This window comes from Monodelphis domestica, chromosome 5 (genome assembly GCF_027887165.1).
Source record: "Monodelphis domestica isolate mMonDom1 chromosome 5, mMonDom1.pri, whole genome shotgun sequence".
In the NCBI taxonomy this organism is placed as follows: domain Eukaryota; kingdom Metazoa; phylum Chordata; class Mammalia; order Didelphimorphia; family Didelphidae; genus Monodelphis; species Monodelphis domestica.
The window spans coordinates 169633675-169705763 of NC_077231.1; the positions used below are offsets into that span (position 1 = coordinate 169633675).

The 72089-nt window shown below is 37.8% G+C and overlaps 1 protein-coding gene and 1 long non-coding RNA gene across 3 annotated transcripts in view; one reads left to right on the forward strand and one right to left on the reverse strand.

The window, feature by feature from the left end:
* Positions 1–400: 400 nt before the first annotated feature.
* SYPL1 (synaptophysin like 1) lies at positions 401–36916 on the reverse strand. Of its 2 annotated transcripts, none has more exons than XM_056799517.1 (6): positions 36793–36916; positions 36202–36273; positions 10701–10816; positions 9573–9777; positions 3220–3405; positions 401–1842 (listed from the first exon to the last, which is right to left on the reverse strand). In XM_056799517.1, the coding sequence occupies exons 2-6, from the start codon at positions 36268–36270 to the stop codon at positions 1711–1713; spliced, it is 708 nt and encodes a 235-aa protein (XP_056655495.1). In that variant the 5' UTR covers positions 36271–36273; positions 36793–36916; the 3' UTR covers positions 401–1710. The 2 variants fall into 2 exon arrangements, with proteins under 2 accessions (XP_056655495.1, XP_056655494.1); XM_056799516.1 differs by lacking the exon at positions 36793–36916 and adding an exon at positions 36543–36707.
* A 24483-nt stretch (positions 36917–61399) lies between these two features.
* Positions 61400–72089, forward strand: part of LOC103106346 (uncharacterized) — a 31831-nt gene continuing 21141 nt past the window's right edge. The window contains exons 1-2 of the long non-coding RNA XR_472923.3: positions 61400–61929; positions 71037–71093. This is a non-coding gene — a long non-coding RNA (uncharacterized LOC103106346). The remainder of the gene's footprint in view (positions 61930–71036; positions 71094–72089) is intronic.

Here is a 72089-nt window from a genome sequence, read left to right on the forward strand (position 1 = left end):
AAAGCTTGTAAATAAATGTCTAATTTATATTCAAACCAAGGCTTTCCTTACTAATCCAATATTCTTTTTGCTACATATCATGTAGTAATTATCCCATCATACACCTTTATGTAGATCAAGTTCCTACATGTCCTTTTATTTTATCTGGAAAAATCATCCACAAAGCAGAAATGAATCTTTAAAAAGATACTGGGAAAGAAAAGGTAGAATCTTCACATATAATCTAATTCTACCATCTTTAACCTGATTTATTTTATGCCAAAATACTCGATCAGTTTCAAGTTAGTCCCTATTTTTAGAGGGTATACTTTTATGCCTATGAAGAAACAATTTAACATCTTAAAATATATTTTTTCTCTGTGTATGTATATGCTAAGGGACTTCATGTAAATCAATGGACTCATCTTTCAACTTTTTTTTATTAAGTAGGTTGCATAAAAGACATTTCTCACATGGACAATTCTTGTCAAGAATAAAGGCAACAAAAATGTGGCACCAGTGAGTTGTGCTTCACAAAGTAACAATTATTTTGGAAGAAAAAATAGCCGGAATTTCTGTACAATGCAACTATGAAGATTAGCAAACAAATGTGAATGACCTGTGCATACTCAAAATACAACTAAATATGTGTACAAAGAAACATGCATTCATTATGTCACCAGCTCACTTGTGTTCCTTTGTTTACTACACATACATAATTTTTAAATCATCCATTTATGTAGTAAGAATGATAACATTAAGAAACATGAAATTTGGATCTCATTTCTTATTTTCATAATATCAGTGCTGAGCTTATAATAGTAACTTCATTGACTAAGCATCTAAATGCATTTCAAAAGTAAAAAAAAAAACAAACTTAATTTCTTTTCTTTCTTCTGAATGGGTTTAAAAAAAAGGAAAACTTACATTTCTTCTATACTTGCAGGATTACCTCATCCTGCAACAAAGTAGCATGAGTAACAGGACAAATAATAAGAATATGGCTGCAGTTTTCAAAGTATCTAGTTGAACCAAATTTAGAGTATATTAAAGTCTATGAAACCAACAAGCATAATGTAAACACCATAAATTGCAAAATTCTTGAACTGTATATCAAAGAACATTTATACACACTTGAAATTTCTAACCCCCATGCTCAAAACAATTTTTGTACAACTATTAAGTATTGTAGGTTATTTAAAAACCCATCTTTGCATTTCAGGAATTTTTGTTTAACATGAATAGTATTTAGATTTAAGTTCTGAAGCTAAACACTTTTTTTTGCTATGCTATATTTATACTGCAATAAGCCTTTCTTAAACAAAGACAGGTCTCAAGGCATATGAACTGTACAAACTTACAGTAGTGTGTAATTCAAATGCAGTTTCTTCCTTTTTAAAATAGATAATACATTCCCTTCCTGAATAACGATGTATGTGTTAAGGCCTAAAGGGCTATGCAAAAAATTTGGTGAAGAAACTGCATTTATTTTTATGTATACAATTCTCATAATAAATCCCCATATCTCTTGAGTCTACAAATGGAAACATTTACATCCAGAATTTGTATCTAAGGCACATATTTCATGTAAAAACTAGCAGAATTTTTAATCCACCAATTTATTGCAAACACCATTACTTTTATTAGAAACAAATTGTATTGCCTCTCAAGATGCTGGCAATATGTTGTAGAATAGATTTATATTTCACACAGTGTAGTTCTCTCCTTTAATTACATTCCTGTAGGAGATGCAACTGTTCCTGCGCCATGGGTAGAAACATTTGACTGCCCGTGCAAGCTGGTCTCCTTATATACAAACCAAGCATTTCCTCCCCAAAGTATCATGTTCAGAAAACCAAAGATCTATGGGAGAAAAAACAACAACAAAACTTGAAAATCTTTCCCACACCTCAAAATCCAAGTTGGTTTTCCATGGCTTATTCAGGGGAACATATGTATTACCTCACTAAATTCAAAAGTACCAGAATTTAATGTATACTTCTCTTTCCCAGTAAAGTAAAATTAGACCCCTGAATTCTCAATGAAGATTTCTAAAAACCATTAAAAATGCACATGTCCCAAACTATACTGAACCTATTTAAGGCAAAAAAGTATCTATTTTACATGGAAGGGTGTGTCTCTTATGTTTCTGGTTAGAAAAGGGAAATTGTGCTCCAATTCTTCTTTTCATAGTTTTCATTTCACTCTTTAATTTCCAAGTGAGTGTTGTTCTAAACCTCTTCCCCTCTCCTCCCTTTCATTCTGCCCGTCTTTCTTTTCCCAATCATCCCCAAGGTCCAAAGTTACATGGAGGAATGTGGACTGGAATCTTCAAATCTTGCTCTACCCCCCAACTTTAAAGAGAAGTGAAATTTACCAAGAAATGTGTCAGATCCAAATTAATCTGGTATTATACCACAAGGGCCCTTCAATAAGAAAAAGACACCCAATTCCAGAAGAGCTGTTTGAAAAATATCAGGATAACAGTAACTTGTTACTTTTACTATTGTCTTCTATCTCAAATTAGTTAATGTATACATGGAAAATTTCTATCTAAATGAGTGAAAACTCCCTTCCCTGGTCAAATTATAGTTTTTATCACACTCCTTATAATTCCAAGTATACCACTGAACTAAATTGGGACAGAATATTTAAAGGTAAGGTCTTTGAAGTACCTTCCAGATTTATTCTCTGTTGTAAATATCAAACTTTTTCATAATAATCTTTTTTTTTTTAAACCCTTACCTTCCATCTTGGAATCGATACTGTGTATTGGCTCCAAGGCAGAAGAGTGGTAAAGGCTAGGCAATGGGGGTCAAGTGACTTGCCCAGGGTCACACAGCTGGGAAGTGTCTGAGGCCAGATTTGAATCTAGGACCTCCCATCTCTAGGCTTGGCTCTCAATCCACTGAGCCACCCAGCTGCCTCCTGACATCATAGTAATCTTTTTAAAGGTTTGTTCATTTTAAGGAGAGCAAGTATTTTACTCCAACATTAACAATATATTTAAGATAATCTTTGTTTCATGGTTTATCATAAGTTAATTAAAATCTGAATTTAAGATTTTAATAACATGTTCAGTTTCAAAAGGAAATAAACTATTTAAGCTAAAATATCTTATTTCACACTGCCCAAATGACATATTAATAGCCATAGTTAACTATCACTCAAATATTAAGATAACAGGTAAGACATTTCAAAAAAAGCAAAACAAAAACTCTGGAAAAACTGCATACATACCACAGATACATTCAGAGATCCCATACTGGTCACAGAACCAAAGAAGCACTTTGCCAAAGTCTTGCAAGGGTCAAGCTGACTAATAAGATTTTCACCTGTGGTCACCTTAATGTCTGTTAGAGCTTTAGCCCAAGCTGAGGTGCTCACCAACCATAAGAAAGTAGCAATAAGAGTAATAAGGAAGTCCTAAAAGAAAAGTAATTACTTACTTTAGTTCTATACTTAATATCAAATAACTCAATTACAGATAGTTTATTTTTAAGATCTCACTGAGCTAAAAAGATGCTTAGTCTTGTCTAAATATGAGAGATCTCAGCAGATCAACCCTTTTACCCTTTTGAAAATTTGCGTAGTTTCTTATACTCTTTGCAACATCTTATTAATCAGAATTTGCATGAACTATTTCATTAGATCCCACCATTCTCTCAAACTTTTTCATCTTAAAGCTCCTGAAAAAAGTTTCATCACTCCACTGAAAACAGCTTTTCCCCAAATGACCTTTTAATACCCAAATCTGATCATCCTTCTTCTAAACCTAATACATCTGACACTGTTAACCACCCTTGCCTCTTGGATACTTTCTCCTGGTTCATTGATCACTTCTCAATTTCTTTTATTGGTTCATAATCTAAATCCTAGAGTAATAATCCGGCCTGTGCTTTAGGAAAATTACTTAAACAGTTTGTAGGTTGAACTGGAATGGTAAGAGATTTAAGGCAGGAAGATCACAATAGCATTGGGATGCAAGAGAGGCTATAAAGGTAGAACTAATGACAAAATTTAGTTGGCTTTTTGTAGGGTGAGGGAAAGTAATCAGTTCAATATAAGGCCAAGGTTACAAACTTGGGAGACTGATAGGATGGAGACATCTTCTGTAGCATTAGGGAAGTTTGGAAGAGTGGAAAGTTTAGGGGCATAGATAAGAGTTCAGTTTTAGACCATATGTCTAAAATTTGAGGTATTTGAGACATTCTGGTTGAAAAGTCCAATAGGCATTTGGTAATGCATAACTGAAATTTAGCAGAAAGACTGAGGTTGGATAAATAAATGTGGAAAGTCATCTGCATAAAGAGAATAGTATCTACTGAAATTACCAAAAGAGATTATATAAGAAGAGCAGGTCTGACCAAATGATTCTCATTTGACCAACTCCAGTGGCTTCCTATTGCTTCTTGGACAAAACATATACTTCTGTTTAGCTTTTAAAACTCCACTGAACCTAGCTGTATTCTATCTTTTCAGCACCCATGGATGTCCCTTTGCCTTCCATATTCTGTCATCTGATCAAACTGGCCCTTTTCTCTACTTCTCACAGGACACTCCTTATATCACCAAAATTCAGTGTCAGTACTGGACCTATGACATGCTTGCAATGAATTTCCTTCCTTACCTCTACTTCCAAGTCTTTCTTTCTCTAAGATACAACTTAAGCACAAGCATTTGCTAGGCCTCTCCTTGCTATAAATATCTTTATTTGTACTTGTAGTCTACCACTGTGAGTAGTTATTATTTCATTTTTCTGTATTTCTATCCCCTGGTCCTAGTACACAGTGCCTGGCATATAGTAGGAGCTTAATGACCAATGACCCTAAGGCACTGTAGGATTTTAAAATGTCTCTCTATAATCAGATTAATTTGTTTTTTCTAACTGAAGAAAATGAGAGAAATATTAGTTTATAATAAGAAATTTTACTGAAATAAAGTATGAATAGGATGGCCACAACAATTATAAATCAAGCTTAGAAAGCCCCAGAAACTACAAAGACTATTCAGAGAAGTCTAGTGTAAAATCCCTACCACATAAATACTTAAGAAATTTCCCTTTATGCCCTACTTAAGATATGAAGAATTAAAAAAATAATAAACTAATGGAAATTTGCAAAGATTTTAAGGAAATAAGCAAATCTAGAAGCCAAAAATATTTCACACTTACCCATATGCTTTCTTGTTATCCATGCAGCAAAAATAAAAACAAAAAATTTTACTGCTTATTTAATCAACTGCTTCTGTCTCAGCAATTTCATCACTCCTCCCCCTTTTTTAAAATATCTATTTTAAAGAAGGCAGTGTTGGAAATACCTTCTTTAAGTTATCAGAGGTGGAAGGGGCCTCAGAGGACAGTTAGTCCATTCATATATAATACTTGGCCTCTAAGGTTCTTTTCTAGCTCTGGATCTATAACAAAATGAAACATCTTTGCTTTAAGACCTCTACTGAGAGGCAGCCAACCCACTACTTCCTTAGATAGTCCATAACACTTCTGAATAGTATTCCAATAATTATATCAAACCTAAATTTATCTCTCTACCTAAATTCTGTGAATTGGGTTTACTCTACTTTTCCCTCTGTTCCCTTTGTGGCATCCTTTCAAAATACTTGAATGTAGTTTTAATTTATCATCTTCATTTTCTCCAAACTAAACATCCTTAGTTCCTTAAAGTAAAACTAATATAGCATGAACTTGAGATTCTTCGTTTTCCTGGTTGCCATCCTCTGGACATTTTCTAGCTCATCATTATCTTTCTTAAAATGTGATGCTTGGAATATAATATTCCATATTTGGTCTAAATAAGTACCGATTCCCTTTTGAAACAATTTTTTACTCTGTATTTTCTTGTGTACATGTTGTATTCCCTTAGTAGGAGAATATAAATTCCTTGAAGCTAGTATGGCTTGGTTTTTTTTTGTATCCTCTGACCTGGGAATAGTGCTTTGAATATAGCAATCACATAATAAATGTTGGTTGAATTAAACTATGAAGCTGATTTCCTTGAATCAAAGTAGAAGACTTGCATTCATCTCTATGAAATTTCAATTTGAGTTGGCCCAATGTTCTAGAAAATCAAGATTTTTTAAAAAAAAATTCCTGTCAATGTGATTGCTATCTCTTCTAGTTTCATATAATCTATGATAAGTATCTCATTTATGACTTTATCCAAGTTCTAAATAAAAAGGTTAAAATAGCACAGATGTCTAGGGCTCTAATCATCCAACCAGTTGCAAATCTGTCCAAATGCTTCTTTGTAAAATACCACTAGAAAAGACTTAAAAGATTTAGTCAGGTTTTTTGCTAAAATTGAAGTAAACTATATTTACAGTATACTACCCCCCATTTACCAATCTAATAATGCTATTAAAAAATAAAATGAAGTTTCTCATGAACTTGCTCTTGATGAACTATACTGACTTTGTAATCACCGATTCTGTTGACATTCATTAATCATCTTTATGATAATGTGGCTTAGAATACTTATCAGTAATGAAGTTAAGCTCACTATTTTATTGTTTATAGGCCTCATTCTCTTCCCTTTTTTAAAAAATAAGAGTATTTGTCTTTAAATCTTATTTTCTTTTTTCATCTTCTACAACCTTTCAAAGATAAGAGAACAGCTTAGCAATCAAATCTGCTCATTCTTTTAGTGCCAAGAGATATAATATAAACAGTGCTTGGAGATTCAAAACCATTCATAGAGAGGTATTCTATATTAGCTTTCTACTTATCTTGGGTATGAATTCCCTAAAAGTAATTTTTTATTCTGACTGGTTCAGTCTGAGAATCATTCTTAAGCAAAATGTTGATTAATTCTGTATTCTCTCTTATCCATTATCATAATCCTATACAAAATGAGTAATTTCTTTTGAGACTTTTTCCTCCCCAATGTAACTTTTAAAAAACAAGTCCTTTGTCTTTAATTTTCCTTGCCAGCCTCTATTAATTCTGAGCTTTAGCATCATCAACATTTTTCTCATAGGGCTATGCCACACTTTTGTAGTGAATTTCTATTAATTCACTTTGTTTTTCACCTTCTGAATGCCAACCATCTTAGAGTTTTAAAAGACACAAACACCATCTTTTCTTCCTCATTAGAAATCTTTATTTTTCCTGAGGTGACATCTCCTGTAGAATTTTAGTCCACAGAATACTATTTATCTGCCTTCTCCAAATCTAGAGTATGTGTAAGGTTATGCCCAACATTCCTTTAATATTTGTTATTTCAGCTCTGGGGGTGATAAAAACCTTTATTTACTGAGGTTAATTATTGAGAAATATCTGCCACATAATTTATGATACAGTTAGCTCAAAGTGGTTAAAAAAAGGTTTCTGCCTAACCCAAGTCAACCGTAGTACTTCCTAAAGTGTTGGGTGGCTACAAATAACAGAAAATGTCTTTATGAAATAACCAGGCTGTGTAGTAATAAAATTCTCCTGCCTGGCACTCACCTAACCTCCACCAGCTATGATATATATATATATATATGAGAGAGATGGGATACAGGAGGAGGGAAGAGAGAGAAGGGAGGAGGGAGGGAGAGGGCACACATAACATGAGAAGGAACATGGGAAGCTGGGAAGGAGAGTTCTGGGGAACAAATTCTAATTATACAATACTCTCTCAAAATTAGTTATATGGGTGCACTCCTCCTTGCTCAAACAAGCCGTAGTGATGTATTTTGAATAGTATTTCTGATGTTAAACTGTAGAATGTAAATAATATGAACAAGAAGAGATCTTAAGGAGGTAAAATTGATATAGGATGAACTATATTTTTAAATAGAAAAATTCTGCCCTTTATCTATATTTGCCATATAGATCAACCTTAAAAGGTGGAATGATTACTTCCCCCTACAGCTTACAGCTACCATCATTTTGATTCTAGCAATCAACTATTCCTTGTTGATGAATATCAGAGCTAAAACAAAATGTCTTTATACAATTATCACTAAGGCAAGTTAGGAAATTATTTTGGTATTCTTCCTTTGGTCACAAGAATACTCTAGCATTGTAGTAGCAAACCTATGGCAAACATGCCAGAGGGGGCAATCAGAGCCCTCACTCTGGGCACATGCACTGTTGCCCCAGCACAGAAATCCACCAGAGTTTGTCACTAGAAATCTAGAGGAATGTGGGGCTGGGCTGCTCCCCTCCCTCTCGCCATATGCACCTAAGAACATTTCTCACATCACCTGCCCCTTTAAAGGTTTGCCATCACTGTTCTAGCATATGCTTGACTAATGAAGAATTCCCTATTCTCTATCAACCCTAATGCCAGGCCTATGATATATGCATTTTAGATGATACCACTTCTGCCTCTGTCCCCATTGATTTTTCCACCCAAATGTTTTCCATATATTTTCTAGGATTCCTATATTTCCTCACATAATTATCTTCTATATCAGTGATGGTTAACCTTTTAGAGATCAAGTACCCAAACTGTAATCCTCACACCACATGTGAGCCACCTGCCTTACTCCAGACAGGGGAAGGAAGAAGGGCTTCCATTGGGCTGCTGGGCAGAGAGGCAGGACATGGGAGAAATGTCCTCAGGCACAGTGGAGAGGGAAGCAGTCCCTCCTGGCATGCTCTGGCACATGTGCCACAAGTTCACCAACAAAATTCTATACAATGTTACTTGCCCCTTACTCCCACCTTTTCATCTATATTTACACTTTTGAATAAAGTATAACATCTTATCAGAGCCATATTTGAATCATGGATCTCATCTCACCAAGTCTTAGTAAAAGCTTTATATATGTCTATATAAAGTAAAATCTTTTTTTTTATCTGTGTTACTAATACTCTATAGCTAAATAAGATTCATTGGTAATCTTTTTTAGCAAATTACATGACGTTGTTACTGGTTTAGGGCTATAGGTAGAGATGAACTTGAAAGGTTATAACCCTTAGAGCCACAGAAGTATATGGTTGGCATCATGAAAGCATTATCTGTTCTCTACTTCCAGAAGCTTAGCACAAACAATGATTTAGGAAACAAGGTAGGCAGAAATGTGTTTTCTTTATCTGCTGTTTTAAGTTTGTCCTATCATATGTTCCAAATAAGTAGACTCCAGTTTACTTAGGATTTTGGTTTACTGCATTTGACCTTCTTTGCTTCTCAGGACATGCTATTCCATTCCTTGGTGAATTTTCATGAATAAGGTATAATCCCATGTTATTCATATTTCTCATCCATGATATTTGAAGGTCTTTTATCCTGGGCCATTTGCAAAATTTGCCATCAATGAAGTGTTTGTTTGTTTTTTTCCTTGTGACAATTTGTGGATTCTCTAAGTGTGTTATGTTGCACGTATTCATAAGGTCTGGCCAGTTTTCTTTTACTACTGCCTGCATTATGGCATTTGTTTAAAAAAAAAAAAAAGTCATGGTGTTCTGTGAGATACCTGATCCTTAAGCTTTCTCTGAACATCCTATTTCCAAGGTCAGTAGCTTTAGCTTTCATAAAACTCGTGTGTTAAGTAGTTACCTTTGCCTTTCTTCTACCAAATACCACTTTAATTCTATACTGAAAATTCTAAAAAATAAAATAATTAACACAAACATGAATATAACTTACGATAAAGGGAATTTTTCGACTGTCCCGATACAGGTTCATGTAACCAATGTAAAGTAGAAGTGCAGCAATGCAGTACAGGAAGACAAAGACAGCAAATGTAACATAGAATTGGGCAGAGGAGGAGAAATCCCCTACAAGAAAATAATTCTTCCAAGTTACATTACATATAGGATCCACTCCTGCATTAAATGGAACCCGATTCAACCTAAAAAAAAAAAAAAGATTTTAAGATAATTAGTTCTTCAAAGAAGAAATAAAGAGCTTAAAACACATTTTAACAAAAAGTTGTAGGACAAGAAAAATGCAGGCATACATTTATGTTAAGTGCCTTGTCTTCATATATGAAACAATATGTTTTATCAAATTTGTGAAATTTTCATGCGAGCATTTATTCCTTAGAAAACTGTATATATTACAAACCAGGATTTGTTTTGTTGATTGTTTAGACTTAACAGTGTTGTGGATCCCCCAAGAACCAACTGTTAAAACACTTACCAAAATACCTGACAAGAATCCGTACATGAAGTTTAAATGAATCTAGCTGTGTAACCCTGGACAAGTCAATTTACCCCAATTGCCTAGCCCTTACTGCCTTGGAACCAATACATAGTACTGATTATAAGACAGAAAGACTGTTAAAAAATAAAAAGTTAAATGAATCAAGTTTTGTTTGAGATATAAAGTTCTATTCCAACAACAACAACAACAACAAAAAACTATTTTACAGAAATAAATTCCTAACTTTATGTGAACTGAATTTTTATAGATCTTATTTTCTAAAGATATGCTAAAGAAAAAAGTATAGTTTACTCCATGCTAATAATAATCAATTATCTAATTTATCCTTTTGGGAAAATTGCATTTTCATATATTATTTGCTTAAAATGACACAAAATAAACAGTAACAACCTAAAACAAGGTTCTACTCAGACTACCACTTTTTATATTTTCAAAGCAATTTAACAAGTATTTATTAAGCAGCTACCGTGTATCATACATTATACATATTAACACAAAAATGAAGCAAATGAACAACTGGAAATCTTACTGTGGCCACATTAAAAAAATGCAAGTAGCAAAATATTAAAAGAAAAACAGAGAGAAGAGAGGATGGAAAAACATACTTACCTGAATGGATAGGCAAAGGCAGCTTCAATTGTGTGATTCTGATTAAGGCAGTTAACCGTGAGCACCGTTTTGCCCTTAAAACCTCCACAGGTGGCAAAAGAAAAAATGGAAGCTACCTACATAAAAATTGAAATAAGACAAAGATAAGAGTTTATTTTCTTAAACAGCCTTAAAATCTTAGCTATCAAATGTTTTAAGTAATAGACTAGAATCAAACACAATTTAGAATAATGAATTAAAAAAAACAGAATTGCTGACAATACAATTGATACATAAATATCCTATGTGGTTTACCATGGGAACTACCAGAGGGGCAGTATGGTGGACTGGGCACTAATCTTGAAGTCAGGAAAGACCAGTTGGGTATAATTAGGGTCTGGTATTTTCTAGCTGTGTGACTGTGAATAAGTCATTTACCCTTTCACCTCAGGTCCTCATAAATAAAATAGGCACAATACATTTTACCTACCTTACTGGGTAATTATAAAGACAGTTTGTAAACTATTAAATGTCACAGAAACCCTAAGAAATTATTACTATTAAAATATTGTAATGGAATTCAGTAAACAGCAATGATTGTTAAAGATTTAAATGCTGATTTTGTTACTCTTGAAAAGGGTCTTATTCAAGCTAGGCACAGAAAGATGAAACAAATACTAGGGTTGGGGAGGGAAGGCTAAGAAGTATGGAATACTTTTTAAATTTTAGAAATAAGCACATATGAATCCCCAAATTTGAAAAATATTGAAGAGAAATACTTCATCCTTGACATGTATGTTACTTTCAATCAATTACTAATAGTTATATTTTATAATATTTCCATTGGATTCTATGTGCGAAGGGGAGGCTCCTCTATAAACACTTTAAGTCATAACACAACAAAAAATAACACAAAAAGTTACATCATAGGATGGTAGAAATAGAGATGGAAGAAGAAATTGAGGGCCAAAAATACAGTGACATAAAAGGAAATGAGATCACAAAGGAAAATTCCATAGGTTAAGTTAATGGAAGTGTTATAAGTCTGAGCAACTAGTTAGATCTATAATAGCAAGGTAGAATTGGTTTGATAACAGGAAAATTATGCATATTAATTGACTATTAAAAATGAAAACAATTTAAATCAAGTGGTTATATCAACAAAAGAAGCTTCCTGGCATAAACTCAATCTAATGCCCAATTTTGGGAAATTGGAAAGTAGTCTGGCAGAAATTAGGCTTAGATCAATTTCTCATAACTGGACACATGACCTATATATAAAAGATCTTACATAAATTAGAAAACAGAAGGGATACCTTTCATAAATATGAATAAGGGGAAGAGTTCTTGATCAAAGGATAGAAAGGATCATAGCTAACAAAATTATTTGGCTTATATAAAATTACCAAGTTTTTGCACAAACAAAAGCATGTTAGAATTAGAAAAGAAACAGCTGGGGGGGAGGGCGATGTGTGGGCCTGAAGATGTCACAAATTTCTCTTATAAAAGTATCATTCTGGAAATATATAGGGAATTGATTAAAATATACAAGATCAAGTTATTCCCCAATAGATAAATGGTCAAAGGATATGAACAGAAGTTCAGTTCTCAAAGCAGAAACCCAAGGTATCAACACAGGTTATGTTTATGTAGAAATGAAAAAATGATCCAAACCATTAAAAAAGTTGTAAACTAAACTCTGAGGACTTCTGTCCTACTCATCAGGTTGGCAAAGATGATGAAAAATGAAAATGGCAACCACAGGAGGAGGTATGGAAGGGTCAGCTATATTAAAATGCACTTTTGGTGGAACTGTTAAGTGATCCAACTATTCCTGAAAATAATTTGGAACTATATACCAAAACTAAAATATTTATATATCCTTTGACTCAACAATACTAGTAAGAGATGAACTTTCATTGTAGCACTTGTAAATTAAGTGGACGTCCACATTAATGCACAATTAGTAAGACCTGTGTGAGCTAGTCCAAGCATTCTGGAAAGTAACTTGGAACTATGCCCAAAGTTATTAAAGTGTAACATAACCTCTGGCCCAGTTATATCACTAACAGAAATGTATCTCAAAGAGACAAAAGAGGAAAAGGATCTATATGAACTAAAAAAAAATTATATTTGTTATTTTTGCAGTACCCAAACCCTGGAAATTAAAAGAGATGCCCATCAATTAAGAGGAATGGCTAAACAAGTTATGATATATGAATGAAAAAAGACTACTTATGCTAAAAAATGGTTTGGGACAGTTTTTAGAGAAACCTGCCAAGACTTGAATGAATTGATGCAGAGTAAATTGAGCAGAACACTCCACCCCCAATTATAAAACTTCAATATTATAAAGGCAAGAACAAATTTTAAAGACTTAACTCTTATCAATGCAATGACCAACTATGATTTCAGAGGACTAATGACAAAACAATACTACTCAACCTCCAATCAGAGGTTATGGAATCAAGAGGGTAGCCTGATAAATACTTTTTTGGACATGGCTAATGTGGAAATTGGTTCTGCTAGATTGTGTACAGTTGTTATAGTGTTACTGTTTTTCTTTTTTTTCTCAGTGGGAGAGGTGAGGAAGAAAAATGCCATTTGAAAAAAATGATTTTTATTTTTTTATTATTTTTATTTGTAAAATAATTTACTTTTTAAAGTATATGTCTAACAATTGCGGATTGGAGAACAAATTATAGTATACAGGTGTAATATATTATTGTGTTATAAATGGAAAAAAGCAAAGGATTTCAAGAATTTGAGAGAAGATTTGTATGACCTCATGCAGTTAGTCAAAAATATTTATTTTGTGTTTTTATTAAGGAGCTATGCTAAATGTTGAGAGAAAAAGAAAAGCAAAACCACAGTTATAACTCCTTCAAGGAACTCAAAGCATGGTTAAAATAACATGTAAACAACTATGTACAAGGAAGATAATCTCAAAGGAAAGGCATTTCGGGGAGGGGTTAGAGACATGCAGTACACCAGGAAATGCCTCTAGCAGAGAGTGGGATCTGAGCCCAGTCTTGAAGAAAGGGGTGGTGGGAAAAGCATTCCATGGATGGAGAACAGCCAGTAATTGGGTGTTGCTTATTTATAAGGTCTATAGAAAGGAAGGAAGGATAAGATTATATTTGATCCTAGAGGTAAGAGAACCGATGGAGTTTACGGAATTAGGAAGACATGGTTAGATCTGCCCTTCAGGAAATTTACTGTTGGCTACAGAGAGGATGGATTAAAAGGGGAAAGAGATTTGAGACAGGGAGACCAATTTAAAAACTAATATAACTGACAGGGGTGATGAAAAAATGTGACTTTTCAGTCACAATCAATACAAAGTTGTTATACTTTTTGTGGTTGTTTTTCAGTTGTGTCCAGCTCTTTATGACCCCATTTAGAGTTTTTTGGGAAAGATAAATATTGGAGTGGTTTGTTATTTCCTTCCCCAACTTATTTTTCATAGGAAACTGAGGCAAACAGCATTAAGTGACTTACCAGGGTTCACACAGCTAGTAAACAAGATCAGATCTTAATTCAGAAAGATGAGTCTTCCTGACTTCAGACCTTAGCACCTCTTATCTACTGCTTCACCTAGCTGCCCTTGTTTTACTTACCAATATTTGTTAAAAGGGAAGGTTTTTGTTTGGAGGAATTATCAGTGAATCTTTTAAAAAACAGAAGAATTGTCAACAAAGCACTTAAAAAGCATACAAAAAGGGAACAGAAGTTTCCAAGTATATAATCCGAAAGGCAGGACAATATTGGGACTAAACATGTTAAGCTGGAGATGATCAAAGGAACAAAGTTCCAAGGAGATAGATGGAAGGGATAAAATGGACAAGTACAAGTGCTGGCACTGGTAAGGAGAAAACACACCAGTGTTCCTCTGATAGTAAAGTAAAAGAGGAAAAAATGGGAAATGAATTATAGAATTGGGGATAAGGAGTTTATCACAGATGAAGTGTGTGTGATCTGTCAATTCACAAGCATTTATTAAACACTTAAAAACACCAGGCACTATGCTGTGTGTTGAGGATACAAATAAAAGTAAGAAACTCTATCCCTGCCCTCAAGGTGCTCACACTATAATGGGATACTACAATTAAATGATATAACTGCATCAGAAAGAATGATGAATATAAAGAATTCAAAATTATGAGAAGACTTGTATGAAACAATGTAGACTGAAATAAATATCAATATTGACAACTAAAGACAAAAGTAAACAACAATTTAAACACAATAGACAACAGAACGGTACCATCTTGTTATGACTAAAGTATATAGTTCCTTTCTTTTAGGGAATGGTTTCATACACCATCAGTTGTGGTTCCCATTTTCTTTCTTTCTTTTTGTTTTTTTTTTAATTAAAACCCTTACCTTTCCTCTTGGAGTTAATACTGTGGATTGGCTCCAAGGCAGAAGAGTGGTAAGGGCTAGGCAATGGGGGTCAAGTGACTTGCCCAGGGTCACACAGCTGGTAAGTGTCTGAGGGCAGCTTTGAACCCAGGACCTCCCATCTCTAGGCCTGACTCTCAATCCACCAATCTACCCAGTTGCCCCTTGGGTTCCCATTTTCTACCAGCTACATTGCTTTTGAACTTCTCCATCAGACCTCTTCTTTGCTGACCCCCTCTTCCCGACCATTTAAGCTTCCTTGTGTGTGAGATCTTCCCCCATTATATTGTAGGGCATGGAATATCTTTGTTAGCATTTTTATCCCTAGGGTTTAGTACAGTGCCTGGCACACAGTAGCCTGTATTTTGTAGTGTTATTTTGCTTGCTTTTAAATATAATTTGTAAAATTATGTGTTAAAATTTATCAAAAGATAAACTTTTAAATGGATGGGATGGTACAGTGCTAAAAACGAATATCTTTATGAGTAGCAGAGGTAGTTGATAAACTGAGGGCAGAGTCCTTTGACTAGGCAGCAACACATATGTAGAAAGGCAAAAATAGAAGAAGGAAAACTGTGAGTCAGATATTAAAGTTGAGAAAGACAGACAAGTATGCCAGTAGTTTATAGTGAGTGAAAAGGACCTCTCCTCTCTAGAGGAGAGATTTATAAGAGGATGGTGACAAAGGAAAGGTCAGGAAAGAGCAGTTAAAGGCATAAAAGAAGCAGCTTGGATTTCCATTATCTTAAGATGGGTAATATGTTAATTAGACACACGCTATAAAAAGGATTTTGTTAACAATTAGGGAGAGGCTGTCAAGAGGACATAGAGGAAGGAGAAGGCAAAGGAGAAAGGAACTGAAGAATACTGGATTGCATTTGGATTGGCATGAAAATGCCAGGCTACAAGAAAAGGGTTTTTTACACAAGCTGATAGCCAAAATAAAGTTCTTTGTTTTCTTAGAATGAAACGACACTGTGTATAATTTTGTGTTTCTATCATACTTTAAAATTTTTCTAGTATTTATAAAGGACATTTCCTTGGAAATAACTTGTTTTTTTTTTTTAGTCAAAAGTTATTTCAAATGAACTTTGTACATTTCTAAGTTAAGTAGTAATCATAGGAAACGAAATGAATTAACATGGTTAAAAGTATATTACAAAGAGGTGTGTGTGTGTGTGGGGGGGGGGGAACATGGGTCCATACCTGTTAAACAATGCTGTGTTGGTTAGTTCTGAATTATTTTTCCTGACTTTTCATTTTTATCACCTGTGTCCATGCCTTCACACAGACCGTCCCCTCATATCTGAGGTGCACTTACTCCTCACACCTCTACTCTCAGAGAATCCTTATCTTCCTTCAAGATGAACTTGGGTGCCATCTACACAAAGTCTATCCAGGTTCCTTCCCAATTTTTAGTGCCTTCTTCCTCCTCAAATTATCTTATATTTACTTTTTACTTTTCTTCCTCCTCAAATTATCTTATATTTACTTTTTACAGACATGTTGTATTTTTTCAGTATATGCACCGTGAGGGCAGGGCCAGTTTTTTCTATCTTTGATTGTGTCTACGTTTGTTGTAGTTATCAATAGCAAATTACTACTGCTTATTTAGTAACACAGAGTAGAGAACCAGTTGGATTGCTGATAGGTAGCTAGTATCTTCTCAAATAGATTCTAAATCATATCTAATGTGATCTTTCACTGGATTAAGAATGTTATTTATAGCTTGAGCCAGTTCTGACTTCCTTTTCTCTTACCCTAAACAAAAAAGAAAGTTCACAGAATGACAAAAAAAGCTGAATTATTACTAAGCTTTTAAATTATCAAAAAGGTTAAAATATAGAACCTTAGTGAATTATGTGAGTTTTTTTTTTTAAATCAGGACTATAAATAATGAGATTCTAAGTATGGTTTTCTTGTTTGTCCTGGAAATTCTAATTCATCATCAGAAATCACATCTTAATATTCTGTATATTCCCATTCAAAGAAGCTATACATTTTTGCTTCTTTCCTCATGATGCTCTGGTAATGTCTGAGTATTTCTGTATACCTCCTTCAGAGGCTTGGAGAAGCTAATTGCCTTGCCAATGGTCACAAGGGTAGCACATGCTAAATCAGGGACCTGCCCTTCTAACTCTAAGTCTAGTTGTTTTTTTTTTAAACTACAACACAATGTAGCAAATATTGGCGATTTTAATAATTTGTGGCATTCATTTTCACTTTCTTTTCCCTGTACATTTCAGGACTTTTAATCAACCAGTAGCATCACCTGAATCATAGGCAAACAGGAACATTCCAATTAGAAATTTGAGAATGATTAAATAGTATCCCCTCTTCCAGCAACCATGTCCCCAACAGCCCACCATTTCTATTATTTTCCATTTGCTTACTTTCAATTACTAGTTAAGACACAAAAACCCTCTCCCCCAATCATTCTTTTCCTCACAAACTTTCTTTCCGTTTGGTGGGTTTTACTCCACTATCATATGCTTTTCTAGATGTCACTTCCATTACTTCTACTAGAGCACTCTACAAAGAAGGCTGTTTGTTCTTTCAGTACTCCCAATTCAAAAGAAGAAAAAGGATCAGAGTATTAGAGTTAAGATTCAAAGGAAGTTGCTTTCTTCCAAACACTTGCTACTCTTACCTCTGTGACCCTGGGGAAAGTCACATTCTCCTTGTACCTCAGCTTTCCTTTTGTGAAAAGTGATAAGGTAAAAATTATCTCTAAAGTTCCTTCCCATTATAAATCCTAGGACTAAGCCTTCAACAAAATATAACACCCATTCCTATTAAAAACACTAGGAAGTGCACAAATAAAAGGGCCTTTCCTTAAAATGATAAGTAGTATCTACCTAAAACCCTCAGCAAATATCATCTGCCATCAGAATAAGTTATGGATGAAGATCATTAAGACCATTAAGACCAAGGTGAAATTGCTAGCTTTAACAATAAAAGACAAGTAATCAATGAGGAAATTAAACTAGCACTCTTTGCAGATGATAGGATGGTATACTTAGAGAATCAACTAAAAATAAGTTGAAATAACTTCAGTAAAGTTGCAGGATGTAAAATAAATCCACATAAATCATCAGCATTTCTAAACATTACCAAAGTTCAGTAGCAAGATAGAGAAATTCTATTTGAAATAACTCTAGACAATATAAAATACCTAGGAATCTACTTACCAAGACAAACACAGGAATTATATGAACACAATTACAAAAAAAGTTTCACACAAATAAAGTCAGATATAAACAAATGGAAAAACAGTAATTGCAAATGACAATTCTAACTAAATTTATTTACATATTCAGTGCCATGCCAATCAAACGAACAAATAATTATTTCATAAGAAAGGAATTAATAAAAAAAATGTGAAGGAAGGTGGCCTAGCAGTATCAGATTTCAAAGTGTATTCTAAAACAGTAATCATCAAAAGAGTCTGGTACTGGCTAAGAAACAGAATGGTAGATCAATAGATTAGATATACAGGAATAAATGACCTTAGTGACCTAATATTTGATAAACTCAGAGATCCTAGCTTTGGGGATAAGAACTCACTATTTAACAAAAATTGCTGGGAAAAATGGAAAAACAGTATGAAAGAAATTAGGTATAGATCAATATTTCACACCCTATATCAAGATATGGTCAAAATAATTATATGATTTAGATATAAAGAGTGATATTTTAAGTAAATTAGGGGAACACAGAATAATTTACCTGGCAGACCTATGGAGAAAGAATTTATCACCAAATGGGAGAGTATTTATACCAAATTAAAAAGTTTTTGTACAAACAAAACCAATGTAAGCAAGATTAGATGGGAAATAACAAATTGGGGAAACAAATTTATGACAAATTTCTCTGATAAAGGTCTAATTTCTCAAACTTATAAAATACAGGGGAGTAGCTAGGTGGCTCAGTGGCTTAAGAGCCAGGCCCAGAGATGGGAGGTCCTGGGTTCAAATTTGACCCAATACAGTTTCTAGCTGTGTGTCCCTGGGTAAGTCACTTAACCACCATTGCCTAGCCCTTACAGCTCTTCTGCCTTGGAACCAACACACAGTATTAATTCTAAGACAGAAGGTAAGGATTTAAAAAGAAAAAAAAAAGAAAACAGTATAAGAATACAAGTCCAATTGATAAATGGTCAAAGGATATAAATAAGTAATTTCAGATGAAATCAAATCCATCAATAATCATAGGAAAAAATGTTTTAAATCACTCTTGATCAGAGAAATGAAAATTAAAACAACTTTGAGGTACCACCTTATACCTATAATATCTATAACATGACAGGAAAAAATGAGGGGATATGGCAAAATTGGGACACTATGCATTGCTGGTGGAGTTATGAACTGTTCCAACCCTTCTGGAGGGCAATTTGGAACTATTCCCAAAGGGCTATAAAACTGTGCATACCCTTAGATCCTATAATATGGTAAATGGGGATATATATCAAAGAGATTATTTAAAAAGGGATATGGACCAACTTATACAAAAATATTTATAGTAGCTCTTTTTGTGGTGGCAAAGAATTAAAAAGGGAAGGTATCTCTATCAACTGGGGAAGGGCTGAACAAACTATGGTATATGTTGGTGATGGAAATAAGAAATACTGAGCAGGATCATTTCAGGAGAAGCTGGAAAGATCTACACAAACTGATGCAAAGTGAAATAAGCAGAACCGGGAAAACAAAAGCAATACTGTTTGATGATCAACTGTGAAGGATTTGCCTATTCTCAACAATACAACGATCTGAGACAATTCCGAAGGACTTATAACAAAGAATGTTATTCACTTCCAGAGAAAGAACTGTTGGAGTCAGATGCAGATCAAAGCATACTATCTTTCACATTGGTTTATTTACAGTTCTATTTTGAGGTTTTGGTTTTATAAAGAGTATTCTCATACAACAATGACTAATATAGAAGTATGCTTTGCATGGTAACACAAGAAAAACCCAAATCAAATTGCTTACCATGTCTGAGGGAGTCAGACAATTTGGATCTAAAATATATGTTGAAAATTGTTATTACATGTAATTGGGAAAATAAAATCCTAGGATCCTATCGATGAGAGCTTAGTTTCGGGGATGGCTCATAGCCTCAGTCACTGATCTCACTACTGACTGAAATGAGTTTGGCACTTTAATCTCAGAATTTTTGCAAGAAGGCTGCTTTGTAAATAAATCCGGAAGCACCATAACTTATCATTCAACAAGCAAACTATCTCCCTTGGGGATTCACAGCATGTATGATATGCCACTGTATGCTTATTCTTGAAGTCAGCTACCCAACTTCCAGAATACTGTATTTTTCTCAATGATTTAATAACTGACTAACAGGCTGATGCTTTAAGTACTCAGAATTTCTTGACCATCTCCACTCTGCTTAAAATCCACCCTTTAAGACTATCATTTATTCTTACCATCCCTTTTATTCTTAGTTCCACCTCTAGGATCTTGATCTCTTAAAATTCCTCTTTGATCACAACCTCTTTTCCTTCTTACATAAAATACTCTCTTTATTCCTAATGAACCTTTTCTTAAGTTTTCATCACAACCTCCAATCTCTTCATTTTTCTCTGATCAGCCCTCTTCTAATTTCATTTATCTCCTCACCCAGACTTAATGGTTGGCATAATCGACAAATATTGTTGGCAGCCCATAATTCACTAGATTTTTAGCTATACCAAACTTATTAACCAAAACAGGATAACGTCACTGCATCTGCTTTCTAGGTTATAATAATAAAAATGGGCATTTTTTTATCTTTTGAAAGTTTACAAAGCACTTTTACATAATTTCATTTAATCCTTACAACCCTGAAGGGTGGGTAGTATAGGTATTCTTGTCCCCATTTAATGGACAGAAAACTGAGAGGTTATGTGACTTTCCAATTTCCAGAAAGTTAACTGAAGCTCTCAAAGGTTGAGTGACATTTAAAAGTTATCAAAGGAATCTAAAAAATCATTTTGTGACTCCAAGTCCAGTGGCCACCTCATCACACCAACCTGATGAATGGGTTATCTACAACAGGCTATACTTAGGTCCTCTGTGCAATGTTAGTTTTTACCACTTAATATTCCTGACACATTGCAATATAACACTCTGCTCCATCTCTACCTCCCTTCAAATTGTTTTATCTGGCCATAGGCTCAACTCACCATTTCCCAGCTGTCCTCAAGCTAGGCTACCTGCTCTCCAAGCTCCAACTCTGACTCAGCCTCAAGCTTCCATTCAATGTAACCTGGGCCTATGATTGATGAGCATTCACTTTATCTTTCAAATCTCAGGAAGACTGTCACTTTGCACCTCTGTGCCAGGATATACCACCCTCAAACCCTCCTTGCTGTAAGAAGAATAATTAGGCTACCGTTTCTGGAAAGGAGAATGGACTGTCTTTTTGCTTTTTTATTCCTGTTGCTTAGCATAGGACCAGGTACATACATGCTTAATAAATACTAGATTATTGACTCCAATCACCATTCTCTCTGATTTCCCATTCAAAAACACTCCCTTCTTTAGTCACTAACCCCCAATGAGAAAATAAGCTACCCAACTGTTTTCTTTGCTTCTATCAGCTTTTCAATTACTTTTTCTCATCTGTCAACAAAAATACTTTGGTCTCTGCTATATAAAGTCATGCCCTCATCCACCATTTTATAGTTATCCTTCTTTTTCACCATCAAAACTGCTACAAATAGGCTATAATCAGTTTTCATTGCCTCACCAGTTACTCTAGCAATCTGGCTTCTATCCCTGCCACCACACTGAAACTGTTCTTTTTCTCCAAATCAAGTCTAAGCTTCATCCTACTTATCTCCTAGCAGCAAAGGAACCCACCACCTACCTCTTCTTTCTTTCTCCATGTTTTATTTGACCTCTTTCCTCTTTTTTTAACATGCAATTCACTCTTTATATTTCTTATACTCCTCCCTCTCCCGGGTGATCTGGTAATCTCATTCATTCCATTAGCTTTAATCAACCCCTTCCTTCATGGATAATTGGCTCAGTTCTAACTGTTCCCTCTGAACTACAAACCTGAATTTCCAACTACCTACTATATATATATATCAAGCAAATATCCTACTGGAACCTCAAATTCAACATAATCAAAAACCCAAGATATATCTCTGACCCTAAATCATGTTCCTCCTCTTCCTGACTTCTTGAATCTGTAAATTACACCACTATTCTTTAGCGAACCTGACTCAAAAATCTCAATTATCTGATTCTTCTCCCTCCTTCACTTGACAGCTAATTATCAAATGTTTACAATTTTACTTACATACTATTTTTCGTTTTCCTTTCTTTTCACCATCCCAATCCAAAACTTCATTACTTCTTACCTATAATAATGCAATTTTCCAACTATGGGTCTGCCCAAGGAATAGAGATGTTATACAAAAAGACCCTATTGAGGATGCCTATGTACTGTGACAAGCTTTTTACTACCCATGTAGTAGCCTGTAGGTGTCTTCTCACTCGAAGTACATTGCATTTGAGGGAAGATAGTACATTAATAATAGAGAACAAAGAGGTTTACTGTATTTAACTTACTATAGATGAGCAATCAATGGATGCTGTACATGAGATTAAATGTGACCTATATGAATTATACATCAGTATTTGGTATAATTTATAAAGGCTGGAAAAAGTAACTATATAGAATGTAGCAGATTATAATCCCTCCCCCCCTTGGCAAAGTAACTGTGAAGATTAAATTTAACTCTCCCCAATTGTGAAAATGAAATTAACTCTCCTCTAATTGTGAAGATTAAATTGTAACCCCTGCCCATTTTTAAAACTAATCACCAAAAGTACAAACACACTACTTAAAAGTTGAATGGGAAGATTTGCCCATTTTTAGATTTATTCACCAAAGGTGATTCCCCCATTCACTTGAGTGGGGGAGGTCTGTGAGACCCACATGTGCAATAGTGGGCAACAAATCAGAATCAAATGACTGCACTTGGGCAGTCCTAAAGCAGGACTTCAACTGTGATTGGTAGATGTGGAAGTGGAGGAAGACACAGGAAGTGACGCAAAAGAAAGTGTCTTTAAAGGGGAGTGACAACTTCCTGAGTTCAGTTTTTAATTGGGAGTTCTTTCTTTCTTTGGAGTGAAGGCTGGTGGAGAATCTGCTGACTGGACCTGAGACATGGTGAGTGAAAGGCTGACTCCTTTCATACTGGATTTTCTGAAGAGACTAGCCTCAGGAGAGACTTCCCTGGGTCTTTGGCTTTGCCAAGGCCTAAGGACTAACTCTCCCTGCCCTGGTTGAGCCAGGGGCCCGAGAGCAAATTACTTAGTGCTTAGGTTAGATATCTTATCCTATCCTCTCTCTGATTTCCTACTTCATTCTTTCTATACTTTGTAAATAAATTTCTTTGGAATATAAATTCCTGGCAACCCTATTTGAAAAATATAATCCTTTTTAATAATTAACACCATTTGCCTTTACATAACCCAAGGTATAAACTCCTTAATTATCTGGCTCTGCAGCCCTAGAGGAAGAAACTTGGACAGGGAAACAAAAACAGTGAAAACACCTTAAAACACCTTTTGAAACTTCCAAAATACTCTGTGAAAGGTACTGACTAAATAGAAGATAATACCTCCTAAGTGCTGCAGGAAGGGGGAAAAGTGGAAAAAAAAAGAAGACGACAGCTAGGAACAGTAGAAAAAGAAGTTTCTGAGCAATTCCTCACTCTGGAGAGGCAACTCAGGGGCTCAGTGAATTGAGAGCCAGGCCTAGGGAGGAAAGTCCTGGGTTAAAATCTGGCCTCAGACACTTCCTGGCAATGTGGCCCTGGGCAGGTCATTTAATCCCCATTGCCTAACCATTACCAATCTCCTGCCTTCTGACAATAGGTATCTAAATGGATAAAAAACCCAAGGAACTTTAAAGAGACTATTTTTAAGGCATTTTTAGACTCTAATGTTTTATAAAAATCTGTATTTCATTGCATTTGCTGATTGTTTTGATTAAGATTTAACTTTGTGATTTTTAAGTTCATATATTACTGCATTCAATACTATTCTGTTACACTGAATCAGTTTAATGTACTGGGTTTTAACTACTGTTATATTCTGTTGCTTTCCCCCTATAACCATCCTGAACATTACTAAGTAGGCCCATATAAAAACAGCTTTTCTATTTTTGACTTTGTAAATTGTCACACAGAGGATAGATGGACTCCATCAGAAAATTGCTATAACAACCTTTGGAAAATTTAATGAGCTAAATATCTCAAATTGATTTTAAGGGTTCTTTAGACACAATTTTTAGAATTTTTTTCTTAACAATCTCTGGTCATTTTGCCTGCCCCTAACATGAGGTAAGGCCCATTTTAGTAGCTGAAGTGAGATAGAATTATAAACCCCGACTCCCGCATTTATAAAAACGTGAATGGAAGTTGGGAAGCTAATCCCAGGGCATTATACCCCTAGAAGCCTCACCCCCCCCCAAAAGGGGAGCATCTCTCATTTATACTCTTCAGCTCACTTTATAGAGGTTTGGGTTTTTCTTAGACTCCTCTGACACATTTTTTGTAATGATATCTAGAATTCTTGATGATGTTCAAAACCCAAAATAAGTTTCACTTTGTGTAAAAATGTGTTTATCAAGGTTGAAAGATTTGCCATGTTTGTAAAAATTGTGGCAAATATCCATCAATTCATAGGCTTTTAAAAATGCCATACAGCAACTTATGTAAAAAATGATAGTAGTTTGTTTGTTACTGTAATTAACTGGACTATTGAGAATTTGGGGGATACTGATTCCTACATAATTGTATACTGTTCTTTATATAAAAAAACCAGTTTTTTTTAAAAGAGTTTTTTAAACTTTTTAAAAAGAGTTTTAAAATTCATTTGCTTGTATTCACAATGGATCATGGCCAGATATGAAGAGGAAATGGATATAATTTTTGGTGAGAAAGCCTTGTATTCTACATTTTCTTGGCTGACACAGAGTGTCAATGATTATAAGCTATATTTTTTAATTTTAAAACTCTTATATTTTTATTGCATGTGCAAAATACTATTTGTTTATTTTTTCTCTCCTTTTTATATTTGAAGCACATGTCACCAGTATTAAGATTTTCTTTAACCTTTTGATTTTGCAGTTTAACATACATTTGCTAATTCATGCTCCAAAAGCTTGAGACTATAAAAATGATGCCACTAATCATTTAAACAAAATTATGGGACTTTGCTTAATGATTCTGTCTGATTCCAGGACAAGATACACAAAAGAGCCATTGCATAGGGTCAAAGATAAACCAATCCAGGACAGATTGATGCACTTCTAAGCCAATACAAAGGACTTGAACCTAGTGTGAAGACTCAAGGTTGCGACGCTTAACATACAGTAAGGCCTTCCTTGTATCCACACTCACTCTGAAAATACTTACAGATGAGTATCCCTAACTTGGCTCCTACCTGGCTCCTATAATCTAGTCCTTTTTCTGTCTTTCATAGTGTGGCAAACTTTCTGTAGTCCTGGCTACTGACTAGGTAAATGCATCATTGCTTAGATCATTTTAATTGGGTCTTGATTCAAGGACCTGTTATAGATTTACTTTTCCTTTACTTGGAATTTTTACACATAAGACTTCTTTGATAGTCTATATTTTCATCCAAAAATTCTTTTTTATTTGGATTTTTCTGATGTCTTTTTAATATCTCTTGCCAATTGATTCATATACCTCATAACTCAGCCATGCATCCCTAAAGGATTTTTCAATCACCCTATTCACGGGGGAATGTAAAAATATTATTTAAAATTGTAAAGTTTAAATTCCTTTTGAGAAGAATTTTAGATTAAGAAACATGATACCTCTCTGAATTCAGGAACTGAACTGTTTGGAGAAGACACCATGAAGATGCCTCCAAACCACAAGCTGCACAAGAAGATCAAGAATGAACTTTGGATGTGGTTGATTGAACATTTATTTGTATGTATACTTTCATGCCAAAGGGGACTGCCCCCTAACTGGCTTTTTGTCAATGCATCTAGCAATTATTGTTTTTGGGGTTTTTTTCCCTCTTATCCTCAAATTATTGTAATCTTTAAGTTGATTATGTTTTCATGATCCTTTTGGGGAAAATCTTTCCCAATAAGGATCAAATGGAGAAATGTGAAATTGGAGATTTGAACCCCAGACTTCAATTCCCAGAAGTCCTTGGAGTTCCCAGAATTTCCTGAAATCTCAGCAGAGGTCCTCACCTGGGCCGAGAGCAAAAGGGGCATTTAAACTGACTGTACCGCCTACACTCTCCCTGCTTCTGCTTCTATGCACACATGTCTTTCAAGATGTAGAATAAGTGAAATTGAATGGGCTTTCAGCCCTCTAGGCATGCGCTTTCTTATTTTGTATTTTCTTTATTTCTTAATCTTTAATAAACCTCATAAAAATATAATACTTTTAGCAGAGAAACTAATTTTAATTGTTACAGAGCCAAAATATAAAAGTTCAAATTCCAGCTCTCTCATTACTTTTCTGTGTGACCTTGGGCAGGTCATATAAAATTCAAGAATATAATTTCCTACTTCATAGCATTATTGTAGGGAAAATATTTTATAAATTTTAGACATGATATAAATTAGAACCCCTTATTTGAAAACTTCTGATGTCTTCCCAACTGATTTCCCTTTTATGGAATGGACCTGTGATTCCCTTGCTATATGAACTGCCAGTGAGGAAACTTCCTCTACCATTGCAAGTCACCTGCTTTGCAACTTAATCTTAAGTATTGGGAAGGTATTGAAAGATTAAGTTGACTTGATTAGCATCCCATGATGTGTACATCAGAGAAAAGACTCTAGGCCAAGTATTCCTTAAGCTATCACACCAAATCACTTCATCTTTTCCCCCCATTTGTTCCCTACTGCCTAATAGTTATAAACTCTAAATTTCTTAATCAGACATCAAAGGACTTCCAAGGTCTGGCCCCAACCAATCCTTTCCAGTTTTATCTCACCCTCCTCTCCTTCACAGGCCCAGTACTACATACAGCCACCTTGACTACTCATTGCTCCATAAACACCTAACTTTCTTGGCATAATGAGTGGTATTAATAAGTAAAGGCATGGGATCAAGAAAGTTCTCTGCACCCCCACCCCCAGTTCACTTCATATTCTGACCAGTTAGTACTAGCTCAAATACTACCTCTTCCTTTAAATCATTCCTATTATTACTTCCCCCTTCCAAAGTCAGAGGTGACACTCTAGTTTTGAACTCTGAATTTTCCTTTGAATAAACTTTCAACTTGTATAACATTATTAAATTTGTTTTATCTTCATTCCCCTCCACTCTAGATGAAGCTATTTGTCAACAATGTCCTCCCCCATCTTTATGCTTTGAATATAATAGCTATTCAATAAATATAAGCTTAATTTAATAGAATTCATTTTCCCAATACTCCATGGTGGAGTTATGATATCAAATCAGTTGTTCCCTCCAATGATGAAGTGGTACCAATCCCCACCCTTAACCCTATTGTTGTCTATGTACCTTTAAGGGAGTCTAACCAATGTGACAGGGGAGTGGTCTTCCCCATAGTCTCTTTAAGCCATGTTTATACCAGTAGATCACTTCTAAAGATCCATAAACTAGCAAAATAGAAAGAAAAAACAAAAAATAAAAAGGCTACACAATTGAAAAACAAACATTAATGAGGTAACTATATTTGCTATTCCAAATTATGTTCTGTAAAAGATTCCCTCCCCACCAAAATCCTAAGTCAAGGTCCCTGCCCTCAAGAAGCTTATGATCTACTTGAGAAGGCTAAATGTGAAAAGTTAAACAACACAATCCTATAAACAGCCCCTGTAAGATGACATATACATTACTAAATAAGCAACAATTATCAGCTTATATTTGCATAGTATTTAAAGGTTTACAAAACACTTTACCCATAACCACCCAGCAAGGTAGATAACTGAATTATATACCTATACAAAGATGAAATAGGATACAGCCCAGGTCTTAAGTAGCTTGCAATCGAACAGAGGAGGTATTTATATAAATAAATACGGTAGAAGTAGATATATACTAGAGTTAGAGATAGCAATAAATATAGTGTAGTATTACTGTACTGAGTGCTTAACTTGGAATAAGGAAGATTTAGGTCCTGGTTCTCAGGCTAGGTGACACACAGAAAGTAAACCAATAGATAAATCACTTAACTTAAAAGGGCTCAATAACTATTTACTATGTTATAGAAATAGTAAACTATGGATTAGAGGGAGGAAACCAGAAATCATTGATAAAAGAGATGAATTAGAACATTTTAAGGGAAAAGGGAGAGATGTATGCAAGATAATTCTAGGGAGCAATTTGTAACAGAAGAGATAGGGAAGAGGTAGCACTTGAGTATGGCATTGAAGGGAAAGAATTTCAACAGGTATCAGTACTGAGGAAGTACATTCCGAATATGGTGGACTCTAAAAGCATGAAGCCAGGAGAGATCAGAATGAAATCAAGGTACATCCAATAATTCAGTTTGGTTTTTGACAGTGCCTGAAGAAGAGGGGAGTACCATAGGACAGAAAAATACTATGGAAGCCTCAAATCCTGGTTCAAATGAAGCAATTTTTATTTTTTACAGGTGATATCTCTTAACTACTGAAGAATTTGAGTTAAGAGAATATAAAAGGGGACAGCTGGGTAGCTCAGTGGATTGAGAGCCAGGCCTAGAGATGGGAGGTCCTGGGTTCAAATTTAGCCTCAGACACTTCCCAGTTGTGTGACCCTGGGCAAGTCACTTAACCCCCATTGCCTAGCCCTTTCCATTTCTGCCTTGGAACCAATACATAGTATTGATTCCAAGACAGAAGGTAAGGGTTTATTATTTAAACATTTTTTAACTAAAAAAAAAAAAAGAATATACAATGAACTATTTCTGTGACTGTATGAAGATGAGAGGAAGGAAAAGACTTGACACAGGAGACAGTTATAATCATCCAGACAAGAAGCAATCAATGCCAAAACTAGGATTGTAAATGTTAAAAGACTGCTTGTAAGAGGGTCTAAAAATGAGTGATATGGTTGTGCAGAACATTATAGAAAAAAAAGATGAACGCTAATGACATTCATCAATTAAGAATTTTAAGTTGCAAAATAATTTCCAGGCTTTAAAATCTACTATCAACTTAGTGTCTCTTAGATGATATAACTACATGAAACCCACAACATTACCATTATGGCAAGATACAGATTAAACTATAAATGGGTACTATTTGACAAAATAAATAATACAGCAAAATATGGTAAATATTAATACATGGTTTTCTAAGTCAATATCTGGCCTTTATGTACAGTTTAGTAATCATGTTTCTATATGAATTTGACATATACTGAGGTGCTGAATTCAAAGCCAGAAAAATTCAAGTGCTATCCAAATCAGATTAAAATATAATTGAGAAATATTTAACAAAATAAATACAATATAGATAGATGTAAATGTGTGGTTTTCAAAGTCAAATGCGTAGCCCATAGAGATATGTTTCTATTTTGAGTCTGTCACTACTGTTGTAGAACATACAGAACTCCTTGGCCAAAAAGCCATAGATACTTTCACTAAGAAGTGAGCCAGAAGGCAATGAAGAAAAAAACATTACCAAAAATTAAATTGATTATATTCTAATAAGCAAGAAATAAATTACTTATAGAAATGAAAAAGGAATGGTATGATTTAGGCAACTCCAACTTAAAGACTTTAAGGAAGCTAAAAAATGGGAAATATTTAAAGAACCACACATCTACCATTTCCTTAAGAAATTTAATGATATTAAGAAAATAGGAAACTAAGGGATTGTTTATCATGCTATTGGAGAATCGATAAATTTCAGTGTATGAATTTAAGGTAGTATTATTGTGCCATAAGAAATGGACAATTTCAGAAAGGAAGTTAGGAAGACCATTTTAAATTAATTTACAGTGAAGGACTGGGTGAGCAATTTATAACAACATGATAAAGAAAAACTTTAGAATTCTGATTCAATATAATGATAAACAGAAGTCCAAAAGAACTGACTACAAAACAAGCCCCTCTGGACAGAAAATAACAGTGATGAGACATGCTTAGGGACAGGGCCAATATGGAAATATTTAGCTGCACTATCATATATAGGTATCAAATGTTTTTTTTTTTTAATTTACTAAATGAAATTGAGGAGGGATTGATGAGACATATTAATTTAAAGATGCTTATTACTTGAAAAATTAAAACATTTGTCCCCTTTTTTTTCCTATGTCTGCCATGATATGGGACGTGGTTAGAAGAATTTAATAAAAGCTATTTTTATCATTTATTTAATTTTCCAGGTATTTATTATGTGTATATGTATAAATTTATTTAATTAAATATACCAAGTAGTAAAGTACAACTTTTCAAGTTTCTATATTTTAGGAAAATTAATCTGGTAGCAAAAGCATAGAATGGATTGGATAAGAGGCAGCTGTGGAAGCAAGAAGATCCAAGTCAGAAACTTCAGTCATTTTACATTCAAAATGATTGAGAAGCCCTGGAAGTTAGTTTATGAGGAGTGGGAATGGATTGACCCATAAATAACATCTATTAAATACCTCTCTACTGAGTTCTGTACCAGGTGTTATAAATAAGATCAATATACAAAAATGCATTTAAAATTTGCGATCCCCATGGAATGAAATTCTCACTGCCTCCTTAATTTAATCTGTTCCATAGTTTAAAAAACTCATAATGGTATCTCAAGTGTTCTTGAAACTAACCAATATTTCCTTTGGGCAAAAGTTCTTAACCATTTTTGAGAGGGTAGGTGGGGTACCCTTACCCCTCTGGCAGTCTAGTGAAACCTATAAACCCTTTCTCATAGTGTTTTTAAGTCTTTAATGACACACATAGGATTAAAAAGGAAACTAAATATTGAAAGTTACCAAAATATTTTGAAAAATCAAGTTACCTGTTCCCAAGTTAAGAACCTCTGCTTTTAGGTGTTCTAAGACTCTCCTCCTGTATACACTCACTTTGTATACTGTTTTCTAAATTCACCCTTAAGTTGACTTATTTGACATGGTATAGCAGAAAAATTTCAGCACCCGAAAAAAGCAAACTGAATTCAAAATCCCACCTTCTACACTTTATTACTGTGACACTGAAAGTCAACCCACTCTGAGTGTGTTTCCTCAACCAAAAATGGAGATACTTGTATGACCCATGTAACAGAGTGTTGAAGATATTAAATGAACATGTATTAGAAGAGCTTTAGAAATGAAATCTTAAAGCACTATATAAATGTAAGCTATTATTATTTTACTTAGTTTTTACTGATTACCACTGTTCATTAGCAGTGCTAACCATAGCCTTTTTTAATGCAATATCCTCCAAAGTTCTAAAACAATTTAATTGTTTCTCAAAAAACCTAATATAAACTCAAAACTATAAAATGAGGGAGTTGGACTATATGATCTCTAAAGGTTTTTACAACCTCCAAATCTAGGATACTATTATCTAATTAGCAAGAAGGTTAGGAAATTACTGGTTTTGAATAACAAAAACTGAATTCACAGATTCATTTACAAAGTAAAATTGGCTAGCATTTCTGGTGCCCAAAATAAACTATAAAAATATTTCTGGTTCTTTACCTATTACCTAAGGTTCTCCCCAAAGTCTTAGTGTTGTTTTTAGCTATTAAAGCTTTATATCCCGTGTCTTTGACTTTTAAAAACAAAATTGGAAAAGCATATAATTTATTTTGTTCACTAAATAAAAGGGAATTTCCTTAATCTCAAAAGAAAATGCTAATAGGAGGTCCTGGTTTGAAACCAGGCCTCAGATATGTCCTAGCTATATGACCCTGGGCAAGTCACTTAACCCCCAACACCTAGTCCTAACTGCTCTTCTGCCTTGGAACCTATACTTAATATCAATTCTAAGACAGAAGGTAAGGGTTAAAAAAATAGAGAAGGAAATGCTAAAACCACAATCTCAACTTTTATTTCTGAGGTAGGGAAAAAAGTTCCAATATCTGCAGGTCGGCTACACTGATTTGACTTTAAACCACCTAAAGAGCAAATAGCTAATTCCTTACTTAAGATCAGTAAAGCATTAACTGCAAATTTATGGGTGTGGGGATCTAATTCCCACCTGAAACAATTCTTTTAGTTCTTCCCGCACCTGCCCATTTTTCCTCATCTAAGGCTAACAAAAACTTGCACTTAAAATACAAGAGACTTGATATTTCAATATATTTTTATATACCCAATCAAAAACTGGACCCTATTTGGGAGAAGTGTCTTTCAAAAATATACAACTATGTTTCCAAATCTATAGAAGCATATTTGGTAGTTTTACATAAAAAATGATCCTAATAAAAAAACGAGCTAATTATGCTAAGTGGCATATCTTGTTTTCAATCTGATAGTTGTGTAACATATTCAGAATTTTGGCCCCGCAAAAAAAAAAAAAATTAAAGATACTGAGCAAATCAAAATGATTTTAATGCTTTAGGACTGCCAACATTTTATGGAACATTAAGTTATAAAACATAAAAGTAGTTTATTACCCAGGTAACAAATACATTTTAGTTTTATCATAACAAAACCCCAAAATAATTAAGAAAACAAATAAGATTCTATTCATTGCATGCTAGGTTTATAGAATATCTTGTTATGAGTCCAATTAACTGGAGTTTCAGTTTCCCAATTTGAAAAATAAAGGTACTATTTATAATGCCCTCATATCCATGGATGTGTTGTGAAGCACTATTAAAACCTCAAAGCAGTACATTTCATATATGTGCACATGCACACACTTTGTATGAATTTATTCATGCTGGTTATTGTCCTAGTGAGACATACTTCACTTTTAAGTATAAATTAATTCTTGTGTAACAAAACAACTGGGGTGGGAGTGAGATTGAAATCTGTAAACTGTAGTTGTTTAAGCATAAAGTCCTAGGGGGGTAGTGATAAAGGAGACAAGAGGGCTCAAAATAAAATACTACTCAAGAATTAATCTTAACTACTCAGCATTCTTGAAGGTGCTTGTACACATGTGCAAACAGAGGCTGCTATTATCTGTATAACTGAAAGCACTCTTCTCTACCAAAGAATTTGGTTCCTTGAAGTTTCTAAAAGGAGACTGGCTAACGTCATTTATTTAACCAACTAATATTTTATCAAAAGGCATCCACTGTGTGTAACTAAACAGGAACAAAGCAAAAAACATTGAAAGAGATTGACAATTAACATGATTGTCATAGTCTTTACCTTCAAAGAGTTTAATTGAATATTAAAAGCTGTCTTCCCATAAAAATTCAACCAGTTGCAATAAAATTTGTCTGATTTTTAGCAACTTAGTAACTTGAGAAAGATTGTTTACCCTGAAATTATACAGCCATCCAAGGAATACTTGAAGAGGTAATGTATAGTGCAATGGAATAAACACTCCATTTAGAGACTCATTGAGCCTAAGTCTGAATCCTGGCTCTGCCATTTACTTCTTGTGTGACCTTGGGCAAGTCCCTCCTACTTTCAGGCACTTCTAATTCTGGTTATATGGTTTTACTGTTGGTCCTACTATTGTTGTGATTCAGTCTTTTCAGTCCTGATTCTTCACGACCCCATTGGGGGTTTTCTTGGCAAAGATACTGGAGTGATTTGCTATTTCCTTCTCCAGCTCATTTTACTGATGAGGAACCAGAGACAAACAAGGTTAAGTGACTTTGTCTAGGGTTATATCACTAGTGCCTGAGGCCAGATTTAAGCCCAGAAAGATGAATCATCCTGGTTCCAGATGTGACATACTATTCACTGTACCACCTAACTATCCTCAACAATAATAATAATATTCTGGAAGCCCAATCCTAATACAGGTGCTCTAAAATTGTTCATCTTATAAGTTATAATGCATTTGAACCTTCCAAGAACTATGATTTAAAAATACATTGCTAATAAATCTAAGAACAAATACAAACAGCTGTTTTTTATCTTAAGATCTAGAAAGCACAAATTGTAAATTTATTTATTCTCTTTAGTATACAATATAATATTTGCCTGAATTAGTTAACCAGAAAAAGGTAGTGTGCTCTAGTCAGGAAAATATCAAACTTGGGAATATGAAGCATTCTTTCACATCACTAATTAAATGTGACTTTGAGCACCAATCATTTAATTTTTCTGGGTCTGTTTGCTCATCTGTAAAAAGAAGGCATTTCAAATACTCTCTAAGGTCTTTCAGCTTTAAAAAGGTACAGTATGGTTCTTTATTTTACATTAGATAAGCCTACTTAATATGAAGTGTTTCCCTTTTATTTTTATGTGGTCAAATTCTATTATAAAAAAACAAACCAAAAAGCTCTGATCAAAATTTAAGACAAAAGCCCTCACATCATACATATTGACTGTCAGAAGGGAGATCCACCAATCACCAATGTCTCCTGTTTGAAACTTCATGATAAATTCACTTTCATTACTGTATATACAACAAAATTTTTATTTTGAAAAGGGTATGGGAAAAAGAGGAAGAAATTTGATCTCAAAACTAAATCACTTTAAAACAGCAAACAGCTGCAGGTATTTATGATTTTCCTATCTGGTTCCATAGACAAATGGGTTTTCCCAACCAGCATCATTCTGATGCTAATTTGGAAGCCCAAAGATAGCAAATCTTTCAACAACATGAACTCAAAACTAAATGTTTCTTAGCATAATTTCAGTTTTCAAAAACTTATATTAGGGGATTAGATGCTGGCAGCACTAGGAAATGCTTATCACCTTTCACCGAAACATATGGGCAAAGAGTTGTTATTTTAACGTTACCTACAGCACACTAACCCTAATTGTTACAAGAAGATGCTACCTGCAAATATAGTCTTGAAAATCATCACTTAAAGTACACATTTCAAGAATTCTTTGGTGTCCAACAAAATTTCCAAACTCTTTGGGGGCGTGTGTCTGGGCAAGCTAATTTGCAAAGCCAAACGATTCCTAGGATGTTAATGACAGGTGTTCTAAGCAGAAGCGAAAAGTCAAGTTTCATAGCATGGGCTCAGAATCACCTCGGCCCAACGAATCTATTAGCATTTTCCATTTACGGTGTCTCAAAAGTCCTAGTAAAGTCCCAAGCTGAAGCTTCATTCAGCATAAATTGCACTAAGACATACCTTTCATTCCAAAAGTTTTAATGGTCTAAAACTGCATTAAGACTTTTCGGACACCACCCCGTATGGTTCTAAAAGTTTTAATATGTAGTGCTTTATTAAATAAATACATTGTTTTACTTTCGGAAAAACCTGTTCTTTAATAATAAAGCAACTCCAGGACGACTGAAAATTAATGAACTTGACAAACTTTGCGGAAAGTTAATGGGCATATGTTCATTTTTTCACTCTCCTCAGGAAAATTTTATCTCAAACGCTAGTATGGTTTCACGCTACAGTGGTTCATCAAAAATAATTTTTTTTTCCCCTAATCCAAACCGCTACACTTTTAGGTGCTTACTAAGTTCTTATTAAGTGAAGAGGGTCTTCAGATTTCTTAAAGCATGTCTTCTCCTACCTGTTCATAATTTCAAGCATTTGGGGGACAGGGGGTACAAGAATGGATGGGAGAAGGCTGGCTTTCATTAGGACCGGGAGAAACATTCTCTTCCTCCTCCTCCAAAGAACCTCCACCCGCTCCCGGCCAGGGTTCCCAGGTGAAGCCCCAGGGCTGGCCAGGAAACAGAAGACGGGGGAGAGGCACTCCTCAGCCTCGAGCTCAGGAACCTCTAGACAGAGCCGCCGCCTCGTGATCCCCTTTGACAGCAGCCCGCCCCAATGCCGGGGGCCCTGAGGCCTTTTCTTGCCCCCCCCCCAACCCCTCCCCCGACCGCCAGCAGATCGGCTAGGCTTCAGGGGCGGGGCGCTGGCCGGGCTTTCAAGGCCGAACCCCCGGGGGCCAAGGCTTCGCCCCCCCTGCCCCCCCTCCCTTCCGCCCACTCCACGGCCGGGTCCGGCCAGCTGGCCTTCTCCGCAGAGCCCCCCCCCCCCCGCCCCTTCTCCCCTCTCTCTCCGCCCGGCGGGGCGGCTGCGACTACAGGGCCCCAGAGCTGGGCCCACTGGCCCCACTCACCCACTGCAGAATCTTGATGAAGCCGAGTGGCTCCTTAAGCGGGCTGAAGTTAATCTGGAGGCCCGACATCCTCTGAGGGAAGGAGGGAAAGAGGGTGAGAGTGAGGCGGCCGGACTGCGGGGGACGGAGCCAAACCCAGGCGGCCCAGCGGCAGAGGGAGGGAAGGAAGGAGGGTCGGGCGGACGGAGCGAGGCTCCGGAAGGCGGGGCCGGGCAGGGCGGAGCCGCCCTGAGGTGGGGCCAGGGAGGCCGTTAAGCCTAGAAGGGCCCAGCGAGGAGGAGGCGGGACGGGGGCGGAGATGAGGGAAGGGGGGGAGGAGCGGTTCCTCCCCCGCTCTGCACCTGGCCGAGCCGGCTGATCCTCTGGCGAACCCTATAACTCATATCCGAAGCCATCTTAGGCGTGCCGACCCCCCCTCCCCCTCCCCGAGCCCGCCCCCTAAAACGAGTCGCCCGGTCCGGGCTCTCGCCCCGTGCCCGCGCGCTCCGTGCTCTCCGTGCTCTCCCTTCCAGCAGCGCTGCGCAGCTCACAAAGCCCGGGTGGGGGCGGGGCCGGGTGGGGGAGGGGAAGAGGGTGGGGGAGGGGTGGCACCTGTCCTCCCCAGTCTCGAGGCCCTCGGTATAGTCGATCGTGAACAGTTGTTCGGCTTCTGAGGGTGCGAACGTGCTTCCTATGTGCAGCCCTACCCCTCCTGGGTTACACTGTACACGCAGACGCTGCCCTCCACCTCCCAAGACACACGTCCTAAACTTGTGTGCCCCTCCCCTCTGTCTTCTGGGCTCTGGTTGGGTGGATCGGTCTCCGCCAGCATTTGTGGATCATATGTTTAGATTTATGATTTTCTCATGTTAGACTTATTTTAAAAACTCAACATTATAATCATGTGTCAAGGCATGTGCTAAAGTAAACATAGAAAGCTTCCTAGTAAGTACCCAACACATATATATAACATAATGGATGGTAAACACTCATGGACCAATTGATTCAAAACCGAGTTCTTGTCCTCTACTTTGTAATTAGAGCAAAATTTCAGCACTTAATCCGGGTTTGTTGTTTGAGTGCCCTCGAGTTACCAAAGAAAAAAAATTTTTTCAAAGAAATGTAATTCAAAAATTTAGCACAGTCCCTGGCCTGTAGGAGATTAATAAATGCTTGTGGATTATTGATCAGCAAAAATGACTCTGAAGTCTGGGTTCAAGTAGACCCTCCCTGCGCCATAAAGGTAGAAGTTCTCTGAGGAAGAGGAAGATTAACTAAACTCATTCTCCCCAAGGCCTAACACAAATTCTGTATAAAATATACATTTAATAAATGTTTTGCATTGTGAGTTCTATAAATATTTTATCAAATAGTGTAAGATACCAGCATCCATTTGCTCTGACCTGTGTGCTCATTTAATACCTGCATGAAGATTTCCAGGAACTCACTACTGTAGGAGGCAAACCATTTCATTTTTATAATAGCTCTAATTGCTAAGAATGTTTTTCCTTCTTTAGAACTAACACCTGTGTCCCTTCAATTTGAATCCATTGTTCCTAAAAACAATTTAATCTTTCTCCCAAATACCAACCTTTCCCTCATCCATGCCCAGGTTACCAGAAAAGAGGCTGTGAATTCACAGGGGGGCTGCCTTCATCTTGGGGGCATTCTGACCCCCCAAAAGACCATGAGGCTTTTTCCCAATCTGTCTGGGTAGGCCTCCATCCTAAAATGGAAACTGTGGAGTAAAGCTTTAAAACAAAGCCCAAGTTATGGCTTATGTCCAGGGTCTTCCTGAAAGGGAATGATCAATTGAGTGGTTTTAGAAAAAAGCATTCAGTACAAAGTAGATACCATGTACTCTTAAACCCAGAAAACTTAAAATGCATATTAAATTCTTAAAACAACAGGCACTTAGCAGTAATTATACCTTACTGAGAAATAAGGACAATTCAGTAGAACTGTTAAATGGATATTACACCGTCACCTGGGATCTATATTATCTGAGTAATCCCAGAATCCAAGTCTTCTGGCTGGCCAATCACTCTGGGTCTCTTCAAATTCTGGATTATCAGTGGCTATTCTTACCCTAGATGTGCTTTCAGGGAAAGTATCCTGCTGGGCAGCAGACATTGACTCGGGTACCTATAAATTCAAAAATTCATAAAGCACCCATTTACTGAGCTTTGAAATGTCTCAGGATCAGAGGGAAAGAAATGAAAAACAGAAGAGGCAGCCAAGGACTAGAGGTCCCAATGAGGCCCAACTAAGTAAACATATATTCTCACTATTTTGTCCACCCAGTTGTGGTCACCATTGCTCCTAGAGAAAGAGGAGGTAGTGGGAGAGAGAGGTGGCCCACAGGACAGCTGTCCCAAGAAAGGGCAGCCTGAAAGAAGGGATGGAGCCTTTCTAGTTCTTATAGCTTCTGAGGGGACCCGTTTTCTCCCCAACAGGCTGCTGGAATAGTGCTTAGTGGTTGCCATTTATTAAGCACCTACTATGTGCCAGGGGAGGAGGGAGAAAACCAACCAGGAGTTGCTGTCTTTTCTCAGCAAGGAAAAGTGCCTGATCCTCAGCAAGATGCCAGCGTGTATTGGCCTTCTACCACAAATGCTGACCTTCCTAACTTCCTTTTAAGTCCCATCTGAAATCCTACCTTCTGCAAGAGGCCTTCCCAATCCCCTCTTAATTCCAGGGCCCACCCTCCTCTAATTATTTCCTGTTTACCCAGTATATGCCTTGCTTTGTATGGATTTGTTTTCATGTTGTCTGTCCCCTATTAGATTGTATACTCCTAGAGGCCCCGTTTTTCTGCCTCTTTTTGTATACCCAGCTCTGAGCACAATACAACAAAGTTGTGGTTTGGTGTGGATCACTCTTCATGACCCCCTTTGGGGTTTTCTTGGCAAAGATAATGGAGGGGCTTGCCATTATCTACTCCAGTTCATTTTACAGGTGAAGAAACTGAGGCCAGCAGGGTGAAGGGACTTGTCTGGGGTCACACAACTAGTAAGTGGCTGAGGCCAGATTTGAACTGAGGAAGCTGAGTCTTGCCGACTCGGGGCCCAGCTCTTACCCTACCACACCCCCTAGCAGCCCTCGCCTGCTCTGCTTCAGGCATGTTGATGCCAGCTCTCCTACACCTCCTTGGTTTTCTGTTTATACGAAGCTCCCAAGGCTCTTTGCCAAAGGTAAAACACACAAGTCCCTGGATTAGTTCCTCCACCTCATACGTCCCATTGCTTGCCGAATCCTTCCATTCTCCCTCCTCAGCCTCTCTTGCCTCCCAGCCCTTCTCTTCCCTTCAGCAGGGCCACCTGACTCGGCTCTCTTATCTCCCCCAACTCTAGTCTGTCAGCAGCATCTGTATGTAAAAAGACATACATCCTGTGGAGCTTCAGAGTCTCAGCCTATGGTATGTTCTAAAGCCCAGCATTGCCTAATCTGCCACAGGGACATGTTAGTCTCGAGGAAGAACACAGGGTGTGTCTTTGACTTTAGAATTAAATTCATCAAAAACAAAAAAGAATGTGACATTATGAGATATATATTATTATGAGACAATGAAGATACCAACCATCTATAAGTCAATCAACCCACATTTATTAAGCAAAGCTTTGGGGACACAAACCCAAAAATGAACCAGTCCTGCCCTTGAGGAGTTTACATTTTATTGGATATAGGAGCAGGTATGTAAAATGTAAACAAAACAAATGAAAGTTAAATTGGGAGAAGGAAGGGAAGGTGAAGGAACTTGAGGTAGAAGATAGCATTTCAGGTGAATTTTTAAGGAAATGAAATTGCAAGCATGGGGGACAGCCAGGGAGTGCAAAGTCACAGAGACAAAATGGGAGAAAGGAAGATCCAGAAAGCCAGTGTGGATGAACTAGAGCACAGGAAGGGAAGTCATATAGAATAAATCTGGAAGGATTGGTTGGAGCCAGACTGTGAAGAGCTTTGAAAAGCCAAATAGTTGATCCTAAAGGCAGTAGGGAGTCTTTGGAGTTTATTGAGGGCAGGAGTAGCATAGTCAGACCTACACCCTAACTCCCTTGGCACTGTATGGAGGATGTATTATTGGAGAAGGGAGAGACGGCCATTTCCTTCCTCTCACTCCCTTAACTTTCTGCAAGCTAGTTTCTGAACTGAAATTGCATTTTCAGTCAACTGATTCTCCAAAGTTGTCAATAAATTCTTAATTTGGAGATTAAATGGCCTCATCCTTCTTGATTTCTCTTACAGCCTCTGACACTGTTGAGAGAAGAGCTACTTCTGGATGCTTTCTTCTTTCTAGGTTTTTTAACTGCTTCTTTGGAGGCACTTTTCTTGGATCTTCATCCAGGTTTCCAGGTCTCTCTCTCTCTCTCTCTCTCTCTCTCTCTCTCTCTCTCTCTCTCTCTCTCTCTCTCTCTCTCTCTCTCTCACACACACACACACACACACACACACACACACACAGGGATTCCACCAGGTTCTGTCCTGGGCTCTCTTTTCTTCATATTATTTCACTGGATCTTATCAGCTCCCATGGATTCAGCTGGCATCTCTGTGCTCATTATTTTCAAATCTGCTTCTTCAGCCCTAACCTCTCCCCTTACCTACAGCCTCATTTTCCCAGCTGGCTCCTGGGCATCTTGACTAGATGTCAAATTGACATTTTACTCTAAACATATCCAAAACCAAATACACTCTCTCTCCTCCCTGATTGTCCCCTCAAGCTCACCCTTCTTCCTAATTTTCCTATTACTGTCAAAGCACCACCACTGTCCCAGTCCTTAAATGCCTGATAGACAATTGGAAGGCTGAACATATAGGTTTTAAGTGTGCATTAATAACCATAATAATGAAAACCAGTGAGTAAGAAGTTTCTCTAAGGCAGTAAATCTTTGGCACTGATGTCAACACCTTATATTTATCTACCTTACATTTTTTGTATTTATTCTATATATGCTTATTTATATATATATGTATATACATATATATATATATGTATATAGTTTCCCTTGATAGAATATAAACTGCTTAAGACTTGGGATTGTTTCATTTCTTGTACTCCTAGCCTCAGCACCTACCACAGTATCTGACACAAAGTACATGATTAATTACATGCTGACTGCTTATTGATTGACAAGACATTCAACATAGATCTCAATGCACAGTTCATACATTGAACCAAAATTTGAATGAATGTCATTGGACCAAGTGAATTAGAAATAATCGTATCAATCGTCTAAATATAGTGGTTTAAATTCAAATTCTAGGATCCCAAGCAAAAATTTGCAAGCAGGCAACTCAGTCATAATAGTCCCACAAGAGAAATTCTTAGCCTGGTAGATTACTTTTGAGATCATTTCAAAGGGAGATTTTTAAACATTTTTTTATTCTGTAACTCCTGGAGGTTCTTGGTGTGCCACCTAAAGAATCCTCTCCTTTTCTGAGTCTCCAAGCTGGGCAGGAGTATGGTTAGTAATTACATCTGCATACGAATCTGCTCAGGCTCAAGAAGTCTGCCAAACATTAGCTAATAATAACCAACATCTTTTTCTCCGCCTACTAAACAGAAGAAAGCTGTAGCTCCAGCCCTACCTTTACAGCTTTCATGTGTAAACATTAATCTCTTTCATGTACTCTCTGTTCTGACCAAGCTGGACTTCATGTTGTACCCTAACTGCATTGTCTCCTACTTGGTCACTTCCACAAGTCCGAAATGAAGTCCTTCCTCATCTCTAATTTCACCATTTTGTTATCATCCTTCAAGGTTCAACTCAAGCCCTACTTCTTACATGACACTTTATCTGACTCTAACCTGATCCCCCAGGTCCTCTTCCTCCTTAAAACATCTATTTGTCATATCCCTAAAAGAAAGTTATGGCCTTGAAGGCAGGAACAATTCCATTTCTGTTTTGCCATCTTCACTCCCCTAGAGTATCTTACCTTTGCACCTTAATGCTTAATGATACAGTATGGCGTTGGTACCCTGTGGCACTAATGCCAAAAAACTGGCAACAATGACAGATCTAAGGGCAGCATTTCCCACTCTCTGCAACATGGATCATTCTTTTCTGTCTTCCCTCTTTGTCCCTCCTCACTCCTCTCAATGTTTTTATTCCCTCTTTCTTCCTCACTATTTTTATTCTCCCCTTCTTTTATTCTTCCACGTCCTTTCTCTTACCTTTCCTTTACCAATTCTTCCTTCTGGATAAGCTCACATTGCTGCCTGATCACTCTGGCCATCTGACTTGGATTGGGCTTCCTTTCAAAAGAGCGCCCTGGAGACTATTAAATAGATCTGATGGTTTGGGGATTCAGCGCTGGAGAGAACCTCAGAGATCATTTACTCCAACCCATCACCATTGTGTTGTACTTTCACTTAACAACATTGTCTAAAAAATGGCATCTCTTAGATGACATCATAGTCCACAAAGTAGGACTTGAAGGATGCTCAGATCTTTGTGCCACAAACTCTACTGTAGTGACTACTCACTGATTTCTTTCGATTTAGGAAAAAAGAGCCAAAAGCTTAAAATATGTCATGTTCCCATCCCAAACCACAGGGATATTGCTAACATTATTGTTTATAATATGAAATTATCTTGTTGTATCTTAGAGCTATGGTAATATTGCTGTGGAGTCATGTGCACAGTCTGCAATTATTTCCCTTTCCATCTCTATTTGCCAGCTCACAATATCTTTTCATCTAGGAATGTGCAGCAGTTCTTAGGGAAAACTACCAGGAAGTCAAACTAGTGCTGGTCTGTTTGTTTTGGTTTGTTCACCTTTCCTGGTGGGCAGAAAGTTTTCTTTTCTTTTTCATTTTTTTGGGGGGGGTGGTCATTGGGAGTAGAGGAGGGGAGAGAGTTCCAGGCCAGGGAAAGGGGAGAACATTTTCTAATCATTTTATCAGAAAAATGAGAACTTGAATTATTACCTAAAATTTTTGAATTATGTTCCTCCCCATGATAGAAAAAGTTAGTGCTTTAATACTGATGATTCAAAACCTGGATTTTAGCTCTATTTTCCATCATTTTGGGTTCCATCCAACCAGTTCTACTATTTCCATTGAATTCACCAGCTTATTAAAACTGATTCAGTCATTGTTTTTTATTGACTTAACCAGATTGTCTTAATTGTCTTTTAATTCAGTTGATTTAACTGACTGGTTAGTTAAGTCAAATTCACTTTCAAATATATAAAAAAAAAAGTAGAAGTATCTCATTTAAATATATAGGCTGAATAGTGTGAATGTGAAATCCTGTTCCTTTATGAGTCTGAAATAATTCTGTAATTTACACTGGGCTGAGACACACTCTCACCAAAGACCATAGAACCTGATTCCAGTATGTCTGTTAGACTAATCCTCATGTTGTAATTGGTCTAAGAACCCTGAATATACACACTCAATGGCATGGGCCAAGTGAGTGAAAATGGTCAAGTATGCATTTCTGACCTTACTTCTGCTATACTCTTTCCTCCCATGATTTAAACTGTTGACCTCATTCATCGGGGACTGACTAAATTGTACAACCTACTCTATTGACATAGGTCAGAGTTGCCAACCCTGTACACTGAACCCAGGGCCAACTCTGGGTCAAGGAACTTCAGCTGCGTTTCTGACAGCATTTCTGTAAGCTGTGCTGTTGGAGACTGCTCACAAGGCTAGACGTCTTTGGTTGCTAACCAGAGTCTGGCTTTATTGGGAGACCGGCTCTCTCAATAAACCTATTTCTTTTTGGCCTGGAGACTTCGCTTTATTTTTTTGGTGTTTCGACTACTTCTATGGTGAAGAGTCATAGTTTTGCTGAACTTATATCCAGAAGGAAAAACAATGTCATAAAGAAAACGGGCCCACAGAGGAGGAAAATTAAATCTTTGAATAGAATGCTGGCATATGAAAGAAGTATAATTCTTTAAAGCAGGAAAGGAAAGTTATTGCCATAATTTCCATTTACTCATTTTCAGCTTAGCTTTAATTAGTTTCTCTATAGAAGATTTATGGGGAAACATGGACGGAGATCCTTATTTACAGAAAATCTTACTGACTCTTTTCCAGTGTTAAAACAAAGAATTCAAACGACAGATAATGACAGAATTGACAGTGAGTTAGTATTGCCTCTTTCCTAGATGTTTTATCTTGCCCAACCTTCTGTGAACTTGGGGTCCCCTGGCTGTTGCCCTCCCTTCCAAAAAGATTATTTAACCACTTCTTCCTCTGTATTTATGGTGGAAAACCCCAGTGCTACCCTACAGCTCTGCTTGGTTTCCCAAATTATTATCTTTCTCTGACTAAAGATTCATTATTATTACTTTGGTAGTTCTTTGGGTTTTGGTTTTTTCAGTTTGAAAATGCTACAGAATAGAAAAATGGAAGAACTAAGTTTAAATTTTGCCTTAATCCCTTATTTGCCTACTTTTGTTGTGCATTCATGTCAGCCACATTCAATAGTTTATGATCCCATTTGGGATTTCCCCAGGACCACACAAGTGTCTGGGGCCAGATTTAAACTCAGGAAGATGAATTTTCCTGATGCCAGGTCAGGCATTCTTTCTACTGTGCCATCCCACCTTGCTTGTTATCCATCCCTGGGCAAGCCACTTAGTATCTTTATCCTCAATTTCTTTATAAGTAAAATGAAGGGATGGACTAAATGACCTCCAAGGTCACTTTTTAAATCCTAAATTTATTATCCAATATGTAGGATTTATAATCTGTGTCATTGGAGGGATTACCCACAAGATTATAGTTATTCCAAAGTATAGAAGAAAGGAAAACAAGAAAAAAAATTCTCATGGGAGACATTAGCATTATGATCATCTCATGTATTTAGGCTAATAAAGGAAAAAAATTCCTACAAATTTGGAGGAGGGTTGGATTTAAAAAAAAAACACAACTTTTTAAAAGGAAAGAAATCTGAATACATCTTAATTATCCAGAATCATACCTTAAGTGGGGTAGAGGGCCTTAGTATTGTGTAAAGTAGAATGGGTTGGGCAGAGACTTGGGTTTTATTTATGGCTCTATGACTTAATGGTTGTACTACCTTGGAAAGTTACTCTTTCTCAGCCCTAGCTATAAAATGGGAAAAATTAATAGATTTAGAGATAGAAGAGTATTTAGAGTCATATAATTCAACCTCCTCACTTTTTCAACAAGAAAAATTAAATGGAGATTTATTTGCCCACAGTCACACAGGTAGTAATGGGCAAAGCATGATTCAAAACCAGATCTTTTGCCCCCAAATCCTATGTGCCACACACTAAGAGATGTGGAAAACACTTCTTAAATGGAAAAGTTCTGGAGAAATTTAAAGTATTCTTGTTATTTATTCCCAATAACATAGCATTTCTGGATGATAAAAAGTAAAGTAATAATGCTAGGAATTATTTCTCATTAGAATGCAAGCTCCTTGAGATGTCTTCTTTTTGTCTCTAGCACTTAACAGCAACTGGTCCATAGTAGGTTCTTAATAAAAGTTTATACTTGATTCTCAAGTTCTATGTATTTAGTCTATATGGAAGTATATATAAAATTGTTGTGGAATCTCCAAGTGATTATGAGTTGAGGAACACAGCTCTCCAGGATCATAATTTAGGCAGTTTATTGCTCTTCTGTCCCATAGGCAAGTACAGGGGATGGTCAGGGCACAAGGTGGAATGTGCATCTTTGGGGAGAACAAAGAACTCTGGGTCTCCTTTTCTATTTGACTAATGCTGCTGGGAACATTCATGGGTGCCATCTGGGAAGGTGTCCTTCAGGGGCCTTCAATCTGTGGGTAGCCTAGACAGCAGCCAGTCCCTCTCCCTTATCCATCAGAGGCTTTTGTGATTAGGAAACACTGCTAACTTTTCATACCTGGATTAGATGAAGTTTGCTAAATTACTTGTGATCAGAAAAGCTTTTCATTGATTGCCTAAATGAAACTGGGTCAATCGGTGATCAAACATGGAGTTCTTTCTATCAAGAGGGCCAATCCTCACAGTTTTTAGCATCCTCAAGAAAGCAAATAAATCCACTTCTTTAGGAGAGCAGGGCTTTGCTGACAAGAGAAGAAAACTTACTGGTTCTTCCACTTCCTAGTTCTGAATTTGCCAGTGACCTAAAGATTTTAATTTAATGTCTCTTGGGCCCCTCTCCTATAAAATGGAGCTAATAACACAGCAAATGTATCCTATGTGTTAATTAGCATTAGCAGATGTTTGGAAAGCCGTGAGTGAATGATGCTGTGTAAAATGGAAAATGGGACAGCCAGGATGCCAGGAAGACCCCTCTTCCAGAGTTCAAACCTGACTTCAGACATTTACTAGTTGTGTGATCTTGGCCTCAGTTTCTTCAACTGTAAAATGAACTGGAGAAGGAAATGCCAAATGTGTCCAGTGTCTTTCCCAAGAAGACCCCAAATTGGTTGACAAAAGAGTCAGACACAACTGAAAAACAACAAAATATAAAATGTATCATTAGTACATGGACTTTTTATATCTGAGTATCTCAAAGCTCCGTTCAAATATTAATTCTCAACAACTCATTTCAAAATGGATATACAAGGGATTCACGCCCTTGATACCTTTGTCATACAAGACAAGGAATCACAGGACTACAGAATTTCAGAGTTAGAAGAGGCATCGGAGGCCATCTATTTCAACAGGTAACTAAATGGAAATCTTTATAACATCCCAAAGAGGTCGTCTATCCTTCCCTTGAAGACTTCTGGGGGGATCGACTGCCTCTTAGAGGAACGCATTCCCTTGTTGGAGAATTCTTAATCATCGTTTTTTCTTACTAGAACCAACATGGTCTCCTCCAAGTTCTACCCTTTGGTCCTAGTTCAGTATTCTGGAGATAACTCAAGCCAGTCATCCCTCGAGCAAGATAACAGAAATAATAGCTTATATCTGCATAGAACTTTCATGTTTATGGAGGCACATGATCTAAATATGGTTATACCCATTTAAAAAAAAACTCTTACCTTTGGTATTAGAATCAATACTGTATATTGGTTCCAAAGTACTACAGAAGTGATACGGGGTTGGCAATGGGTGTTAAATGATTTGATGTGTCACATTTGTATCCAGGACCAACTCCATCTAGACATGACTCTCAGTCCCCTGATCCACTTAGCTGCCCCTTTATCCACATTTTATAGATGAGGAAACTAAGACAATAACATATGCAACTCAAGGATAGATACAGTTTACATGTTGAACTATTCAAAGGCTTCCACAAGTCCCCCACTGTTTCCCAGTAAAGGATAAAAATCCAAATATTTATATTTAGACTTTGTGCTTACTAATAATAGCTAATATTTACATAGGGCAGTGAGGGGGAACAGTGAATAGAGCACCAGTCCTGGAGTCTAGAAAACCTGAATTCAAATTCAGCCAAAGACACTATGTGACCCTGGGCAAATCATAACCCTGTTGGCTTCAGTTTCCCCAAATGCCAACTGTGCTAGAGAAGGAAATGGCAAACCACACCAGTATCTTTGCCAAGAAAACCCCAAATGGGGGTGGGGGGGGTCACAAAGACTCTGAGGCTGCTGAAGTGACTGAACAACAAAAATATTTCCATAGAGTTTTAAGGAATACAATTTTTTTGTCTTCTCTCTATTACATTTAATCCTCACTACAACCCTGTGAGCTAATTTCTATTGGTATCATCATCTCCATTTTCCAGATAAAGTAGGTTAAGTAAATTTCCCATGGTTACAAAGCTAGTAAACATTAGGGGCAAGACTCAAACCCAAGTCTCTCCTAACCAGAGATTCAGAACTATTTTTCTCTACACCACTGAATTATATCCAGTGCCCTTGCTTCAAATCAGATAAAATAGCAAAAGAAAAAGAAAAAAGTTTCCTCCTCTGCCTTTGAAGGATTTGTCTACCCCATTAAGTTCAACAGAGAAAAGACTTGCTGCCAATGAGAGGAGGGGGCTAGCTATTCTGGGACAAATTGGGAAGAATGAAGAGCACTTTATTGATATTATTTCATTTGATTTTCACAACCTCCCTGCCTGTTTCTAACTTGGTTAAGAATAATAATTGTATGCTAATGAAATGTAGCAATCCATAGCTGAAGTAGGATCTTATCCTCAATTTCTCTGAAAGTTAAGGAAGATACCACATGATAACACATGTTCACTCTACAATTGCATACTTGAAAAGTGATATGGCATTGTGGGTAGTCCCCTGAATTTAGAATCAGGGAATCCTTGGTTCAAATCCTAGTTACCACCTATGTGATCTTGGAAAAGTCATAACCTCTCTGAGCCTCAGTTCCTCATCTGTAAAATGAGGAGGTTGGGACTATATAGATTCTGTATTTTAATTTAAAATCTAAGAATTTTTGAATTTTTTTGTTTGAGATTGTATTTTTATAAAAATCCAAGACTTTTGTTTAAGATTTTACTGTTATAAAAAATTTTCAAAGATTTTGATTTTGTTCGAGAAAAGATCTTCAAGAAAGAAGCTTGAAACTTTTATATCCAGAGAATGAACTGTTGCAGAAAGATGCCAAAAACCTACACTTCATCAAGAAGATCAAGAATGAACTTTGGATGTGATTGATTGGACTGAACTTTTGATTGAACATTTATTGTAACATTTATGCCAAAAGGGACTGCCCCTAATTTGGCTTTCTGTCAATGCGCCTAGCAAACATTGGTTTTGCTTTCTTTTCTTTTCTATTTCCTCTCTCACTATTCTAATTTCTCCTAGAAAATTGAATATTGTGTATATCTTTAGTTAGAAGTGAATTTAGAACTACAAAATGATTATGTTAAATGATCAATGGGGAGACTAGTCTCCCAATGATCATCAGGGGGGATTGTAAACCTCAAAATTCCTTAGACTTATAAATGTTGGAAATTTCACCATTGGGATATTTCATACTTGGAAAATTTCTTACTGATAGTCTATTGGAATGGGAATCCCATTGGCATGGGAGGTTCTTCCTCTTCCCTTCTTAAGATTACTTTAGGACAGAAACCCTTTGCTGAACAATGGAAAGGACTTTGACCTATGCTTAAGCATAGAACAGGAATTTCTTTGAGTCTTGATTGATTTTAGAATTGATACAATGGAGATACTCCACCCTATTCAGTCCTAATAGGATTGAGTAAGGGCTGCAGCCTAGATCAAAATTTAATTATTCCAATCTCTACCATACTCAAGTTAACAGGATTTAGAAAGGGCTGTAGCAAAGGAGTATAGATTTAATCATTTGAAAATATGACCTTCAACAGACATGTGCAAAAGCCAGAAACCTCTGGGCGGTCCTGGGTTAAGCGAGAGCCTCCATTGACAGGGAAATTGATGAAGAGTGATTGGTAGATGTGAGGACTGAGGGGAGGCAACTTGGATGGTGTCCTTAAAGATAGGAGGGTCTGGAGACTGGAGGGGGTTGAGTTTTTGGTCGGTGTGGTTCCTGGGCTCTGAGGAAGCTTGCTCTGAAGGAAGCTGAAGGTAGGGGCCTCTGAGACTGTTTCTCCATTTTGGGACACGTGAGTAATAGGGACTGATCTCTTTTCTTTGCCCCAGCTATCTAAGGGCTTGGGCCTTTTGGCCCAGCCTAAACAGAAGGGGTATTTAAGCCCTATTCCCTTCTCTCCCCTTTCTCTCTCTCTCTATATATATCTCTAATTCCTTTCTTGCTCCTATTGTAATTAAACTCCAAAAAAGGCTGACGGCTGACTTGAGTTTTTCATTTAGGAATTACATAGCTGATTCCTTGGCGACCTTAAATTAATATATATCAGTCTTTTAAAGTGATTCCCTTGTAACAATTCTAAGGCCCATTCGAGCTCTAAATCAATGATCCCACAAAATTTAACTTTTATAAATAGAATTATGCTCTTAATTCACAGAATTATAGCTAGAAAGGACCTCGAGAGACATTTTGATCCAGTCTCTCTCTTTGAGTTCCTGTTAGCTCCCATTTTGAAAGATGAAGTGATCCGGGGAAAGTCAGAAAGGTTAAATAATGGAAGTTAATTCGCCCAAATTTCACAAAGCTAAAAACTGGCAGAATTCTGAGCTCAGTATGAGAAGCCATCATCCTTCAAGGAATTTTTATAAAGCCAAAACTCTCTCTGTAGCCACCCTCTAATGTAATTATTTTATATCTGAATTCTTTAAAACAGGGAACATCTTATTGTTAAATTATTTATTGCTAATTGCAATTCATTGTTAAATTAATTGGTGTTGAATTTCAAAAACAATTTCTATAGTCGCTCTTGCTGGTTCTTGAAAAGGAAATTTCTCGTTGCTAAGAAAACCTATTATCCCTTCCTCATTTTGTTAACATTCTGTAATTTTAGGATTGGCCAAGACTCTGGAGACCCGCTCCAAACTTTGACACCATAGATTGCCAATGTGCTATATATATTGAGGAAGTACAAAAGGTCTCCCTACTTCTGTCATCTCTATCCTTACCTCTATCTCTATTTCTATCCATACCTCTCTCTCTGCCCCTTCAAAGATGCATCTTCCTCTAATATCATGCTACCAGGTTAGAAAAATTATTATTAGAAAATAATTCCTTTATGTGACTCTGGGCAAGTCACTTAACCCCCATTGCTTAGCCCTTACCAGTTGGTTCTAAGACCAAAGGTAAAGGGCTTAAAAAAAAAAAAGAATGCCTTTAATCCGATAGGTGAAATTAAAAAACAATAACAACTAGAAATGCACCCCCCCTAAAAGAGAATTACAAAGAAAGAAATGTCCCCTCAAAAGAATGATTACATTAAGTGGTTCAAGTCATTCATACTTTAGAGTGAATTTTTTAAAAATCAGATTATCTTGTTCCTGGCAGTTAACCCAAAGATGGGATCCTGGCCCAAGGGGCTGAGACTTCCAAAGTTCCCAAGAAGCAGGAGGTCTTGCTGGAGTCAGGCCAGCCTGAAGGAGAGGCAGCAGGCCCAAAGGGCAGAAGGAGGGCACTGGGCACTGATGCAGGGGTGAGGCACAGCGAGAGATAGGAGGGGGACAAATGAAAGAGAAGTCACAGCCAAAGACAAATTCCATAGTTCTGCCTAGCCTTGGCCTTACTTGGCAAATACCACTCCAACTTTAATCTGTTGTTTGGAAGCGGGACAAGCCTAGGCAATTCACACCTAGGCAGCTTGATTATGGTTTTCCTTTTCTGTTTTTGACTCCATTTTTCCTCTCTATCATATTTGTGTCAAAGCACTGAGATTTCATAAGAAGTACTCATGCATTAGGCCATCACCACCCTGGACTACCTGGGACTCCCAGGATCCAGCCAGAAAACCTAAGTGCCCTCCTAGCAGCACCCCCATCTCCCAGAATTTATATTTGTATATCTATCCTGGCTGGGGCCCCAGCTGCACAAATTCCCCCATTAGGCTTTGACTCACATCCATTGTACACAAGCAGCAATCACCAGACCTATCTGTGAAGACTTTCCAGTTTGGCAGAACCTGCCAAGGCTTGTGCTCCCCTGGCACAGCCTTTGTGAACCCAGGATCACCTCCACACCACCCCAAGACCGCCTCCTAGGATTTTAATGGAATGCATATCAAAAGAAATGTTAATGTCAGCATTAATTATTGACACATAAAAAATAATTAATATCTATTAAAATATGATTGCACAATCCTATACTAAGTACTGAAGGAAATATAAAGATGAAAAAGACAGAGTAATTCAGGGAGGTGGCAAGGAACTTTGAGTACTTTGAGGAAGACCAGAGTTCAGATCCTGCCTCTAATAATTATTAGCTATATGACTCTGGGCAGATCTGATACTTTCAGCCTCAGTTTCCTCATCTGTAAACTGAGGATAATAATAGCACCCATCTCCCAGGGTAGAACCAAATAAGATAACATGTATAAAGTGCTTTGCAAGCCCCGAAATGTGGTATAACTGCTCCCCATTTTATTAGTCCTGCTCTCCTGGGGTTTACAATCTGATACCAAAGGGAAGGGATCCTAGTTGTAGAGTTTAGAACAGTGCTTTGGGAAGACAGGACAAGGAGAGTCTGGCAACAAACACTGCTAGTGAGGGACAGTACCAAGAAAGAGGAGGCAGACTTCCTCTTTCCACAGTCTCAGCTATAGAGCTATATATTTTTTTTTATTAAAAAAAAAAACAAAACTCTGTATGTTCATGAAGAAGGAAGGGTATCACCCAATCAAAAGATACAGAAAACAGTGAAGAAGACAGAGTTGTTGGTGGACTTCATTCTGACCATCTAACTCCCAGAATCTTTTTTTCCTCTTTCAACTCTTCCAAACACCCATTTCCTTATTTACTTACCAGATAGTGTCGAGTTTCCACTTCCTTTGCAACACACCCACAGGATCTAGTATTTGGCTATTTATCAGAGAATGAAATCAAGCAAAATGACCATTTTTGGAACGTAAACCACCAGTTGTACTGATCAGATTTAATCTATATTTAAAAAAAAATACATTTGTGCTTTCATTAGTAGAGTGAGGAGGAGTTGGGGTGGAAGCAGAGGGTGAGCTCCCCTCACCCGTATAGATCTAACTTAGGATGTTTGAGCATCGCTTGGAAAATTGAGGACCTAAACAACTTCCCCAAGGTCAGGTGGGGACTTGGGCTTTCTTGGCTCTGTCTGGGCCATTTCTCCATCAGGGTAGGTTGCCTTTCCTAAAGGGATTTACCCCGGACACACGAAGGTGAGCCTGGCACATAAAAGGTAGTGACTGTGGGCCAAGGTGATATCATGGGAGCACACATTCGGGCAGTCCTGACCCAACTGGGAACGTTTCGGGATGCCTGAGGGCGGGGGGAGCTGAGTTCAGAAGAACTTCATCTCCAGAAGCTGACCACAGCAGCTCATGAAACTGTCTGCTTAGGGTTTTGATGAGAGCCGAGAGAGCGCTCATGTGTATAAAATCAGAACTCTTTGAGGCACTGACTTCTGTCGGGGATGAAAATCCTGCTCTTGCCAATTTTTTTGCAACTTACTTCCTGGATGAATTGTGGTCAAAGAATGCTCAAATGTGGCCACCCTCCTATTTAATGCTCTTATATTTCTTGAGACCAAAGCAGAAACCCTGGATTCTAGGAAACCAGGAAAGCAACATCATTTTAAGGAAGTGTGAGCATTCTGTTCTCCAGTTAATATTCTTCCCCCTCTCATTGACTTAGGTTCCCAGAGCCATGTAGGAAATCCTAGTTCCCCTAGGCTTCCCTGTTAGCCCACTCTACTACCATACATGTACAATGACACTATTTAAAATCTACTAGTCTAGGTAAACCCTCTTTTCCAGCCCCCTAGTTTGAGGGATTGAAAAAAAGGTGGCAACAAGGAGGAAATCACCTTTCAGATCCTTGTACTAATGATGTAGGGCACTCCACCGAAATCTAAAACAAATAGAGAGTTCCTGATTAGACAGGTGGTAGAAAGGATCACACAAGATAAAATGGATATTCTGATTATGTAAAAAATAAAAATTTGTTCAAATCTAATATTGTTAAAAATTAGAAGAGAAACACAATTTAGGAAAGAAATCCTTACATGTTACTCTGAGATCTTATTTCTACAATATAAGAGGAACTGATTCCGATTTCTAAGACTAAAAGCCACTCCCTAATAGATAGACAAAGCATATGAACAGGCAGTTTTCAAAGGAAGAAATCCAAGCTTCCGACAATCGTATGAAAAGCAGAAATTGTCAATAATTACATAACTGTAAATGAAAGCAATTTTGAGGTTCTACTTTATAACTATCAAAGTGGCAAAGAGGAAAATGCTGGATATCGGAGGGATGATGAAAATACAGGTACACTAGTACACTAGTACACTTGGTGGAGCTGTGAATTGATCCAACTCTTTTGAAAAATAATTAGGAACCATGCTTAGGAAGTTACTGTTCATACTAGCTAAACCACTACTAGCTTTATACTCCAAAAAGAGAAAAAAAGAGGAAAATGGTGAATATGTACAAAAATAGTAATTCTTTGTGACCCTTAAAAATAGAAACTAAGGAACTCTCTTCTTGGAGAATGGCTAAACAAATTGTGATATAAAATTGCATATGTAATATAAAATGTAATGTAATCTATGTGATGGGGGACAGCTGGGTAGTACAGTGGATAGAGTGCAGGGATTGGGTTCAGGAAGACCTAAATTCAAATCTGCCAGAGACACTAACTCTAATCCTGGGTAAATCACTTCACTGTCTACTTCAGTTTCTTCATCTGTAAAATGAGCTGGAGAAGGAAATGACCAACCACTCCAGTTTCTTTGCCAAGAAAACCCAAATGGGGTTGAAAAGACTTGTGAGGAATAGGTTCTGACAAGATGGTGGACTCCTCTCATAAGCTCACATAATGGAATAAAAAAAAAAACAACAACCTGAGTTTCATGTTCCCAACCTAAGCCCTATTTCAGATGGGGTTGAAGCAGTCTTTGTTTTGATTGGTTATATTGGCTATGCGGATAGATAGGACTGAAATAGTCCTGGTGTTGATTCATTACAACCCACTTAAATCATTAGGATAATTGGTTTTGTAAAGTATGCATTCTGATTAGCTGGCTTTTGAGATAAGGTTGTAACTCTCAAGTAAGCAGCCAGTGGTGAATGAGGGGAAGGACCAGCTTTGCATCAGGGACTAGGATAAAAGAAGGCTGCCTGTTCCCATTCCTTGCACTTGTTTGCTAGCTGTAACACTGGCTCTGGAGTCCCCATTCTCTTGAGGATGAAATAAAAGAACCTTTCACTTGCTGATGCAGAGTTCAAGATTGTTTTGAATACGTGGTTGCTCCTCTCACAACTGAATGACAACAAAAATCTGTGTAATGTTATATACACAATGTAACAAAATTACCATATCATAAATTATTGAAATGGACAGTTTTAGAGAAAATTTGGAAGACTTATGAATTGATATAAAGTGAAAGGAGCAGAACTAGAACAATTTATACAACAAAAACAACATTACAGAGAAAACCATCTTGGGAACATCTTAGGTCAATGCAAAGATAAAACCCAAGGCCAAAGGGATGAAGATGAAACATATCACTCTCCATGAACTTGCTACATAAAGACATACATTTTTAGACATGGATAATGTAAGGATTAAAAAAAAAAACCCTAGACTATATAGATAGGTACTGAGATTTTTTTTTTTACTTTGCTCAATAGAATGGGGCTAGTGGAGGGACAGATTTATTAAAAAAGTTAGGGGGAACAGAAGGTAGTTCAGAAGGACGCACAGACAAGCAGAATAATTTTGAAGTTGATGCATGGAATTTGTTGTATACTTGAAAAAAAAGGAAAGCAACTGGTATGATAGAAATTGTTTCATATGCAATTATTTTATTATTTTCTTATCATCCCTTTCCTTTCTTCTCTTTCTCGTGTGTGTGTGTGTGTGTGTGTGTGTGTGTGTGTGTGTGTAAAGGCCAAACTGAAAAAATACTGGACAAAAGTCTTCTGAGCAAAACTGACTTTATTGAGAGATCTGCAGTCACCAAGTCAGAGTCTACAGACATACTTAGCTTGGTTTGAGACCCTGATCTTATTAGCTGCCATATTTATGCAAAAGAGCTAGAACATAAAAATTCACTTTACAGGGATTTGGCCAACTGTATTTTTCTTCCCTGAGAGGTCAGACATTCCTCTTTCTTGTCCTGGAAGTAGGACATCCTGGCCTTCATGGCCACATATGCCATATATGGTAATATGAAGATGACAGGGCTTACTCATTGGTAATTTCAAAGCTAAGTGAAACATTGTGAACCCACAGCCTTGGAAACATCCGGACACTTTCCAGGACACCAAAGGCATGCACAGACTCCCTTTGGCAAGAATATCTTGCAAGGTACTTCAGAAAATATTTTACTCACACTAGGATTATTTGATTACTGATTTATGATTCTCATACACAGATATTCAATCAACTAATAACTGGGGCTATCGCTTACTATTAAATTTATAGTTACAACTTATAACTAAAATGCTGAATACCTAATGGGATTACATGCAGAAGACATAAAGCTATAAAGAGGCATAAAACAATGAATTTAAATTGATTGAAGTTACTTAATTAAGTTATCCTGTTCAAAAGTCAGCAAATGTTTATTAATTATTTTCTGTGTGTAAAGCACTATACCCTAGCATAGGAGATAGATAGAAAATGTAGGTTAATCTTGCAGCCTGGACAGTCTTATGAAATTATTTTTTTGGACTGTTCTCAAGATATTTTTGCTGCCTGACAGTACCTCCTTGTTAGTGAGTGCTTCAAAGTTTATTTTATGCCTTTGGTTTAATACTTGATCCGTTGTAATTTAAAAAATATTTTCTTGGGGAAAGCTGGGTATCTCAGTGGTTTGAGAGCCAGGCCTAGAGATGGGAGGTCCTAGGTTCAAATTTGACCTCAGATACTTCCCAGCTGTGTGACCCTGGGCAAGTCACTTAACCCCCATTACCTAGCCCTTACTACTCTTCTGCCTTGGAACCAATACACAGTATTGATTCTCAGACGGAAGGTAAGGGTTTTAAAATAAAATAACTAAAAACTATTTTCTTTTTGTCCCCTTTAGCTCTCTTCTCTCCCTGTATTTCTGTCCCTATATATACATACAAATATGTTCATGCATTTATATATAGTGTTCTACTTATAGTCCCCACCTTTGAAAAGGAAAGTAGCAGGTGCCTTTTCATGTATGTTCTGAGGATCAAACTTGGCCATTATAATTTTTTTTCCTTTTCTTTCTTCCCTTCTTCCTTCCTTTCTTCCCTCCCTCCCTCTCTTTCTCTTCCTTCCTTCCTTCTGTCAACATGGAATCTAAAAACCCCAAACTTGTGACTTAGTGGGATCTCATGAACCCCAGATTTCAGGACTAGTTTGTAGGTTGGAGACCCCAAAGTTTGTACTTGTTCCCTGTTCCCATGGGAATCCACCCTGAAGGGAATCCCAGGCTAGCAGTTTCAGATTTAGTGGGGGACCCTCAGGTGAATGACAATCCTAGTTAGGTGAGACTAAGCAGATGCTGAGGACCCTCTTTGTCTTAGGTAGTCTCCCCTCTTGTATCAAGAGACCCTTTCCCAAGAAGATCCATGCCTGGGCAGGGACCATCCTTTATACACTATCTATTGTAAGCAGCCCCTTCTCTTACACCCTAGTCTTTAGCTATGATTCCTTTCCCAAGCTTGATTGTCAGTGATTTCCTTTGTAGCCATAGCAATGTCAGTCATCTTTCCCTGCTTCCAGATTTCCCCCAAATGGTATATAGGTTCTCCAAATTCTTTTGTTCCTTGGAGTTGTCATCTAGCCTGGTGGCACTCCCAAGAATAACATCCCCAGAGTCCAGGGTTTATGCCCTGTAAAAGGTGTGGTGCCAGACTGAGTAAAGAATTAAATACTGGACTTATCCCTATCCTGATTAAAGACTTGGTTTTTCTGACTATTTGATAGTTCTGTGTTATTTCCAAGTTAACATTTCCTTCCTTCCTTCCTTCCTTCCTTCCTTCCTTCCTTCCTTCCTTCCTTCCTTCCTTCCTTCCTTCCTTCCTTCCTTCCTTCCTTCCTTCCTTCCTTCCTTCCTTCCTTCCTTCCCCTCCCTTACTTTCTTCCTTCCCCTTACTTTCTTTATTAGTAACAACACTAAGATAGGACAACAAGGGCTAGGCAAATGGGTCTAAGTGACTTGCCCAGGGTCACCCACTAGGAAATTCCTGAGTCAAGATTTGAACCCAAGTGCTCCTAACTCCAGACATGGTGCTCTATTCACTATGCTACCTTGCTGCTCCGACTATTATGATTTCTTAGCAATGTTTTACTCATTTCACTTTGCATCAGCTCATGTAAGTCTTCTCATGCATCCCGGTATTTTCAAACTTTGATTCTCACTGAAATGCAGATACCCTTGGGAAAGTTAATAATTTACTTAAACAGTCATTTGTGCCTTTGTGTGAATGATTTAAGAGGCTAATAAGGTGGTAGGCTGAGTGATTCTGGGTACATTCCATGACCTCTATGTGCTTCAGGCAACCCCTGAGAATTTATCCACAGCATTATTGACAGATTACCATCACAGATATAGGATTGTGAAGAGAATTCTCACACTGATAATTACATATTCACAAAACCTGACTGTGTTTGCTTGAATCATTTGTTACCTGCTTTCTAGGAGAGCAGATTTTAATAGTAAGGAGGTAGGAGAGAGGCTTAGAATAATGGACATTTAACATAGATGAAATGAGATATACCTGGAGAGAAGAAGGGAGACAGGGCTCAAGAAAGGTAGTCTACATCACAGTTTTGAATTCAGTTGGTTCTGATTCCATTATGGAAATATATTTTGCATGGTAATGCATGTATTAGGCAGATTGAATGGCTTGCCAGCTCTGGGAATGGGGAGGGAAGGAGGAAGGGAGAGACATTTTGGATCATATAACTTCAGAAAACTTATATGGGAATTTGTTATTATGTGTAACTGGTAAAATAAAATATCTTTATAATTAAAAAAAAAAGAAATTTTCCAAAAAAAAGAAAAGAAAAGAAAATAGAAAAAGAGAGTAAGAAAAAAGACACATCACCACAAAAGTAACTTGGCTTTCCTTTCCTTTTCCTGATGACTGGGAACCTTTTTGAAAAACTAAGTGTTGGAAGTATTCCAGTGTGCAGAGGCCCTTTATAGTCACAGGCAGGATAAGTAAATAGAAGGCAGTTACTAGAACAAAAGAAGGAATCCCTTAGGTACACTAATAGCAACAGGCTCCCAGAGCAATCAACACTTTCCCAACTCCCTGGCTTGCACTTACTTTGGCCCCTATGCCTGTGAACTTGTTGCTAAACTTGAAATTGCCCTGCAAGACTAATTTTTTTTTACCTCTAAACTCTTAGAATCTGTTTACTTTTATTATAATTTCTAAGGAAACTGCCAACCACCTGTCTTCCCTGTGTTTGTTTCCCATCCTCCAGAGTTCCTGTCAATGGGTGCCTAGTATTCTGAGATACCTTGGTCTCTACATAAAGGAGGAAAAAACAATAAAACAAAAATTCTTTCACTAAGGTGTTAGTTAGTGATTAACAAGGGTCATCTGCTCACATTTATTTATATCTGATTTTTATTTTTTGAGACTAGGTCTTTCTGTCTGGTTCAGGCTTGAAGTTCCTAGCAGCAGGCTTGTTTTGATCGGCTTTGTTTCCAACCTGAACCAATTGGCTGCTTCTTACACTCCCCCTAACCCCGCAAGCTCCCTCCCCATATTGGTGCTGGATACTCATTCAGTGATCTGCCAGTCTCAGTTGTCCCTAGTAGCAGGCACCACATCAAGACATATTTCCAAAGATGACTAAAAAGAGAAGGGATGTGCTTACCATGGAATGAATTCCTACTGGTACAAATTCAGGCAGAAATAGAAGTGCAGAGATATTTGGCAAGTCCTTTCTGGGGCCCTTCAAACTACAGCCTGTGAGCTGCTGCTTTGTATTGTCTCTTTCTTCCTTATGTTTCTATTAAGTCTGATCCCAGACTTAAGGAAGCCTGAATGGCCAAAAGTTCACTTATAGAAAGTCTAAAAAAAATAAAATAAAATCTTTAAAGTAAAATTCCATAGTTCTGATACTTGTGTGACAATGGTGCTGCCAACTTGGGGGGATATTGCAGGTGAACCTGAAAGTACTTAGTAACAATAGCAGCCCACAATTGTCCTGGGTCTTTAAAGAATCTGGAATTTAACATCAGGCTCTTTTATTTATTTTTAATAATTTAAATAAATTTATATTTAATTTAACAAAGTCTCTTTTATTTCATCCTCATGAGAATGGGTACTTGAGAGCCAGTGTTATAAGTTTTACAGCCAGCAAGTACAAAAATGGGGAGCAGGCAGCTTCCTTTTATACTAGTATCTGATGCAAAAAGCTGGTCCCTCCCCTCAGTCACCATTGGCTGCTTACTTCAGAGTTACACTCTTATCCTGAAAGCGAGCTAATTCCAGAATGTGCAATTTACAAAACCAATTATCCTAATTATTCAAGCTGGTTTTAACCAATCAACACATGGACTGTTTCAATCCTATCCATCTGAAATGGAATTTAGGTTGGGAACACCAAACAACTCATTTTGATGGAAAGGCACCCTGACTCCATCTTAGTGATTCATTGAGAGGAGTCCACCAGCTTTCTGAACTTCATCTTACATGTAAACCTACCAAAAAGCAAGGTGTCACTTTAAGGTCATTAACTGAATGGCTATATCATTTGACCAGCCAATGAATCAATGAGAATTGATTTAGCACCTACTCTGTGCCAGACACCTGGGTTAGGGACACTCTCATGACTAGGAAACAATGTGATACTCTACAAAGCCGGAAATGGGGGGAAAAATTGGCCCAGGAAGCCAGTGTATTCAACTTAAGCCTTCCATCCTGTTGGTAAATTGATAGGGAATGGTATTCATTATTCCCATCTTAAAGATGTGAAAAGTGAGACCCAGGAAATATAAGCAACTTGTCCAAGGTAAAAAAATAATTGGAACTACCAGAGAAGTATTGAAGGGAAGGTCTTTAATCAGAACCAGAGAGACTCTGATCAGAAGCTCCACACAGGAATGACCACAACCACAGAAAGACAGAAAGTAATCTAAATACTATCAGTTTCTGTTCATCTCCGGAAAGAGGGCTGCTGTATAGCTTGGGGAGAGAAAGGGGAGGATGGTATATGAGTTTACAAATACTTGGGAAATGAAGGGGCACCCACATCAAAAAAACCAGACGCTTGGGGGTTTGAGAGCTGATTGCAGGGGCTTAAGAGTTCATTATTCTCTTTAAGTCTTTGGAAAAGAAGTAAAACTTGATTCATAGTTTGTCCTTAGGAGGTAGCGAGAGTGGCCCCGTATTCAGATTTCACCATCTTCTTTCAAATTGACACCTCTAGTTTCTGGGAACTGGGCAAGACTGATTCGTGGTTGATTGGGTGGTTTGAGTTCTTTGTTTCAACCTCAGGAAGTGTCAGAAATGAGATGAAATAAAATTGTCCGTAAATTGTTGGCAACAGGAATTATTATCCCCATTTTAAAGATATGAAAAAATGAGGCCCAGGAAACACAAGCAACTTGCTCCAGGCCACATAGAAAAGGAATTGCAGGGCTAGAATAGGATGCAGACTCGATGCAGATTTGCTTACTGTATTCTTCTTGGGCTTCTTTTTTTTTTTCTCCCTAATAGGACAACATAGTGCCACTTGTTCTGACAGCCTCTATAACATGTCTCCTGAAATAAGGTTTCTCTCCATTTCTCTAGGACGTTTTCCAAATAGTCTGATGACATTGGTTAGAAATCTTTCCTGCTATGGAAGCCCAGACGTTCTCTTTCTAATTCTCAGGCTTGTGTTTTGTATTTTCTCCTTGAGGATCCATTCTCTTTTTGTTCGCGGTGCAGTTCCCCCGCCCCTCGCCTCATTTAACTTAGACAGGCACTTGTAAATCCTCTTGCCTTTGGAATGAAAACTCTTTGACCACAGAAGTTGTACTTTTCAGCGTGATGGTGTAACCCGTCACAAATGTGGATGAATCCCACTCAGGCTCCATGGCCGTAAATTTCAACCAGGATGAACTTTGCCATCTGTGGAAGAGTGGCGCGTCAACTCCTGGGCTTTTTGAACAATTAAGTTCCACTTGGAAGCTGGAGACTCGCAGCCCTGACGACTTTGCCCGGTGATCTGATACACTAAAAGGGGCGTTCAAGTGCCCTGTTTTATAACTGGGTCACTTCAGCTGCTGATTTAGCCCTTTGCTTCTGACTGGGTTCCCGGGGTAAGTGACTGGGGCAGGTGCCGGGGAGGGTCCCGTGATCGCTCCAGGAGCCCCGGCCGGCTTCTCGGGTGGATCTGGAAATCAATCGTAGCCTGGCAGAGTTCTGGCTATTTAAAACTGCATGCTTGCTGCATTAGAGTCACAGTTTTCAGACGCCGACTCGTGCGGGCTCGAGCGCTTGCTTGCGAGCGTGCTAAACTCCACTCTGATGATTCCCAGCTGTGGGTCCCGAAAACCCCACGGCTAACAGAACAGCGTATTTGCTTACTGCAGGACAGGGTTTCTGCTGTGTGAAATAACTCCGCCGCGCTACCTGAGGAGAGAGCTTTGTCTCGCATCTTTGATCACCGTCTCTCATCTAAATCCTGCTTAATCACTCGAAGAAATCCTTTTCTTTTTCGTGGGAAAAAGATGAAACTTGAGACAAGTCGTCTAGGGGAGAAATCAGTAACTAGCCGGTGGGGATGCTTGTGCCCTGGCGTCTGGCTGAGAAAGCCCCGTCCCTCGGGCTCCAGCTGAGCCACTGGTAAAGTTCAGCACTTCCTGACGGTTGGCTTTCACGCTATTTTCTTGGGTAATCACAGACAAGTGACTCTTACGTGCTCATCCAGTTGACCAGGAGCCTCTGCTCTCTCATTTCAAAAGAATCGGTGGCTCCCTCGTGTATCTTAGTCCTGAGAAGGGGAAGAGCCGGGGCTAGATCAGAAGAGAGAACTGTATTCTAGTTCTTTCTCTGGGGAACCTAATTGCCGGCTCTATTGGCATGGATCCAGGCTGCACTCTGCACCTACTGTGCCCCTATATGGGCATTCTGAAGCCTCATTTGAGCCCTGAAACTCCCAGGGGTAGGAGGTGGAGGACAAGCCATGGTCCTGACTAGCATGTAGTTTGTAGAAATAATTACTTCATTATCCAGAGTTTAAAAAAACAACAACAACAACAGAACCAGAACCATTGTATATGCAATAACTGTAATAATGTCAATGTTGGGCTAGTGTCTGATCCTGGGATGGCACTGAGAGAAATGCAGCTTGGCACCTTCTTTGCAATTCGTAGTTTTAGAACCTTGAGAGTGTCAGCGCCATTTCAATCAGGGTTACACAGCCAGGATCTGTCGGAGGCAAGAATGGAACTATCCCACCCTGTCTCTCTATGTAATACAATGGTAAAGAACGCTGAGAGAGCCAACCTATGAATACCGTAATGACCAATCTTCCGTTCTGGAGGACAGATAATGAAATATAGCCCTGAAATATAGCTAGAGACCACAGGGGCAGAATGCCCCATACATCATGAAGCTTGACCACTATGTCCATTTGTGTGTGTGTAACTGCTTTTCTTTGCTATAAAGGGTGTAGGTATGTGTATGGAGAAGTATATAGAGAAATGACTGGTTTTTTTTGGGGGGGACACCATCATTTTTTTTTAACGTTCCCACTTATAGCTCTGTACCTGCCCCTGGTTGGAAAGAAGCATACACTGATTTGGATTTTCTGCCACTTTCTGAGAGATACATAAATTACAAAGATTTTGTTTGCTCTTTTCCAGGTGGTGCAAGTATTGTTAAGACTGAGAGGTCAAGATATTATGGGGAAATTATAGCATTTGTTGGCTTGTGATTTTTGAGGATTTCCATCTAGTTTTATTTAAGGTTTGAGGTGGAAGGAAAGGGAACTGAAAATGGTTTCTTCCCACAAGTCCAGACCTTACTTCTGAAATGTGGCCATGTCCTACTACATTGCTGACACTTTGGGTCTTTTGGAGAAGAGAACAGAGAAAAGGAGAGGGGTTGGGTGTTTTTTTTTTTTTTTGACAGAAACAAGAAAAGTGATATCTTCTGGTCATTTGCTTTCTCCATTCTATAGGCTAGAGAAAGAGATGAAGATTTAAGGGGAAGGGTAGGGAAGAGGATGTAATTAATAGGTATTACAAAAGAAGAAGAAGAAAAGGAAGGGAAAGTTAGGAAGGAAAAGGGAAGATTAGAATGATGTTCTGATGTAAGTTAGATGTCAGCAAGAGAATGGTGGAAAGGTAGGAGACTTATGAATGTTACTGTGAGTATGTATATCAGAGGCAGAAAGAGGAGAGATGATACAGTCATGTAGTACAAAATTATCTGTTTTCATTCACTTCTCAGGAATGAACATCTTGAAAAGGGGGAATTTTATAGGGTACCTACTATGTGCCAAGTATCATACTGATCCTTTTTTTACAAGTATTATTTTACTGGATTCTTATAACAACCCTGCCAGATAGTTGCTATTATTACCCCCATTTTAAAGTTGAGGAAACTAAGGCAAACTGGAGGTTAAGTCACTTGTCCAGGGCCACACACATACTAAGTGTCTGAGGTTGGAATTGAACTTAGGTCTTACTGACTTCAAATACAGGATTCCATCCGCCTTCTTTCCTAGCAGCACAGGGATTTGGAGTCCCAAAGCTGAGCTCCTACTAGCTTTGTGATCTTGAGCAAATTGTCAATCTTCTTGAAGTTTCATTTTCTCCCATATAATGAATAGTGTTTGTCTAGATAATATTAACATCTCCTATTAGTTCTAATGTTCTATGATTTCTGGAGTAGTGTTCTTATTAGCAAACATTGGATTTATTTCTTTAAGCCATCTAGCTCTTTCCTAAATTTGGCTTTCCATGCTATTAGTAATGTTCAGAAAACCTAAGAATATACAAAGAATTTGTTACAAACTATTGGTCTGTTGTTACTCCTGCTACAATAAACAAGCCATTTCTTCTTGGTCCATGAGCAGAATCCAAAAAACCACTTTTTATTTCACTATAGAAATCTATTTAATTAAACATCAAATTCTTCAGTTACCAATAACTAGGGGAGCCCCTGGTTGTGATGGGTATTCTATTTGTTTGAAAGGCTGTGGGATTTTGTTGTTGTTGTTGTTTTAGTAGTAAAGGATTTGGGGGAATGTCTTATCACCTATTTCATATGACATTGATGGAAGTGGGGAGAGGGCATACTGTTGACCCAGTGTTTGATTCCATTTTCTTAGCAAGGACCAGGGCAAATGCTATTAGTGAGACCCTCACCCTCAGTTGTCATAGGCACTATCGAATAACAAATCTCCTCAACCACTTGGAGTTGTTCTTAGGTTCTGGGGTTTCTACTGTGACTCAAAGCTCTGCCTCTGCCTCCATGAGTGGGGGGTTAGATTCTTTTTGTAGTCTGTGTGTATGTGGGGTACAATGTAGACTTATCCAATCTCAATCTTGGATCCAAATGGCTCTCACCTACTTAGGAAAGCTCTGTTCCTCGTCTCTAGACCAGCTTTTTTCAAATGAAGTTCTTTACAAATAGTATATGAAACTTTGCAAAGTCCAAAAAAAATGATATAATCCTGTTTAATTACAGTATTTGAAATAAAATCAAATCACCCAGAATGAAAGAGCCCATGAATCCTTCCCAGACTAGGCAGCCTTACTGGCGTGTAAGTCCCAAACATAGTTCCTCCTCCCAGCCATTCCCTGAGAAAGCTAGCAGGTATCCATCCCAATGATTTTCCTACCTTGGGCAAAATATCCCAAAGGGTCAATATTCAGTTAGTTGGAGGTGACTTGGGAATTAGGGCACTCTGCCATTCTCTTTGCCTTTCAAGGATTTGCAGCCAGAGTCAGACTTGAGTTCAAATGTGGCTCCAGGTCCTTACTATCTGTGTGACTCTGGGCAGGCCACTTAACTTCTGTCTGCCTCAGTTTCCCCAAAATGGAGATAATAGCACCTTCCTTAAAAGATTTGTTGTAAAGATCAAATGACATAATAGTTAAACATCTATATGGTGCTTACTATATTAGGGACTGTGCTAAGAATTTTACGTTTATCTCATTTCATCCTCACAACAATGCTTGGTGGAGGGGAAGTGTGTTTTTTGCATTTGCTTGTGCATCCATTTTGCAGATGAGAAACTGAGGCAGAGAGAGATTGTGACTTGCTCAGTGTTACACAGTAAGTGTCTAAAGTCGTATTTTAATCTAGTTATTCCTGACTATAGGCCTAGAGCTCCATTCACTGCACCCCATAGCTAGAGTTCAGAGTCCTCTAGATGTTCTGGATGCCCTGAAGTTAGTATACTTTTGAGTTACAGCTACGGTTACGGTTGTGGATTCTGGAGCTAGGCAGAGGCAGATATCCCTTGTCTGTATATCTAACTGAAAAGGTTATGTAGTCCTAGGACCTTCTGCTGATCCCCATGAGACAATTTCAATATTTCGAAAGATTTGATGAGAGCCCTTACAGATTTCATTTATTTCAATGCCACAGTCCTAACCCGAATAATCTCTGTACAAAAAAAGCTAAAACTCACCCCAGAGCGTGGGTGGGAATGTAATTAGTGGTGCATGGTGAAGCCCTTGTGTAAATGGGCTCCATAAAACTAGCGTTAACTATCTGATGAATTTTGATATTTATTTTTCCTATTTAAAGTAGAATATTTCTGCCCTCTAGTGGTGTTAAGACTCACCTATAAGAACTAACTGAAACGATAGAATATTTATTTCTGTTGGCATACTAGTTGCTCTTGGAGGGACCTTGGTTACTCTTTTATTTATGGTGTCCAGTGAGAGATCATGGGGTGGTGTGTGTGTGTGGGGGGTATGGGGCTCTGAAAACAGCCATTAGCCTTTTCATTTATTATTTAAAAAAAAACTTTTATCTTCTGTCTTAGAATGGATAGAATGGTAGGTTCCAATGCAGAATGCTAGTAGCTAGGCAATGGGCATTGAGTGACTTGTCCAAGATCATACAGCTAAGAAGTATCTGAGGTCAAATTTGAACCTGGGACCTCCTATCTCCAGGGTTGGCTCTCAACCCACTGAACCACCCAGCTGCCCCCTTTTCATTTATTCTTTTCCCTTTTAGATGGAGGGAGTGGAGCCTCTTGAATGCTATAAGTTGGTGGTGTCAGGACAGGTGTTGCAGGCAGCCTAGCACCCATGTCCTCAGGATCCAAGAGTGACCTTGATCAAATAGAGAGGGTGCTGAGATGAGCATTCATTCAGCCATTGTCCACTTGTAGAGCTGAACTCAGTGGGATCAAAGTGTCAAGCGTAATCTCCTAGAACCATGTTGGCAAACATATGGCACGCATGCCAGAGGGGGCTTCTCCCCTCCCTATTGCCACCATGCCTGAGGACATTTCTCCCATCACCTGCCCCTCTGCCCAGCAGCCCAGCAGGAATGCTTCCTCCCTCCTCTGTGTGGGTTGAGGCAGGGTATGGACATGCAATTTGGGCACTCAGTCTCTAAAAGGTTTGCCATCACTGCCCTAGATTCTCAGGTGGCAGAGGGCCCCCTCTATGCCAGGGGTATTGGGGGAAATGCTAGGATGTTTGCTTATCTTAGAAGGAAATATCCTTCTGTAAAAGCAAATTGAAGTTACATGATTAAATGGAATTGGAGTATAGTCATTATCTCTTAAAATTGGGGGAAAACTCAAATTATAGGGCAGGAGGGCTCAAGAGAATCTTTTGGAAAACCAAGTGCTCAGTGGAAAGAGCTCTACCCTGGAGTTGGGCAGATCTGAGTTTTAATCTGACCTTAGACTTACTGGCTATGTGACCTTGGGCAAGTTACTTACCCATTGTTTGCCTCAGTTTCCTCAAATGTAAAATGGGGCTTCTAACAGCATCTACCTCACAGGATTTTTGTGAGATCACATGAAATAAATATTTGTAAGGCACTTTGCATAGTGCCTGGCACCTTGTAGGTGCTATATAAATGCCTATTCCTATCCCATTATCCTGTATAAAAATTTTGTTATACATTATTGTCTGGTCTCCATGACAAAGGACAGTTCAGTAAAGGTATGAGAAGAGGCATCATGCCTTAATAGATAGCACACTGGATTTAGAGTCTTTTTTCCCCCTTAACATTTGCCTTCCATTTTAGAATAACCCTTACCTTCCATTTTAGAATCAATACTGTTTATTGGTTCCAAGGCAAAAGAGTGGTAAGGGCTAAGCATTTGGGGTAAGTAAATTGCCCAGGATCACATAACTAGAAAATGTCTGAGGTGAGATTAGACCCCTGTCTCTGCGTCTGGCTCTCAATCCACTGAGCCACTGAAATAGAATATATAAGCTGATGGGAAACTACTACTGATAAATAGAGAAATGGTAAACTGGGGAGAATTTTTACTTGTTGAACTAGAGAGGATAAACTGAGGGGAAACTGTTTCTTCAGCAATGACTGTTGTTCTTTGGCTTTTGACTTGAGAGAGCTGCTACAGGAACCTAAACCTGCTTATTGGTAATGGAGGTAGAACAGGAAAATGCTGAGGGATGTTACCACAGGGTATACTGGTACACAGAGGACACTGCTCTGGGGTTTACTCTGGGGTTTGCCTATTGATCCCTACTTATTGCTGATGGATTAATCTACTTCCTAACCTCCTTCCTCCCTCACTCCCTTCCTTAACCAACCTCTCCCTTTTGCCTCCCTCACCTCCCAAATCTTCTTGAAGCCCTTGCTTCTTCCCTCCCTCCTGAGTGAACTATAAAGATACTCCAGTTGCTTTCTCAGTCAAGGGGTTTATTGGGATAACAGGATGGGAAACTGAGGTAAGAGGGACGAGGATTTCCCTAAACTACGGGGATAATTTTAGAAAGGTTTGAGGAAGTATTCCAGTTACAAACTGTGACTCTGAGACAGTTAGGGAGACGGAGGACAACAACAGTTCAAATTCTTCTTTCTTCTTCACAAATCAGTAAGATCTCTCAGCTTAAACCCAGATAGAAACAAAGTTCAAATTCTCTCCTTTTCTCCTGGCCAGCTCAACTCTCTTATAGACCACCAACTCAAAAGCTTCTCCCCTGGTCAGCTTCCACTGCTCAGAGCCAGAGAGACAGAAACCAAATCCCAAAAGCCAAGTTTCTCTTCTCAGTGTCAACTTCAACTGCTCAGAGCCAGAGACAAAGTCCAAAAACCAAGTTTCTCCTTCCAGGGTCCTTTCAGCCAGCTTCAAACCTCCAGAGAAAAAGAGAGTAACTTCCAGTCAGAGACACCGTCCCCTCCCCCCTGTCAGCTTAAACTGCCACCAACTGGGGACATTCCGTTGGAATCCTGGTTCTTGCATCTTGGTCCACAAGTCCTGCAAAACCTCTCTCTCTTCATGTCTCTATCACACCACTTAGCTGTTCCCCTGGACTTAGTCTTAAAGATCTGTCTCAGATACTGTGTGTCCTTCATTAAGCCATTTCATTTCTTTGCCTCAGTTTCCTCTTCTGAAAAATGAGGCGATTGGACTCTGGCCCCTAACATCTCTTTTTCATTCTAGATCTGTGATCCTTTGATTTCTTTTGGTTGTCATCCAAAGGAAGTCAAGAATTGTTTCTTGTCACACAGCAATTTAACCTCTTTCCTTGTAACTGCTAGAGTTTTGTGCGCTACTGGCTTCTGTGCTGGCTTCGGTCCAGTTTATCATTATCGACCCAGAAATCCCAGAGCTTAAAAAATGGAATGGGCTCTTAGAAAAGAAAAGGAGCATTCACAGGCTTGTTCTGGGTGTACTCTATTAAAAAATCACTTCTAAATATTGGCTTTTCAACTCATCTCTTTTCAATGTTGTTGTCTTTGTATAAATTGTTCTGCTCTACTCTCTTCACTCTGTGTCAATCATGCTTAGGATTGATTCTCTGGAAAAGTCCCCTTTATCATTTCTCATGGCACACACATGACCTCTTACATTGCTACACCACAGTTTGTTCAGCCATTCCTAAGATATCCAAGAGGCAGTCCCAATAATAAGAAATAGCATGTTCCACTCACTTCTAATCTGGCTAAGCTGCTGACTCTGAGCTACTTTTCCACCTTGCGCCTACCTTGTCACTTTTCCTCTCCACTGTTGCTCCTAGACTTCTAGGACCCCTTTAAGCATTGGCTTCCCTCCTTACAAAAAGCTCTTTGAGGATCCAGAGAGTCTTTGAGGGTTTAATGCTTAGCACAGTATCTGGCACATAGAAAGTACTTATCTAATTTACTTAAAGTGCTTAAATCACTTATCTAATTTAATCTAGTACTAGTAGAAAAAATCTGTTTTTTCCCTTTGATTCTGTTTTAAAGGTGTTAGAGTTATTCACTTTTTCTATTTGGGGATAGTTTTATTTTATGGTTTATTTTATTTACAATAATTTTTGTACCCGTTGGTGTATTTCTTAATTTACTCACCTCTTCAGTTTTGTGACAAGGCCAGGCTTTGACTCCTCTTTGCCCCCTTTTGGGGAGAGGGGTCAGTCCTGATTGGTCATACTATGGGTCCCTGGGGTTTTTAGGCTGACCTTCATCCCTCAGTTAGATATTTCTCTATGGAGATCTTCAAGGCCCCCAGTAGACGCTGATGGTCTCTGAATACCAAGCTCATCCCCCCCACCCCAAAAAAAAGACTTGATGTCATCCTTGATCTCTGTCAGTGATCTTTGAAAAATTGTGGAGAATAGGAGATGGACAAACGTTTCACTTTTTCAGAAAGGAAAAAATAAACTCTTCGAACTATAAACTGGTGAGCAAAATTCAAGAATGGATAAGTAGAGATTGTAATCAATTTAATAATAATATAATGTAAATTTCTAGGTAGGAAAATCTCTAATTAGCTTACATTCTTTGATCCATTGATGGTTTCATCTTTCTTTTATTTGTATTAAGCTCCTTCTTCAGTGCTGTCTACACTTGTCTTCTTCCTGAGGTCAAAGTTGTTTAGTAATCACCTCCAAGCCATTTAAACTGTGTCCATTCCCCTCGGAGGATTTTTGGGACCATGCCACCATAGGGTAGGATGTAATAGGAATAGTATCTATTTTTCATAGACTGGGATAATTTTCCTTTAAGAGGGAAAGCAGGCCATCCTAAGGATTTGGCTGGTTAAGAGGACTAAGGTTTGAACCACTGACATGGATCCCTTACCTTCCGAGACACAAAGAGCCCAACTTCCTGAAATTTGCTGGAATTCTCATTAACCTTTGGGTTATCTTTTTGACTGAGTTATACTATATGGGCAAATTCAGTGAATGGGAATATGGTCTTATTTTTAGTAAACTGTATCCTTTTAAATCTCATTGTGAATACATTTCTTTTTTATTTTGTTTTATAGCCCATAGATGTCTCATTGCACTCCAGTTCCAAGGCTGAATTACTGGACTGGACTGAGGTAAGACCTGCCCCAGAGCCTGGGCACATACACTGAGAAGATCAAAGACAGAATGAAAGGTCCCCATGTGTACTAAAATATTTGTAACTGTACTTCTGGTGGTGGTAAACACGATAGCTAAAAACAAATGAGTGCAGCTTTACTAAAGGATAGTAGAACAAATGGCGATATATGAATGTGATATGTGAACATAATAGAACATTACAATGCTTTAAGACTATAAGGAATTCAGAAAAGCATGGCAAGAGGAGGAAGATGGGCGTCTGGAAAATCCTCTTGACTTCTTGAAAAGGCATCTTTTAATATGGAGGCTGCCAGGAAGCTGCTTCTAGGAGAATCATGAGAGCATTTACAGGAAAATGCCTTGGAAAGACAGAAGGATGTGTGGGCCTTCTATAATTTGGTTCTGATCAGGTAACCACGTGATGAAGAGGAAGCTCTCTGATTTGGCTGTGGCGGCATTTACAAAAAGGCCAATTAGCTTGCTTATGTCCTTTCTGCCTCTGCCCCCAGACCAAATGCAGCAGAGGCAGAAAGGTGAGAGACTATGCCGTAGAGAAAAAGAAGTCGTGGCTTGCTCCCCCGCTGAAATCATATGAACCCCAAGAATGAGGTCTCCTTGCCCCGTTCACTGTTGTTGTTGTTTATTGAGTAGAATCTTCATTCTGGGTCAGAAGCATGAGTTACAGGAATCTGAGAGGTGGAATCCAGGCCAGATGCTGTGGCCAGTCCAGCATGGATGCTCCGAGAAGCTTCTATCTTTAGGAGTGACCTTCTGGACTCCAGTTGAGCAGAAAGATTCATCTGGAAGCTGTGCTGCCTCCGGACATGGAACTTGGTGGAATTAATGCTATGTAGGAACAGAGTTAAATGGCAAGTAATTCCCCCCTTCACCCCTGGTGGTGTTGGGGGAAAATGTTTGTAGTTTGTCTTTGCTCTATCTTTGTAGTAAGTATTTATTGGATGTGAAGTGTTTAAATGGAACTAGTTATTGGA

Coding starts and splice junctions, on each gene's coding strand:
- SYPL1 (XM_056799516.1), bottom strand. CDS start 36,596: ATGGCTTCGGATATGAGTTATAGGGTTCGCCAGAGGATCAGCCGGCTC. Junction 10,817..36,201: donor TCATCAAGATTCTGCAGTGG/GTGAGTGGGGCC, acceptor ATTTTTATGTAG/GTAGCTTCCATTTTTTCTTT. Junction 1,843..3,219: donor GATCTCTGAATGTATCTGTG/GTATGTATGCAG, acceptor TTTCTCCCATAG/ATCTTTGGTTTTCTGAACAT.